General features: G+C 32.0%; 5 protein-coding genes and 1 pseudogene across 5 annotated transcripts in view; 2 read left to right on the forward strand and 4 right to left on the reverse strand.

Moving 5' to 3' along the window:
- Positions 1-7,900: 7,900 nt before the first annotated feature.
- Positions 7,901-8,359, reverse strand: LOC129910383 (uncharacterized). Its single transcript, XM_055987747.1, has one exon. The coding sequence runs from the start codon at positions 8,357-8,359 to the stop codon at positions 7,901-7,903; it is 459 nt and encodes a 152-aa protein (XP_055843722.1).
- Positions 8,360-20,664: 12,305 nt separating this feature from the next.
- Positions 20,665-22,744, forward strand: LOC129910394 (putative nuclease HARBI1; annotated as a pseudogene).
- An 896-nt stretch (positions 22,745-23,640) lies between these two features.
- LOC129905518 (uncharacterized) lies at positions 23,641-25,446 on the reverse strand. The gene is made up of 4 exons (XM_055980988.1): positions 25,224-25,446; positions 24,922-25,128; positions 24,752-24,850; positions 23,641-24,687 (listed from the first exon to the last, which is right to left on the reverse strand). Exons 1-4 carry the CDS (start codon positions 25,260-25,262, stop codon positions 24,496-24,498), a joined length of 537 nt encoding a protein of 178 aa, XP_055836963.1. The 5' UTR covers positions 25,263-25,446; the 3' UTR covers positions 23,641-24,495.
- Positions 25,447-26,141: 695 nt separating this feature from the next.
- LOC129905517 (uncharacterized) lies at positions 26,142-37,534 on the forward strand. Its single transcript, XM_055980987.1, has 3 exons — positions 26,142-26,265; positions 31,922-32,442; positions 37,218-37,534. Exons 2-3 carry the CDS (start codon positions 31,956-31,958, stop codon positions 37,451-37,453), a joined length of 723 nt encoding a protein of 240 aa, XP_055836962.1. The 5' UTR covers positions 26,142-26,265; positions 31,922-31,955; the 3' UTR covers positions 37,454-37,534.
- A 6,345-nt stretch (positions 37,535-43,879) lies between these two features.
- Positions 43,880-58,165, reverse strand: LOC129905519 (carbonic anhydrase 1). The gene is made up of 4 exons (XM_055980989.1): positions 57,946-58,165; positions 44,716-44,874; positions 44,404-44,660; positions 43,880-44,342 (listed from the first exon to the last, which is right to left on the reverse strand). Exons 1-4 carry the CDS (start codon positions 57,971-57,973, stop codon positions 43,980-43,982), a joined length of 807 nt encoding a protein of 268 aa, XP_055836964.1. The 5' UTR covers positions 57,974-58,165; the 3' UTR covers positions 43,880-43,979.
- Positions 58,166-64,669: 6,504 nt separating this feature from the next.
- LOC129906218 (G protein-coupled receptor kinase 1) overlaps positions 64,670-72,089 on the reverse strand; it is a 17,783-nt gene continuing 10,363 nt past the window's right edge. Inside the window, exons 11-15 of the mRNA XM_055981895.1 lie at positions 69,773-69,873; positions 66,615-66,833; positions 65,213-65,419; positions 64,989-65,151; positions 64,670-64,926 (exon numbers count right to left, since the gene is read on the reverse strand). Coding sequence (XP_055837870.1) covers positions 64,750-64,926; positions 64,989-65,151; positions 65,213-65,419; positions 66,615-66,833; positions 69,773-69,873 — 867 coding nt within the window. The 3' untranslated portion in view covers positions 64,670-64,749. The remainder of the gene's footprint in view (positions 64,927-64,988; positions 65,152-65,212; positions 65,420-66,614; positions 66,834-69,772; positions 69,874-72,089) is intronic.

Genomic DNA, 72,089 nt, shown 5'->3' on the forward strand with positions numbered 1-72,089 from the left:
AGACACAACGCAATGAACAAAGAGAACAAATGGAACAACAACGAACAGAGCAAAAGAGTGAACAACAGAATCTTCTCGAAAAAATTGAGAAACAACGTACCGAGCAAAAGAGTGAACAACAGAATCTTCTCGAAAAAATGGAGAAACATCTAGAAGAACATCGCGATGAGCAAAAGAATCTTCTAGAAGAACAGAAAAATCTTTTAGAGGGAAAGCTTGGTGATTTCGAGAAGAAGTTCACTGCTCTTGACGAGCGTGTTGAAGAAAACAAAGAAAAGCTGTTGGCAATGCACACAAAGTTCGAAGAGAAATTCCAAGACATTACTAAAGAGTTGGACAAGGTTCGAAAAATTAAGGCCCGAGAAAGTTCTGGTGAGTATTCAAAGAAGAAGGAAATGCATCCACCAACCTTTGATGGACAAAGTTCTTGGTCGATCTACAAGAAACAGTTTGAGGCAGCTGCCACAACAAATGGCTGGGATGACGAAGACAAATGTATAGCGCTGACTCTTGCTCTTAGAGGTCCTGCTGCTGAGTTGTTACAAACTTTACCACCAGAAAAGAATGGTAACTTTAACGCTCTTGTCCAGGTCATTGAAAAACGCTTTGGAGATGGCCATATGCAGGAAGTCTTCCGCGTCCAACTCAATACAAGAGTCCAGAAAAGAGGAGAAACTCTGCAACAACTCCAAGCAGATATTGAAAGGTTAGCTCATCTGGCATATCCGACAGCAGGAGACGACATTATCAATCAGCTTGCGACAGAAGCCTTTGTACGTGCTGTATCTGATATAAATCTTCAGCGAGCAATTCGAACAGCTGGAAAACGTTCCCTTCCTGAAGCATTAGCGTTTGCACTCACTATGGAAGCAGCAGAACAGGCTTCTCAAGGCGTTCATCGGGTAAGAGAAGTTACAGTGGAGGAATGCTCTTGTCAAAAACTCGCATTCCAAAGAAACCAGCGAGACGGAGCTGCTCGATGCTGGAACTGTAACAAGACAGGACATCTCCAGCGGCAGTGCAGATTGCCACCAAGAAGAAGTGCTTCCCAGCACTGTGGAAACAGGAATATTGCCCAACAACAGGTAAGCGATACAACCAACACTCATCCTCAACTTGTAAGAACCAACTTCGAGGGGCAGAAGCTGGTTTCTGGTATCGATGGCCCCAGAACCACAATTCAAGTCTCACAAACTAAACGAGACAACAAAAGTCTGACAGTAGAGGCAACCATAAACAATAACCAACACGTGGCTACAATTGACACCGGTGCCACCGCCTCTATTGTACGAAGAGACTTGGTAAAGATGACGTGGCTACATAACATCAACAGCTATCGTCTGAAGACCGCCACAGGAGAAGCAGCAAGAGTGTACGGAGAAGTTCGTCTTGAGATCCGTATAGCAGAACTAAAGTTTTTACATGTGTTTTTGGTGGCAGATATATGTGACGAGTGCATCATTGGAATCGACTTTATGAAGGAGCATGGAATCATTTTGGATATCGGTAATCAAGTCCTGAAATACAGAAATGTAGAGATTCCAATGGTCTATGGCAGCGAAAACTCAACAACAATTAGAACTGTCATCAAAGAAGACATGTGCCTGCCTCCTTCTTCAGAAGTTTTTGTGTGGACGAAGTTAAAGGGGAACTGTGGAAACCATCGATACCTCATGGTCGAACCAGAAGTTGAGCAAAGTTCCGAAAACATCATCATCGGGAAGACTCTTGTGGCACCAAAGAACAACATGGTACCTGTACGGATACTTAACATCAAACCGTACCCAATCAAGCTTAAGAAAGGAGAAGTTGTTGGGCAATGTGAATCTGTGTCCGCAATAACTAAGATCAACGAGATGGACACACAGATGACTATGAACTCTGAGAAACTAAAGACTCAAATTCTCAAATCAGACAACTTGAGTCAACATCAGCTTAATGTTGCTGGAAGGCTTCTTCATGAATATGCTGATATCTTCTCTTCACCCAGCGGGCAATACGGCCGAACACAACTGGTGCAGCATCGAATCGATACAGGAGACGCTAGGCCGATTCGTCAACCAGCAAGACGTCTCCCCTTGGCCAAACAAAGTGAAGTTGAAGAAATGATATCGACAATGAAGAAAGACGGGCTGATCGAAAATTCCAAAAGCCCTTGGGCATCACCGGTAGTTCTCGTCAAAAAGAAGGATGGAAGCACTCGATTTTGTGTCGACTACCGCAGGCTGAATGATGTGACGAAGAAAGACAGCTACCCACTGCCAAGAATCAGCGATACTCTAGATGCAATGGAAGGAGCACAATGGTTTTCGACTTTGGATTTGAAGAGTGGCTACTGGCAGGTAGAAATCCATCCAGAAGATCGAGAAAAGACGGCTTTCTCCACAGGAAATGGTCTGTGGCAGTTCAATGTCATGCCGTTTGGGCTATGTAATGCCCCAGCTACTTTTGAGCGCTTAATGGAGTGCGTTTTAAATGGATTAACCTGGAAATCTTGCCTAGTCTATTTGGATGATGTCATCGTTTACGGGAAAACATTTGATGACCATTGTGAAAACCTAAAGGCTGTATTCCAGAGGCTACGAGAAGCACATCTTAAGTTAAATCCAAAGAAATGTGCACTTTTCAAGACCGAGGTTAAATATTTGGGGCATATCATCTCATCCCAAGGAGTAATGACTGATCCAGAAAAAGTTGACACTGTGAAGAATTGGCCAACCCCTCAGGACAAGCATCAACTTCGGAGTTTCCTCGGTCTGGCAACGTACTATCGACGGTTCGTGAAGGATTTTGCGAGAATCGCCAAAAGCTTGCACCAGCTTACGGAGAAGGGTAAACCCTTTAAATGGTCAGGTGAGTGTGAGAAAAGCTTTCAGGAACTGAAGCTACGGTTATGTGAAGCTCCTGTGTTGGCAGGGGCGTACACTCCCTTGGGGCAAGCGGGGCGACGCCCCGGGGCCCCCGACCGACTTCAGGGCCCCCACTGAAGACAATGCAGAGAAGGAAACTGTTGGCTCCAAAAAAATTATATTGTATTTTATGGGCCTCTAAGCACTTAATTTTGATAATTTTGAGGCCCCAAACATTATTTTTCAGGGGCCCCAAAAGAAATAAACTATGTTTGATAATGGAAAATCAAATGTGTACACATTACTTTAGAACAGAGGCCCCAAGAACTATCAATTTTAAGCTAAACAAATTTTATTTTAGGGGTTTCTTAATATTTAATTTTAATTTTTCAGGGGCCCCAAAATAAAAAAAAATATGTCTGATGATGGAAACTCCAATATGTATTTATTACTTCAGAACAGAGGCCCCAAGAACTATCAATTCTAAGCTTCAAAAATTTTTATTTTAGGGGCCGCTAAATATTTAATTATTAAGGCCCCAAAATGAATTTTTCAGGGGCCCAACAATAAAAAAAATGAAGGAGCTAGTAAAAATGCTAAGTCTATTCATTTGCATGTTGATAAACTAAGAAAAACCTGCAATTGGGTGAGGCTAATCACGTGGGTGAGGTAGCGCAGTGCGTAGTGTACTGGCTTCTGAACTCGCTTGGTCTAGGTTCAATACTCAAGTGTGACGGAAGAAGTTTTTCAAATCAAATGAAAAAATTACTAGACCAAGCACCACACACAAAATGGAATAAAAGGAGTCTGATGATCGGATTGGCATCCGTGAAACAGTACTGTAACTCTAGCCATAAAACACTTGGTGGTAGCACCTTCAAGATGTTGTTGTTGTTCAAAGATTATAATGGAATTGACGGAACAAAAAGCAGTCACTGCAAAGTATGGAAACATACGAAAAACTGTAAACTTAATATGATGAAAAATAATCAGGGCCCGCGCCTAACATCTTTCTAATCACTTTCCTACTTTCGTATATGCAAACGAATTGTTGCTATGCTTAAGACTATGGAGAAAAACATGAAAGAGCCGAACAACAACAATCATACTTGAAGGAGCTAGTAAAAATGCTAAGTCTATTCATTTGCATGTTGATAAACTAAGAAAAACCTGCAATTGGGTGAGGCTAATCACGTGGGTGAGGTAGCGCAGTGCGTAGTGTACTGGCTTCTGAACTCGCTTGGTCTAGGTTCAATACTCAAGTGTGACGGAAGAAGTTTTTCAAATCAAATGAAAAAATTACTAGACCAAGCACCACACACAAAATGGAATAAAAGGAGTCTGATGATCGGATTGGCATCCGTGAAACAGTACTGTAACTCTAGCCATAAAACACTTGGTGGTAGCACCTTCAAGATGTTGTTGTTGTTCAAAGATTATAAAAAAAATTATGTTTGATGATGGAAAATCAAATATGTACATGTACATATTACTTCAGAACAGAGGCCCCAAGAACTATCAATTCTAAGCTAAAAAAAAAAATTATTTTAGGGGTCTCTAAATATTTAATTTTAGGCAAAGTGCATTACGAACATATTAAAACATTAAAATAAACCTAAAAATATATAAGCCATACAAAAAATGTATGGCGTATAAGTATTTTTTTTTGTATCTAAAGGGCCCCCAAATATGAAAGGGAGGGGCCCCAAAATTTAGTCTTGCCCCGGGGCCCCGACGACTCAACGTACGCCACTGTGTGTTGGCCTATCCGACTCCAGGCAAACAATTCATCATTGACGCAGATGCAAGTAATGTTGGAGTTGGTGCTGTTTTATCGCAAGTTCATGACGGAGAAGAAAAGGTCGTTGCCTATTTCAGCAAGGTACTCTCGAAACAAGAAAGAAACTATTGCGTGACCAGAAGGGAACTTCTAGCTCTGGTATTGGCAACAAAGCACTTCCATAAGTACATCTATGGACAGAAGTTCCTTCTTCGCACAGATCATGGTGCACTAAATTGGCTTTTGAACTTCAAAAATCCAGAGGGTCAAGTAGCAAGATGGATCGAGATACTCCAGACGTATCAATGTCAGATTCAACATCGAAGAGGAAAGCTACATTCAAATGCAGACGCATTATCTCGGCGCCCGTGCAAGCAAGACTGCAAGCATTGCACACGGCTAGAGGAAAAGGAAGTTGTCGCTGTAAGAAGAACGAGAGCTGATCCCATTTGCGGCTGGAGTAATGAAGAACTCAGGATGGCCCAACAGGAAGATTCGGACATCGAACCCATCCTTGCATGGAAGGAACATGAAGAGAAACCAGAATGGGCCGACATCTCCGACCGAAGCCCCAATCTCAAAGCATATTGGGCACAATGGGACTCACTTCATGTGCAAGAAGGGTTACTCAGGCGTAAGTGGGAATCCGCAGATGGTAAATCTTATGTAATGCAACTAATCGTACCTCAGTCAAAGGTTAATGATGTTCTCCGAGAGATGCACGAGGGAACTTCTGGAGGCCATTTAGGCATCAACAAGACGCTGGAAAAGGTACGCCAGCAATTCTACTGGTTACGTATGAGAGAAGACGTTGAAAAGTGGTGCCGAAAATGTGATACTTGTGCAGCTAGCAAAGGACCAGCTAGAAAAATGCAAAGCAAGATGCATCAGTACAATGTGGGCACACCTTTTGAGAGGATTGCAATAGACGTGGCAGGTCCTTTTCCCGAAACCAACAAAGGAAACCGGTATATCCTCGTAGTGATGGATTACTTCAGCAAGTGGCCTGAGGCATTTGCCATCCCAAACCAGGAAACCAAAACAGTTGTGGATAAGATTGTCTTTCATTGGGTGAGCAGGTTCGGAGTACCCATGGAACTTCATTCCGACCAAGGAAGGAACTTCGAATCTAAGATTTTTCAAGAGGTTTGCTCACTCCTTGGCATCAAGAAGACGCGAACAACACCGCTTCATCCACAATCTGATGGGATGGTTGAGCGATTTAACAGGACACTTAAAGAACACCTGTCAAAAGTAGTCAACGATAATCAACGAGACTGGGATCGACATATTCCATTATTCTTGATGGCTTATAGAAGTGCAACACATAGTTCCACTGGACATACACCATCGGAAGTCCTTTTTGGTTCTACAATACGGCTGCCAAGTGAGATAAAATTCGGATGTGTTCCAAATGAGCCACAGGAAATAGATGAGTATGTTGATAACCTGAAAGAAACACTGGCTGACATTCACCAACGGACAAGGACAAATATAAAAGCGTCTAGTGACAGGATGAAAACAAGATATGACGCGCGAGCGACAGCAACAGGGTTTCAAGAAGGAGAACTTGTGTGGTTTTACAATCCCCACCGACAAAAGGGACTATCACCAAAGCTACAACAAAACTGGGAAGGCCCTTACACAGTAATAACCAGAATCAACGACGTGGTTTACCGTATACAGAGAGGGGTAAGAGGCAAATTAAAGGTAGTTCATTGTGACCGTTTACATCGTTATAATGGTGAAAGTAGCAATGGAGTTGTTCGGGACGAACAATCCTAAGAGGGGGGCAATGTAACGATGAATTACCGAACTACTTTTAAGATAAAAGTCTGAACACACTACCTGCTACAGTAAAGGTAGAAATGTGAACGGACCTTTAGTAATTAAGAAACTACCCTCTGAACGCATCCAAAGAAATTCCCTCGACTGCTGAATATCCCAAAATATCCCACTGGACTGGAAGTATGAAGCGCCCCCTCTTGGAAAGGAAGCTTCGAGAAGCAAAGACGAGAACCTTCGAAGACATTCTCGAATTCCGAATTTCAGGTATAAAAGGGCAGCGTGGACACCGACCGGAGACAGTTTAATCTTGAATGTGAAAGAGTACAGTACAAAGTGAAATAAAGTGTTGGAAATTGTTAGTAGTAAATAAAGTGATTGAAAAGTGTGTTTGTTTGAGCGAATAATAAAAGTAAATTGATTTGAAATAAAGTGTGTTCTTATTTGAACGGAAAGATAAGTGGAAGTTAAAATAAACGAAATAAGTTTTATTGTGAACCCGGAATAAAACATTACAATACGTTTAAATATTTATTGTTTTTCTGAGTTTTTGTTTGAAAATTAATTTTTATATTCAAATACACTTTTAAATTTTTGCTAACCAGGCTGACGGCGACATTCTTACAAAAAATGAGTTATGGGTATCGTTGGATTCGTATTTTCAAGCGCTATCGAATGAGCGTACTGGCATATGTACCCTATAAAGCGTAAAACGCAAATTATAGTTCTATCAACCAAAATATAGATATTTTAAGAATTATAAGGTTCTATGTAGCAAAATTGGCTGATAGAACTTTGTTATTCTCATTTTAGTCAGTACCCACAATCTTATTGACATAGAACTTTGTGTTTCTTATTTTTGTACATAGAACCTTCTAATTGTTATCAAATTATCGAAAACAAATTTCTATGGGAGCGTTCTATGTTGTTGGGTAAATCGTAATTTTTAATAATTAAATTATATTGAGATTCAATGCTTCGGCTTCCAAATAAAAGATTTCAAGGATTCCAAGAAAAAGTTTTTCCAACAAGAAAAATATATTTGATTTAATAAAAACGATGTTTTTGTTACAGAGTGTTTAGATTCAGAATGAAAAATAATTTAAATGAAAATTGAAAGCTAATAACAAACAAAAAATCGATTGCTACAATTTCAATACCCTCTTTCAATCGAACATTATCTTATTAAGCTAATCAATTTTCTTTACTTCAATTTGAGTTTTGTTCGTAGTTCCAAAAAGTGTGTAGGATCCATTGCTTTTGTAAAAATGTCTGCTAGTTGTTCTTTCGTCCCAATAGCTTCAATTTTTATAATTTCCTTTGCAATGTTGTCTCTTATAAAATGATATTTTATGTCTATGAGCTTGGCTCGTTTACTTTCCATGTTATGAGCCATACCAATGCATCCTCTGTTATCTTCAAATATGGTAATGGCTTCGTCTTTATTTTCTTTTAAGTCCTGCATTATACCTTTTAACCATATAGCTTATGCAGCAGCAGAACTCAAAGCAACGTACTCGGCTTCGCTCGATGAAATAGCAACGGTGGTTTGCTTCTTACTGCACCAGGATACAGAACTTCCATAAACTTGGAAAACATAACCACTTACTGACTTTCTATCCACAATGTCAGAAGCCCAATCCGCATCTGCATATCCAATCACTGGTGGGTCTTGAGTACTATTAAAGTTTAATTTTAAAGACTTAGTTCCTTGTAAGTATCGTACGATTCTTTTAAGATGCTGCCAATGCACTTCGGATGGATTCTGTTGATACCTCCCCATGAAACTTACAGCATAACATATATCCGGTCTTGAACATAGCATAATATACATAATACTTCCAAGAAGTTCACGATATGGTTTGTGAAGCTCTTGACCAGTGATATTCGCTTCAAGCTGCAAACCTTTTTCCATAGGGGTTTTAACAGGATTACAGTCCAACATTCTGAATTTTTTAAGAAGTTTTTCAATACTTGCTTCTTGCGATATTTGTAATCATCCCTCAAGAAAATCTATCTTCATTCCCAGAAAGAATTTTAAAGGGCCACAATCTGACATTTCAAATCTCGAAGAGAGAGCATCCTTCAAGTTTTTAATCGATGATATCTTATTACCAGCAATTAATAGGTCATCAACATAGATTATCAGAATCAATACGTCTTCTTTTTTGTTAGTGAATTTTGTGTACAAACAATAATCATGGTTTGACCGAATGAATCCAAGTGACAGTAAATATTCATTTAGCTTATGGTTCCAGCAGCGAGGAGATTGCTTCAAACCATAAATAGATTTTAGCAGCTTGCATGCTTTCCCCTCTCTGGCTTGTAAGCCTTCTGGAATCGCCATATACAGTTCTTCTTTAAGATCACCATGTAGAAACGCTGTTTTTATATCCAGTTGATGAAAGTGGTATTTTCTGTAAACACCAACCGCCAATAAAGTACGTATTGTCGTCAATTTCGCAACTGGTGCATACGTCTCTGAGTAGTCTATACCGAACTTCTGAAGATAGCCTTTTACAACCTATCGTGCCTTGTATTTGGTTTGATTGCCATCTGCATCTTCTTTGATTGTAAATACCCATTTCGATTGTAGAAGTTTGAAATTCGAAGGTGTATCTTCAACCCTCCAAACGGTATTTTCCTTCATAGAATTTAATTCATCATCTACAGCTTTCTTCCAAAGATCTGAATCGGTTCGACTTAAAGCTTCTTTATAGCTTTGAGGTAAATCTAAGGAAAAAGAATCAACAGCGGCAGAATTTGCGCTCCCTCTCACTGCGCCTCACAGTCTCCTTTAGGGAATTGTTAATTGTTTGTGAAGGGAGCGCATTGACACCTTCATCATGATCTGGATTTACTTGATTGACTTCTTCTCTGACATGATCGGTTGCTTCATTTGGTTCAATTTGGGGCTCAGATACATCAGCCACAGCCACAGTCACATCTTCAAATTCGTATTGGGGCTCAGGTGTATTAGCCACAGCAACATCTTCAAACTCATATTCCCCCTCTTGCATGTGGCTCCATTGCATAACCATTTGTTTTTGAGTTGGTTTATCTTTTTCTCTTATGTTTTTGAACGGGAAACTGGATTCTTCAAATTTATCATCTCGGCAGGTTTTTATTTTTCGAGATTCTATATACCAAAGTTTATACCCATTTGGAGCGTAACCGACCATAACAGCTATTTTGCTTTTTGGTTCAAGTTTTTTTCGGTGTTGATTAGGAACCCAGGCATACGCTTTACAACCAAACACCCTTAACTTTTTCAAATTTGGCTTGAATCCATACCATAATTCAGCTGGTGTTGTAGAATTATCCAAGCAACTGGTTGGGCTTCGATTGATTGTGTATACTGCAGCAAGTGCAGCTTCGTTCCACATCTCCTTTGGAATGCCTGATTGAATTAACAAAACTCTTATAGTTTCTGTAAGAGTTCTGTTAAATCTCTCAGCAACCCCATTTTGTTTTGGTGAATATGCAACAGTAGACTCAACTTGAATACCTTTCTCTTTGTACCAACAATGCTGCTCTTTTGATAGGTATTCCCGTCCTTGATCTATTGTTAATCTTGATATAGCAGAACCAAACATATAGCAGTAGATAAAGCTTCATACTCCTTAAAAACTTGAAACACATCAGACTTCTTTTTGATTATAAAAACCATAGCAAAATGACTAAAATCATCGATGAAGGAAACAAAGTACTTTAAACCATCCCATGCAACTGGATTAAACGGTCCACAGACATCCGAATGAATTCTTTCAAGAGCTCGCCTGGCTCTGTTGCGTGTTCCATTAAAAGGTTCCCGTACTTGCTTGCCTTCAACACACACATCGCAAAAATCAATTTTTGATTTCTGTATTTTGTTCGGAATCAAGTTTTGTTTCACAAGGATCTCTGTTCTTTGTTGACTTATATGGCCAAGACGCTGATGCCATAGAATAGCTTCATCCTTTTCACATATGTTGATTGTTGGTTTTCTAACGAACACTTCAAGTTCATATAAGCTTCCACGTAAATTGGCCGTTGCTATAATTTCTTTATCTCTTAAAATTAAAGCCTTATTCCCACAAAATTTAACTTCTGCTCTTGCATTTGTTAGCTTACTGACGGATAGCAAATTGTCTCTCAATTCAGGTATGAACAGCACGTTCTTTATTGTGAGCTCAGTTTCCGTGCTGCTTAGTCCATTGATTATTCCAATTTCTTTTGCTAACAGTGACTGTTTATCTTTGGCAACATTTATTTCGATTGGATATTTCAACTGATTCATACTAGAGAAGTACCATTTTTCGTTGGCAAGGTGATCGCTAGCTCCTGAATCAAGCTTGAAAATAATTCTCTCGTTGTTGTTACTGCTAGTTAAATTTCTGTCGGCCATGAAGCAAAAACCTTTGCTTTTAACGTTTTGAGCTTCTTTTGAATAACAATCTTTTGCTTGATGTCCAAATTTATTGCACTTAAAGCATTTTCCAAGAAATTTTTTCTTTTTGTGACCTTTCTCTTTACTCGAAAATGCTGTAGTTTCTTTTACATCTTCTTCTTCCTGGCGTTCTATAAGTTTAAGTTCTTCACTCTTCAACCTCTCTTTTACAATGGAAAATGTAAGTTTTCCATCATCCAAATTTTGAGGAGCTGTTACCAATGGGTCAAATTTTTCAGGTAACGATAGGAATAATTGAGTGAGAACATCGTTCTCCTCCATTTTGCACCCAGACAGTTTGAGCTGGCGAACCAGGTTTTCAAATGTTAGCAAATGGGAAGCCACTGAATCTTCCCTTTACATACCCAACTTCGTCAGTTGCTTTCGCAACAACAATTGGTTCACAATTGATGTCTTTGCAAATGCTGACTTCAGACTTAGCCACATCAGTTTAGCGGATTCATTATCTCTTACATAGCTCAAGTAATCTGAGTGAATAAAATTAACTAAATAGTTCTTAGCTAATTTATCCCTCTTCAGAAATTCTGCTCTTGGAGCTGCTTCTGTTGGGGGATCGTCGGTTAGAACATCCCATAGATTCTTGGATTCCAAATGAATTTTCACTCGGAACTGCCAATCGTCATATCCCAAGCCGGTAAACTGTGGGATACCATGCATAAAATCCTTATTATCGCCCATAACCTATTGAGATTCAATGCTTCGGCTTCCAAATAAAAGATTTCAAGGATTCCAAGAAAAAGTTTTTCCAACAAGAAAAATATATTTGATTTAATAAAAACGATGTTTTTGTTACAGAGTTTAGATTCAGAATGAAAAATAATTTAAATGAAAATTGAAAGCTAATAACAAACAAAAAATCGATTGCTACAATTTCAATAAATTAATATCATTTTTTTAATGTTAAACAACTCCAATTTACACAGAGCCTTACCGAGATGTTTTTCAAGACTCTGAGCTCGAAAAATCTTTAAGCTATTGGAGTTATATTATTTTAAAACTAAATTCAAATATGATTAAGATTATAGCTTTTTCTTTTTTAATTTAAAGAATATAAATAATTTTATCCATAAAGTACCTAAAAATACTGCACTAGGTAGGGGAAGGTGGCCTAAAATGGCCCCCCTAAGGAAAATGTCCTATATCTCGAAAAACAGTAGCATTCAAACTTAAATGCTATATACTTTTCAAAGTTTAATATATTACTCTCACATTTTTTTCATTTGCGAGTTGAAAAAGTTCCAAAAAGAATTTAATTTTTTTAATTTTCAAGACGTCTACAAATTTCACTGATCAAATTTACCCGGGTAAAATGGCACACTGTCCAAACATACGTGATTTTAAATGCAAAATTGAGTCAAACGGGCTTCTTTTCCATTTTCTTGGAACAAGTGGTGCTTAATCCCCCCAGATCTTTCATCGAGTCATTCAAAACCCAGTTCATGTTGGTTGCTCGTCTCGTCTTTGTGGTTTTTGCAACTTTGAGTGTTTTGGATGCTTTTTTCCAGGTTTTTGACAGAATCAAGGGCTTTCCTCAGTCCAGGACTTCCTCTCTGTGCATCGTTCATAAATAGCAACTATTTTTACTTTAAAAAAATGAAAATGTGAACAAAAATTTAAAATGACATGTGAAATAGGTATGCCATTTTACCCGAGCACTAAGTATGCCATTTTGCCCATTTTGAGTTTTTTCAATTTAATTTTTATACCAAAAAATTTAAAATCGTTTTAAACCAACTTATTTCAGTACATTATTAAGAAATACTTCATGCGTACACACAATAACTTCTTTTTCGAAAATACAATGTTTTTTATACTTTTCTTTTGCAAAAAAAATTTCACAAAATTTTAAAGAGTGTACTTTTTGATGTGGATAGAGACTGTTTGACCTGTCAAATTTCAAATAATGGCTTGAAGTTCCTGAAATTTCGTATATGTTGGTTTTGCCAGATAAAATAAAGAATCGCGTTCATAAAACTTTCTAATTATTTTCGATTCTACGATTTCTAGCAAGGGGGCCATTTTACCTTGGGGTGCCATTTTAGGCCACTTTCCCCTACTGCATATACATATTACGCAAATACTACAATATGTTTTTTTTTACCTTAAACTATGTTAAAATCAAGTTTTTAATTGATATTCATTTAAAACCCGATTTCTGCTGCTTTTATAATAGTTTTATATAGCTTTATAAGCAATCTCCATACTCCATATGCTTACTTAACAGGCTGCCTCCACAGGAGATAATTTTTGTCATGTTGAACAAGAAATGTCTTGTGGAGGCTCTCCATTTCTTGTTATGATTCAGTGTTAAACAATCGTGTCTTCGATTTAGTTTGAACACGAATGTCTAACATTGAATTTGACAGATGTGTTTTTTTTCTTTTGGAAGGGTAGTTATTTCATTATTTTTTGTCCTCTCATGAGCAAGTTGTCTCCGTAGTAGCAGACGACAAAAATATATGTTTGTTTTGCTAATTTTTGTATGTTTTATGTTGAATTGAATTAGATTTAATGAAATGGTATATATACTTTTATTTAACAGGTATTATAATTGATTTTGTAAAATAAAGCTTGTTTATTTTCTAGAAGGAAAGAAAAAAACAAACCAAGCAATAGGTACATGCATAGTTTGTCGATGAGTGCATGTGTAAAAAATTTAACAAACAGAAGTATTCATATAAAATTGACTGCATATAAAATAAATTTTGTCCGCAAAAAATCATACATCATCCTCTGGTGAACGAGGCATATGAAATGAAATGTCCGAACAAAATTTGCCCAGCCAAGAAAATGAAAATTTTTATGTTGTAGACAGCGTTGCCAACCCATTCAGTCAAAATTATGCCTCACTTGAAAAAAAATTATGCCTTTTCAAATAAATTATGCCTCAATTTAAATTTCTTAGTTTATGCTTAAAAATTATATACAAAAAGTACACAAGTACACAAAACGAAATGTTTATTTAATCAATTTATACAGCTGTGTTCAAAATAATAGTAGTGCCTGCAACAAAATAACATTTTTTATATTTACGGTGCTTCTATGGTTAAAAATTTAATTTCTTTGATGCCAAAGTTTGTAACGGTCAATTACTAAGAAATGTATCGTAGTTTTAAAATGAAAAAGAAGGTGACAAATAGTTTTTCATTGACCTTTGGTTGTTCTTTCTAATTTGACCTGTTCAAAATAATAGTAGTTAAAGTTATTTTTGAAGAATTTAAAAGCGGTTTATAACTTAGAATATTTATTTTTGGTTTAAAAGTAAGTACTCATATAATTTGAACAATTTTTCAACAAAAAACGATTTGTTTCGGTTTTAATCTATTTAAAGTTCGAAGAGCAAAACACTGTAGTTCGGATAACGGAAACTTATACGAAAGCTGCTTGAAGAAGGGAAAATCTACTTGGAAATTCAAGTTTATATTAGGATGCTTCTCTACAATGGTAGCTAATGCAATAAAGTCAACGAAAGACCCGAAACGCGCGGTAGAAAAAGAAAAAAGACCGCCGTAGATGACAGGCGTATTGTCCAGACGAGCAAAGTTGAGCCTTCTACATCGTTGTTTCACATCCAGAAGGCTTTAAGCCTGGATTGGAGTGCAGTGAACATTCGGAGGCGACTGTTGGAGACTAATTTGTACGCTTGAAGTCCACGAAAAGTTCCGCAAAGCATGTTAGAAAGCGTATCCAGTTTGTAAAAAACCACATAAACTGGCCAGCGAAGTTATGGCGTAACATATTGTTTACTGATGAGAGCAAATTTGTCCTCTTTGGTGGTACTGGATCTCCACAATACGTCCGACGTCCACCCAATACGGAATATGTTCCAAAGTATACGACGAAAACAGTTAAACATGGAGGGTCGAAAATTTTAGTATTTTAACATATTTCTTAGTTAAGAACGGAACTTTTCGTGGACTTCAAGCGTACAAATTTATCTCCAACAGTCGCCTCCGAATGTTTACTGCACTGCAATCCAGGCTTAAAGCCTTCTGGATTTGAAACGACGATGCAGAAGGCTCAACTTTGCTCATCTGGACAATACGCCTGTCATCTAAGACGGTCTTTTTTCTTTTTCTACCGCGCGTTTCGGGTCTTTCGTTAAGTTTATTGCATTGGCTACCATTGTAGGGGAGCATCCTATTATAACCTTGAATTTCCAAGTAGATTTTCCCTTCTTCAAGCAGCTTTCGTATAAGTTTCCGTTATCCGAACTACAGTGTTTTGCTCTTCGAACTTTAAATAGATTAAAACCGAAACAAATCGTTTTTTGGTGAAAAATTGTTCAAATTATATGAGTACTTACTTTTAAACCAAAAATAAATATTCTAAGTTATAAACCGCTTTTAAATTCTTCAAAAATAACTTTAACTACTATTATTTTGAACAGGTCAAATTAGAAAGAACAACCAAAGGTCAATGAAAAACTATTTGTCACCTTCTTTTTCATTTTAAAACTACGATACATTTCTTAGTAATTGACCGTTACTAACTTTGGCATCAAAGAAATTAAATTTTTAACCATAGAAGCACCGTAAATATAAAAAATGTTATTTTGTTGCTGGCACTACTATTATTTTGAACACAACTGTACATTAAGGGCCAATTTTTCAATAGTCAGATAAACCTCAGATAGAGATTATTCCTAGGAATAAAATTTTTTATATTGAAATTTATTCTTCTGATAGTATTACTGACGATTGAAAAGGCAACTTATTTGTCACGTAACGGAAACTTTTTTTCTTCGAAAAGAATATTTCAAGACATTGCTTCATATAATTGGAAGAAATTAGCGGCCAATTTTTTTCACCAATAAAAAATATTAGCCTATTTGCAAGCGTTTTAGACCTTTTTACAGCAACAAAATTAGATTCTTTTCTAGTAAAAGTGATTAGTGTGAACAAAATTCTTCGAAAAATTAAACACTACCAAGAGCTAAATGGTAAAAACAAATTGTGTATATAAAATTTCGAACAACTTTTATTTAAAAGATATAGAAAATATAAGTTTTTAGTCTTTTTATCAAAATATTTAAAAAATTATAAGAAAGTTTTAAAATATAAATCAAGAGTAGAAAGAAAAAAATTATGCCTTTTTGGCAAAAAATAAGCCTCAATGCCTTAGCTAATAAAATTATGCCTAAAAGGCATAATTATGCCTCAGTTGGCATCGCTGGTTGTAGATGTTACACATTGAGTTCAGCGTTACCGCTAAGCGACTTTAGTCGCTATTAGCGACCTTTTTGAAGCCTTAGCGACCAAGCGACGACTTTTTATTCAAAGCGACCTTTTCACCAATTTCATTATAGCGACTTTTTTTTCTTAAAAAATTGTATTTCTTTTTTACCTCTCAACATTTAGAGCTTAAATTTTTTTTTAGTTCTGAACGTATTCTGAGCTTGTTCAGAGCGCGATCGATGGACTGAGAATAAGTTAATTTATTCTGAGTCCATCAATCGCGCTCTGAGCAGACCGAGTTGAATGCTGAATAAGCATTTAGCAATAGAAATTCGAAAAAAAAATTCAAACAAATAAAATAATGGTGCAAGAGTGCAGTAGTCGTTCTAGTTTTTTTTATTTTAATTTAAAAAAATAGATTTAATGGCGAGAAGATAAAAAAGATTGATATTTTTGCTTTTTTTGATGAAAACTGATTGGGTTCAAAAAATTCTAGCTCTTTTTGTAGATGTCGTGCAGACATGGTTGATATGAATATTTTCAGCGGAAACAATAGGCTTTCAGATGGTATAAAATGTATATGACAAAAATGGATATTTTACCTTTAACGCATTGTAAAAATTTAAGTATGGCTTTATTCTTTAGAAAAAATATTAAACTTTTTAATGGCGTAATTTTTTTGTAAGTTTTTTATAAAAAAAATTGATATAATGAGAAAAGAAAGAAAAGGTATTTGATTTAGCTTTTTCTTCTAAATTATGATAGGATTCAAAAAGTTATTCCGTTTTTCCACAAATCATTCAATTATACATGTATATGTTAGGTCTTAATCTTTAGTTTAAGTACTTTACTATAAGATTTCTTATATCTTATAATTTATTTTACAAGAAAGTTGGCAAATAAATAATTTTTAGATAATTTTTTTAACAACAGCACACGACCTGTTTTCTTATGACGTTATCACCTAAAATCATCGTCCGTAAACCGGCTTTACAGACAACCACTTTTGAGTTTCTAATTTTGTTATTTTTTTGTTTTTAATAAAAACTTTGTTTCAAGAAAACTTGTGTTTATTTTTCTATGTAAAAACATATGAAAACGGTTTAGCGACCTTTTTTTCATATAGCGACTTTTTCGACAAAAAAGCGACTTTTTTTTCAATTTTTTAGATTAGCGACCTTTTTTTCTGAAAGCGACTTTTTTAGCGACCTTCCAAAAATGTTCAACGGTAACGCTGATTGAGTTATGTCGAATTCCTTTCAATGCAAAAATCGAATTTCCGGCGATCTTGAAGCGAATTTTTTCTGAAAATCATGTTCCATAGAAAAAAAATTCGCTTCAAACGAAGCAGAATTCGAATTTTGTTTTTTTGAGAGATTTACACGGATTTCAACACACACTTGGAACATTTGACATTTCTCAAACGTCAAGCTGAAAGATTTCTTCGTGCTGTTTGTTTATTTGAGAACTCCAACTTCAAATAAAGAGTAAATTATAATCGTATATCGTATTTTTATTGCGGAAAAATATGAAATAAGTTTAAAAAAAACAATGTGCAGTCAAAATATATTTTTTCCTAGCATACTTCTTGTGAAAAAGTCAAATTACTGTGACTTTTCTCCCCGTGATTGTCTTCAGGAATTTCTTCCTCTGTAAAACCATAGCATACGGCCTAAATAATTAACCTTCTACTTCATCTTCACTCAGATCTTAACAATATCTTCAATTTCTTATTGATTTTGATTAAATTAAATTTATATTACCGAAGAAAATAAACAAAATTATTGATCAAAGGAATCTCTGGTTTTATTTTGCTGGAATTGTTTTGATTTCAGCTTGACGTTCGTGTAAAAATTGTTGTCAAATGACACGCACACAATCACAAAAAAAATTCGGTCTGTTTTCATGTTCCTTTTTAACACCAAAAATTCGATTTTTTTGAAGCGATTCAAAAAATTGAAGGGAATTCGACATTAGAGAAAAATATCTCCTGTGGAGGCGGCCACAACCACCGAAGTTTGAACTACAGTAAAACCCGGATAAGTGCCTCTCGCTTAAGTGCCTAACCCGCATAAGTACCTTTGTTTTTTTAGAACCAACATTTTAAGGATTTTTTCACATAAAATTCATCTTTTAAGTACCTTTCGCTTAACTGCCCTCCCCGCTTAATTGCTTGGCTTTTCAAATACTTATAATTGAATTTATGTATTTGCAAAAAATTCTTTTAAGTACACATTTGAAATAAGTTTGAACAGTGAGAAAAAATTCGTTTCCTTAACCGCTTTAAAGTTCTAAAATTCTACTATAGATAGAAATTAACTAGTTAGCTATTTTAAACTTTTGTTTTGTGAAGATTATGTTTTCAGTAATCAAACATGTTTTTTTTATTATTAAATAAATATAGAGATAACTGCCTATGAGCACTTAAGCGGGTTCTTGTAAGTACCTTACCCGCTTTAGTGCCTATCAAAATGGGGCATTTAAGGTGAGGTACTTATCCGGGTTTTACTGTACTTCAATTGGCTTATAGAACTTTGTGAAAAAAATTAAAATTGTAATTTAAAGAAAACCTCTTCATAAATAAACAAATTAATCATTGTTTAATTATATTTTATCAATTATCAATCGTTTGCCATCATTCAAACTTTAATTAATAGTCATTTAGTACAAAATCCGAGCATCAAAAACCTAAAAGTTGAATAACTAAAATAAGGGTCGGGTGCACATAGAACCCTGTAATTCTGGGCCGATGTTTTGTCGTTCCTAAACTGCAAAATAGAACAGATGAACATCGTTCCTAAACTCGTTTTGAAGTGTCAAATAGTTACAAATCGTAACTATTTCCAACTCACCTCCATGATGTGAGTTGAACCCTCATGAGATTGTTGATGTGTCAAAGTGTATGTTTTGTTTACAAAACAAACTCAAAGATTTTTTTTCTTTTGGAAATAAGCGGAAAAAATGAAAACAAAAATAAGAGAGTCTTGTAATTTTTTTTATGAAAGGGAATTTATTTTGAATAAAAAACATAATTTTTTGTTATAATAATGGAAATAAAAGTATTCTTAAAAGAAATTTAGCTGGTGGTTTGACAGTTTAACAATTTCTAACAATAATGGCCATATTATTCACTCTGGATTTATTTTGGATTAAAGTTAATTTTAAATCCAATCAATTAAATCTGAATTTAATAAATCCAAGGATTTAATTTTTTGTTCATATTATTCACTCAAAAAACATTATGTGATTATTCAAAAAATTTTGCATAATTTGCATTTATCTTTATTTTTCCTTTTCAAAATGCTTGAAAAAACAATTGAACGCTGTGAAAATTAATTTTACATCTGGATTTAAAAAATTAAACAGACCTTCAGAGAGCAGTTTAAATTTATTTGGATTTATCGAGATTCGATTTAAAAAATTGGATTTAAGATTGGATTTAAGCAGTGAGTATTATAGATTTGGATTTATTTTTGACATTTGACAGTTCTTTAAATCCAGATGTATTTTTAAACTTGTGAATAATATGGCTGTAAGCGTGTTTTTTCCAATACTCAGTAGCTACTCATTTTTCATTTTATACTCAAAACAATAATAACAGGGCTATTCTGGGCAACCTCACTGATGTCTCACAAGTCACAATATACCTCATAACTCGAGTTAAACTCGATTTTTTTTTTCACTTCAGATTCTTTGATGTAGTAAGCTTAGAACAAGCTTTTAACTACAATCAGAGGCTCATCATAAGTGCATGTTAGTGGTTAGTAGACAAAAAATACAACCTCCCACATACACAATATAAAACAAAATAATTACGAACAAATTTACAAGTTGTAAAATTATAAGTACAAAAAATCCAACATGTATAATTTATTTAAAACATTGATTAACAGTCACGATTGTGGAGCACTGGTTCGAAACAATGTTTTTAAACCCATTTTCGTCAAATTAAAGTCTAAGGATGAATGGTTCAAGTTAAAAAGTTTACTCATGCGACTAAGAGGCTCATTAATACCATAGTTTGTTCTATGAAAGTCGATATGCAAAGGTTCAAATCTTCGTAGGAGGTGAGATCCACCCGGATAATTTATACCAATACAAGCTAATTGATCAAGGGCGTCAATTTGGGAATTAATAAGCTGATGAAGAAAGATTAAATCATTATTTACACGTCTCTGTGCTAAAGTTTGTATCTGAAGAAGTTGAATGCGATGTTCATAAGGTGGCAAGTTGAAAGGGTCGGTCCAAGGAAGACCTTTTAGAGCGAAGCGTACAAAATTGTGTTGAATAGATTCGATTCGGTTTTTATGAACTTCATAAAAAGGACTCCATACTTGAGAAGCGTACTCAAGATGGGGTTGTGACTTTTTCGTATTCTAACGAAAACCTCACAGTCACAAGAACCTCATAAGGTGTGGTGAGTTTGATTTTGTGAGGTTTTTGGAATTCTGGCGTACCCTCACAATTTGTGAGTTTCATAAAAATTGTTAAAATTGTGATCTCCTTCAGATCAGGTCACAAATCACAATTTACTGAAGTTTTCACATTGAGCACCTATTTCCATAAAATATTTTAAGAACAAAGTTAAGTTTTTTTTATTTGTGTTTTAACAACAAAAAAAAAATGGAATTAAATCTTGTTTTGGTGCAGCTTCTTGAAGAACTCTCATCCGAGAGTGAAAAGTAAGATTTTTATAAATGTTGAAATTGTTAAAACAGCTAAATATATTTGTCAGATTGCAACGTCGGCGGCTCTTAAGGACGTTAAGAGACACAAATGATCCATTCGCTCTTCAAGACACTGTTTTTGTACAGTTTTTTCGATTCCCAAAAACTCTATGCTGGGATATCATCCAGGAATTGAAGCCTCATGATAACCAATATCTTTGCCGTTTTTAATACGAGCAAGTTAACTTTACTTTTTTTATTGCTGTTTTATCTTATTAATTTTATATATGTAGTTTCTTTCAATGCTTTATTTCCTAGCACATGGTTCGTACCAAAAGTGTGTTGGAAATAACTATATACCCTCCCTCTCAGCCAAGCCACGGTTTCGAGAAACATCACATTTATGTGTAGACTAGACTTATGTCGAATTCCTTTCAATTTTTTGAATCGCCTCAAAAAAAACGAATTTTTAGTGTTAAAAAGGAACATGAAAACAGACCGAATTCTTTTTGCGATTGTATGTGTGTCATTTGACAACAATTTTTACACGAACGTCAAGCTAAAACCAAAACAATTTCTTCAAAATAAAACCGTGGATTCTTTTGATCAAAATTTTGTTTATTTTCTTCGGTAATATAAATTTATTTTAATCAGAATCATTGCAGTTATTATTAAGATCTGAGTGAAGATGAAGTGGAAGGTTAATTATTTTGGCCGTATGCTGTGGTTTTACAGAGATAAAATTTCTTGAAAACAATCACGACAATAAAAGTCACAAGTATTTGACTTTTTCACAAGAACTATGCCAAGAAAAAATATATTTTTGATCGCACATTGTTTTTTTTTATTTATTTCATATTTTTCCGCAATAAAAATACGATATTCAATTAAAATTTACTCTTTCTTTGAAGTTGGTGTTCTCAAATAAACAAACAAGACGAAGAAAACATTCAGCTTGACGTTTGAATGTTCCAACTGTGTGTGCAAATCCATGTAAATCTCTCAAAAAAGGGATTAAAAAAAATTCGAATTCTGCTTCGTTTGAGGCGAATTTTTTTTCTATGGAACATGATTTTCAGAAAAAAATCGCTTCAAGATCGATTTTTGCATTGAAAGGAATTCGACATTATAGTTAAGATCAAGGACAATGTGATTTGGTTTCCTTTAACAAATGAAGAGTGTGTTGCTAAAAAAATTGGGTATGTTACGGATTAAAATTTTCAGATGAAAAATATTATACCAACAAAGTAGAAATTTAGTTTTTTCAATAAATTTAGCATTAAGAGCCCCCGCAGCCCGCACACTACACACACTACACACTACACACACTTTCTATCGGTCGATAGTTTAGTCGGGTTGGGCTTCTAGTGTGCGCACAGGCAGCCAACTAAACAGTCGGGTCGCTAGGAAACTTTTTAGTTTGAAGGCAATTGTGTAGCAAAACAAACTTTTTTTTCGATCAAACAAACTTTTTCATCGGCCGATACTTCTTAATCGTTGTAGTGTGCGCACTCTCATATATTTTCATTCTGATTAAGAGACCGACTAAACTGTTGGCCGATAGAAAGTTTGTAGTGTGCGGGGGCTCTAAAGGGACAATTGGGGCTATAGATTGCACCCACATTGGATTAGTAACACCAAAATCTACAGCCGATGGAACTTATGCTCAAATGTATATGAACCGAAAGGGTTTTTATAGTGTGAATGTTGAAGCGGTAAGTTTTTTTTATTGAATCTGTTTTACCTCTTATAATATATTTTCCCTCAAATGCTAGATTTGTGATCATGACTTGCGGTTCTTGCATGTGAATGCAAAGTTTCCTGGATCGTGTCATGATTCAGGTATTTGGATGACATCAAACATAAGGGTAAACATGATGCAAAACCATAACTCATCAGAATCTAAATGGATATAAGGAGATGCTGGTTACCCCTTGGAACCGTGGTTATTGACGCCTCTCAATAACCCTACTACACAAAAAGAAACTAAATGCAACACTATAGGATTTGAGGTGGGGACAAGTTTGGGTATGTAAAAAGAACTTAAAAAAAATATTTTTTTTTCTTCGCGGTCGTCATTTGCATGCATTTTGTATGAAAAAATGAACTTTAAAAAATTAATTAAAAATATAAATACACGTTTCCTAACTTTAAAATTGTTATTTTTATTACTTTTAGCCATTAATCTTTCACATAAAATTATTCGCGTATTAAAATTCGTGCGACCCTAAAGGAAAGTTGAGCCAAAAATAATACTAAACTAAAAATAATTATAAAGACGGTGTCATATTAGCATCTAGATAGTTCAAAACTTTATAGTTCAAAACATCAATGAATTTTCTTCAAGTCGATGAAGAAGGCATATCGAATTCATACAAATCCATTTTATAATAAATTTATGATCATAAGAAATTATTATTTAAGATAAATATGTATGAATTTGATAAAAGCGTTCTTCATTGACTTGAAGAATCCATAGATGTTTTGAATGTAACACAGAGTCTCCACTGAGCATACAGCTGCCCAACAACACAACCGCAATCCAATCCACAAACAGAACAATTTTTTTCGCTGGGCAAATTATGTCATGTCGTCTCATTTTATCTTTCGTGTACATGTAAGGTTTTCTCTTAAATGTAGAGGTAAAATGACTCGTATTACTTCTACATTCAAGAAAAAACCTTACACGTACACGAAACGTCAAAATCATGCCCATGATTTGAACAACGCTCATGTCATGTTCAAAAACGAGATTCTTCGACAAGATGTCGGTGTGGGCATGGATTTTTCTGCCTCCATTGGATTTTTTCAAGACATGTTCATGAACAGGGCATCGTTCATGCCCAGTGGAGACTCTGTGTAAAGACTACATAGATCTTCAAATAGAGCCAGTGGGTTAATAATTTTTATTTCGTATTTTGTTATCTATTACCAAAGGATTATTTGAAAATTATGGAACATAGGCGTACTGCCTATTCAAAGGGTGATAACTTACTCGTGGTAGTTTGATTCACAACAACACTAACTAGTTGCTATAAAACTACCGTTTTGTCAATCTGAAGTTAATGAGATTCAGACGAGCGAATTTGGTTTGTTCTGTTCTGCATTTTACACATAAGTAAATGTTGACACACAAGTCCAGCTGCCGACTTTGGGACTTGGAAGTGAAATGAATGCCAACACGAGTCTTGTAAAAGGGAAGCTCCATGGTAGAGATACTTACTTTTTTGCGTTGGTTAGTATGTATCTTTACTAACAGTGTGTCAAAGGTATAACCAACCAGAATTAGAATACACAAAAAACATGTCTGTAGGATAGATTTATATGAAAAAATTGCTTTGTTTCTTGAAGTCGTACAAAATGGTAAATAAGGAAGGAAAAAAAAACAATTGTAAAACAACAACAAGTAAATTAACTGTTTTTATTCACATAGGTAATTATTTATTCATACTTTAAAACTTAAAGTTATAAAAAAAAAACTAAAAATTCTTAAACATTAGGTAATAAAAAACAAAAAAAAACAAAAATTCTACTTAAAATAGAAAATAAAAGTTATTTCACGTAAAAAAAATAATAAATAGGAACTTCAAAATTATTTAATGACTAGCATTTTATTGCTTTGTCTACATTAGGTTATTTCTAATCGCTAGACGAAAATGATTTGCTTTGATTTGCATCGTCCACTTTAGATGCATTATGCTGGGAGATAGAGTCCGCGAGGTAACGGACTGTATCTCCCAGCCCTTTTATCGCCTCAGCCAACGAGTTCTGCACCTTGAAAAATTCTTCAAGCATTGCTGTATCCCGTATATTTTTTTCGTCTATTTTTTTTTATTACCGTTTGCAGCAATGCCTGAGTGCTGTCAATCTTCTTTTTGTTGGGTTGTTGTAAAGGCAGTGTCGGTTGTAAGGGAACTGGGACTGCTTCCGAAGTTAGCGACAGTAGGATTTCTTCCACATCATCGTAGTACCTAAGGTTCTAAAATAATGCATGCAAAATAATTGACAACTCTACATAAAAGAAGAAAAGCTAAGAACTATACCTGTGACTGGCTTAAATTTTCAAAAGAAACTGCATCCGCAGCCGTCGTTTGGGAGCCTGAAGGTACTTCTAGGCACTCCTCTGGCACTCCTCTTTCATACTAAATATACAATACAAATAATGAATGAAAACCCATCTATGTATTAAAAAAATAAAAGTTAAAACTTATACCTGTGAAGAAGCCGGATCATTTGGAAGGCCCAGGGTTGGCAAACCCGGTAACCCATCCACCGCTATCGCTCCGAAGCAGCCCAGTGCCCTCTCCTCAAAGTCACTTAATGTTTTTTCTGTTGGAGGAGGACCGCCTCCTGTTACTCGTCCCTGAATTTTTAGCTTTCTAGCTCGGGACCTTAAGGAATGCTTCCAGTGAGTCAAGGTCTAAAAATAGAAAAATTAAAAGATAAAGTTTGCTACAAGCTCTACGAGACTGATATTCAAATCATTTGATGTTTATACAACAATGGATAACTTACCTCCTTCCATTTCAGAGCAGGTCTTACAGGACCACCCATGCAATTAAGCCCTTCTGCTACTTGATTCCATAAGCCCTTGACCCGGTGGAGGTTTGTGGGGCCGTTTTTGTTAGCAAGAAGTCCCGGATTCTTCTTGGCAAAATCAACAAAAAATTCGAGCTGCTCCCGAGACGCTCTACTTTTTTTTTGACTATCTGAAACACAAAATAATAATTATATGATATTTTTTAACAATCAATTTTAAAAATTTGGAAATTTCTTACCAATATATTCCATTAAATGTAATTCACGTCTGTTTCCTTTTTTGAAATTTTGATTTGTTTTGAAAATCATTTGGGTGGAATCACAATAAGAAACTCCCCTCTTCTGTGGTGAGTTTGCTGTGAGGTTTCTTATGAGGTTTTTCGCAGAATACGAAATTGTGACAACCTCATAAGAAAGCTCACAAAAATAACCTCACAAAAAATTGTGACTTGTGAGCATCACAACTCCAGAATAGCCCTGTAAAAATTACACAAGTAAGTAGGGTAAACTACCCAGTGACCGACACCCTTGCCAGTTACGGTCACCTGGCACAGTTTTTTCGTTTTCTTAAGGTTTTGTTAGGGTGGAGTGTACGGAAACTATTTTCAACGCGTTCAGATTTTCTTTCAGAAAACACAGGCCGTCGGATGGGTGATTACATTATCAAAACAGCATCAGGTCAGACCAAATGGCGGCTGGTCTGTCCGGTTAGTTAATCCCCCTAATGTGAACCCCCCTATTTCTAACAATGACAATGACACATCAAAAATATTTTTTGACATAACAACCATAGTTGTAAAAATTCCAAAACGGAACGTTACCGTTGAAATGTGGAATTTCGTTCATACAATTACCCTTTACCCTTTATGCGTACACAAAAGAAATGTGAACGCACTCATTATCCGCACTTTAAAAAAGAGCACATGTACAACCTTGATAAAATGGATAAAAACAAAACTGACAGCTGTGTAAAAATTCGTGTTTTTTGTTTTTGTTTCACGTGATAAACAAATATCAGGTAATTTTGTGAATTTTTACTAAAATTAAAAAATAATCTGAAAATCTTAATAAAAGATAAAAAAAAAAACTATATTCATACTATTAAAACATCTAATTGGTAGTGAAGAAAACAAGAAAACATCCTTTATGTCTATGCACAATTAAATTCAATCACAAACTATTTTGTAAATTTGGACCATTTTTAATAACTTGGTTGCTTCATTGCATTTAAGCAGCAAATTTATAAAATCCTTTCAAGTTCACAAGTACAAAAGACACCTTCAAACACTTCTGGTAGATTTGTTCAATCTTCTTATCTACCAAGAATTTGTCTTGTATTGTCCTGTCATAATTTCGAATAGGACCATAGTTCTCTCACTTTCATTTTAAGGCTCTATACGGGTTCGCCGGGTTTTGAGTTGTGCCATGTCTGAAGACAATTAAATAAAGTTACTATTGATTTTTTGGGCCGTCTCTTTACAATTATTTTAGAAATGAGTTCGCAGGACACCTTTTTTTCGAACATGACATTTCTGTTTCGATCAATCAAAACATAATCCAATAAAATAGAAAAAGTTAAATTTAAAAGTCTAAAGCAAACTAATTACAGATGTTGCAATTGTTTGTCTTCTCCTTACTCACTGAGAAGGTACATATATAGTTCACAGCTTCAAAGTTCTTGTTCTCAGTTCTCATAGATTCAATAGCCCTGTTCCATTGAAGGCGGCAGTTTACTCGTGAGTAGAAATCTAGGACAACAACTACACATTTCTATATTCTCGAGTAGAAAATGCTAATTGTAGTAATTGATCTACTCATGGATAAACTACCACCTACAATGGAACAGGGCTATAGTGGAGTAACTAAAGCAAATTATAAGGGAACCCGGCCAAACAGCTCTGATTTTGATGATCTTTTTTTTTCAAACGTCGGTAATTAAAAATACTTTAAAGTCTATAGGTTAAAAATTGCCGATGTTGCCGTATTGTTTTTTAAAATTAAAATTAATTTTTTTTTTTAACAATACCATTTTTTTCTCAAATTTCATAAAATAAATGATACCAAAAGATTCTCTAGGTAATTTAAGGAAAAAAAATATATGGGAGTAAAAGACAATCTTCCATCGTTTAAGCCTGTACGCAACTCGCGCTAAATTTTAGCTCCCATACAAATTATCGAAAAATTTTAGCTGAGCTAAAATGGATCCCATACAAATTATCGATAACTTGTATGGGAATTTTATCTCGGCTAAAATTTAGCGCGAACTGCGTACCAGGCTTTAAGCGATAAATGCAATTTTCTCACAAACTGACTTCAAACACAAAAAAAAATATTTTGAACACAACGGCAACACCTACAATATTTGCATGCACGTTTTTAAAAAGCCAGAATCTAATTTATATCTGTAAAATTTAACTCCACTAAATCTAATCAATGGTCCTCAACTCAAAATTTTGGAAAAAAAACGTTATTAAAAATTTTTAATGGCTTTTTTCCAAACTTTTTCGTAGTAAAATATGAATACCGAAAAAATGAAAAAAAATGACATTTGGAAGCTTGAAAGAGAAAAAACAAAGACACTGCTATTTCAATGTTCGGGCATAAACTACGGTGTTTCAATAAATGCCTTATACAAGACAGTGATAAGCATATTAAAAAAGTTGAAAACCTTGGATATGATAACTGAGGTCCCGCCCAATGCAAAATATAATTTTAAACTTTTTTGCAAAGCAGCACTTTAAAAATATTTAAAATTGTGTAAGTACTCCTATTTTTGTGTTCACAACTTTTGAGCCCGTATGCGCATTTAAATTCATCCATTTTCATTATAAGGGACACCCTAATATGTATGTATACCTATTACAGTTTTGAAAAAAAAAAAAAAAAATTAAAAATTACTTCAATTTCATTGGATTTTTTTGATAAAAACTGAATTTTTGCATTGAAAAAATTGATTTTCTCAAAGACTTGGGCAAATAAAAACTTTGAACTTTTGCTATTTAATTTTCAACAATAAGGGCTATTGAATGAAGAAAAAATAAATTTATAAAATGTTGAACTTAAAAAAAAAATAAGTTAATTTATTTTTTTCAAAACTTCTATTAAAAAAGTTCTTCGAAAATGAAATACTTTTTAATTTTTTTCATAAACCGTTATATGTACAGCTGCGAGCAAAAAAATAGCAGCGATTTGAAAAATATTTTAAATAAAGCAGTAAACATTAAAAGAGCTTTGATTTTGGAAATTTTTTTAAGTAAAACTTCTTAAGTTTCATTAAAATTTAAATTTTAGTAAAAATGGAATTTAATTTATTTCTATTAAGCTAAGAAATAATCCAAAAACAATATAAGCCTCAAATTTAAGTGAGCAAAATAATAGCAGGGATTTTCTTTTTCTATTAAATTTAAATAAAACAAGGGCGAAAAAAGATCAATTAAACGGTATTTTATTAGAGAAAATGTAGTATTCGCTCCCATGACCGTTATTTTTAACTACCGCTTAGCATAATTATACTTAGTATAATTATACTTTTGATACAAGATATAAGGCCAAGTCCATAGTAGCAGAAGTATCCCCAAAACTTAATATTAAACCCTCTTTATTCTTTTGAATATTCTCTGGATTGATGAAAGAAAATTGGTTCTTTATGGTGATTTAGGGTCTCAGCAATTTGTGTAACGACCACGGAAAACTAAATTCAAAACTAGATACATTACAAAAACTAATTAACTTAGAGGATCCAGTTTAAAGTTTTGGGGATACTCCTGCTACTATGGACTTGGCCTTATATCTTGTATCAAAAGTATAATTATACAGCTCTGGCACCTGAATAGTTTGCAAAACATTATGCTGCTATTACTCCGACACCAAATGAAGCTTAAATGGGTCTTCCAACAGGATAATAACCCAAAACACACTAGCAGAGCAGTCAGGCAATGGTTTCAAGATACTAAAATTGGGATCATAAAGTGACCTACTCAGTCTTTCAGACCTCAATCCCTTCTAGAAACTTTGGAGGGATATAAAAGGAGATGTGTCTAAAGCCAAAACCTAAAATAACGGGAGTTATGAATCGTTGTTGAGTTGGTTTGGTGATCTATAACACCTCCAAGATCTCAATGACTTTACGACTTCATGAAAGGTCGTTGCGAAGCGGTAATAAAAAATAAGGGTCATGGGAGCAAATACTACCTTTTCTCTAATAAAATACCGTTTAATTGAACTTTTTTCGCCCTTGTTTCATTTAAATTTAATAGAAAAATAAAATCACTGCTATTATTTTGCTCGCTTAAATTTGAGGCTTATTTTTTTTTTGGATTATTTCTTAGCGAATAGAAATAAATTAAATTCCATTTTTACTAAAATTTTAATTTTAATAAAACTTAAGTAGTTTTACTCAAAAAAATTTCCAAAATCAAAGCTCTTTTAATGTTTAATGATATATTTAAAATATTTTTCAAATCGCTGCTATTTTTTTGCTCGCCACTGTACATATTCAAATTTACTTTTATAATTTCAAATCATAATAATTGTGGCAAAAAATTTTTGAAAATAAATGCATTGCATCTATATTACGAAAAAGTTTTTAAAAGGAAATGTTAATATTTTTTCAATAATTTTTTTTCCAAAAATTCTTACCTTAATTTACTTAATTTTAATTTTACAAATATGAATAAGCTTCTAGCTATTTAAAAATGTATATTTAAAAATTGTATGTAGGTGTTGCCGTTGTGTTCAAATATTTTTTTTTTTTTTTGAAGTCAATTTGTGATAAAATTGCATTTATGGCCTATAAAAAATATATGGAATGAAGATTGTCCTTCACTCCCACATAGTTGTTTTCGCAATGGATTTCAATAGTTTTAAGAGATATCTGTCAGGTTTTTTAATTTCTTGAGTGTTGTTTCATTTGACAAGTGCAAAAACAACTGACATTGGAAATGCATATCGACTTTATTCGATCTTTCGACAAACAAGTCAAGAAATATTGTCGATTTTGATTATCATTTATCGACTATCGCATTAGCCGACTTCATCCCAGGTTAAAGGATAGATTAGGTTAGATTATATTGGTTGTGGGGAAAAAGACCCGACACACTTAGACCCTTATGGGTCCATTGTGATACCACAAAGTTAGGAACTCACTAGACCACTTATAGCTTCTTATGAATAGAGATATACTTTAAACGTCTGTTACCGTTTTCACTAGATCACTAGTGTTTTCATAGAAGAACTCTCCTAGATGGAGTTTTCTTTTAATAGAGAGAGCAGGTCAGGTGCACGCACAGAAGATGTTGAACAGTTTCCTCTTCTTCTTTGTCCATGCAACTCCTGCTGAAATCGTCGGAGAACACACCCATTCGTTTTGCTTGTCTTCCTATTAAACAGTATCCTGTAAGAACACTTATGGTGGAACTAAAATGCAGTCGTTTTAAACTAAACAAACACTTTGAACGTTTCAAGTCTTGAGACTTGGTAAGTTGCGTTCCACGCCACCTGACGGCCAGTGTGAAATCCTGTATGTGATATGGATTTTTTTCGATTTTGCGTTCAATGTATTTTCCATATAGTGGAGTCAAATTAGATTTATACCTCGGAATCCAGGGAAAGTCGATGAATCTGTAAAACGAGTATAGGGCTGCATTATGAAAAGGTCAAATAAGAAAGTTAAAAAATAAAATTTCACCGCTCTCGATTACAACAATTTTTAAGGACCGTTTACTGTCATTCCGTATGAAAGCGTTAAATGGGAATTGCTGTCTCATTTAAGATTTTGCTCAAACTTTGTAGGGATGTTCTCTAGGACTGTAAGGAAGTAAATCCATGATGATTTAATTTTAAGTTACGTGGTTTCCCCGCTACCCGCATTTGAACTTTTGAAAAACGTCATTTTCATGTTATTATAGATATTATAGATATTATTATAGATAGATATTGAAGATATCGAGTTGATTATAATATTTTGCTACGAAAAAGTTTGGAAAAAAGCCATTTAAAATTTTTTTATAACGTTTTTTTTTCCAAATTTGGAGTTAAAAACTATTCTTTCAAAAAATCTTGATTTAATTTAGTGGATTTATATTTTACAGATAGAAACGAGATTCTGGCTTTTTAAAAACGTGTCTGTAAATATTGTAGGTGTTGCCGTTGTGTTCAAAATATTTTTTTTTTGTCTTTGAAGTCAGTTTGTGAGACTCTCTCTCATATTTTTTTCCTTAAATTACCAAGAGAATATTTCGATATAACTTGTTTTATGAAAATTTAAGCAAAAAAAAATGGTTTTGTTCAAAAAAATTTAATTTTAATTTAAAAAAAACAATACGGCAACATCGGCAATTTTTAATTTATAGACTTTAGAGTATTTTTAATTACCTACGTTTGAAAAAAAAAAATCGTCAAAAACAGAGCTGTTCGGCCGGGTTCCCTAATAATTTGCTTTAGTTACTCCACTATATGTATAAATCCGGTTTAAAATATAACAAAAACTATAATTAGTCCTGTGTCTAGGTTAATAAACATTAGGGACTAAATATTTAGCAATCTTCGCGTCTGTGACGACTATGAAATCTACCCTTAAAGTGCAAATTATTCCTTTCTGAACAATTTTGAAGAGTGTATGATTTTTATAATGTGTATATATATATTTGTTTTAATTATTTATTTATTTTTTTAAGGTCCCCTATAAATTAAAAAAAATAAAACAAAGCCATGCCTACAGAAACAATAAAATGTGCAAAAGTAAAAATAATACCAACGATTGAGTTGGTAGAATTTATCAAACTTAACTCAGAGGATATTGAAGAATTGCCAGAAACCTTAAAATCACTTTGTTCAACAACAAATAAATTAAAATCTAAAATCAAAACTAAACAAAATGATTTTATAGAAGAATTGGAAGAAGATGATACTAAACACAATGAAAATACAATTTCTTTGAGTTTATATGATTTTTATTTATTGAAAAAGATTTTAAATGAGTTGAGAGCGAAAAATAAAACCGATCGCTATGCATATGAATTTTTGGAAAACTGTGACGTTATTTTACCTGAAAACGAAATTGTGCCCCGAAACCAAGCTTTAGAAAAGAGATGTGAAAAGTTAAGAGCCCAGCAAGCAAATTCAGCGTATATGAATATAACAAAGAATGTTGACTTGAGTATCAAACAGAGACATGAAGATTCATTTGCTTATCAATGTGAGTATTAATTATTAAATTTTGCTAGTTCATAATTGCTTTTTTTTTGTATTATCTGACGATTTAAAACATGAATAGATTCGTCTAATTTTTGTTCTTCGTTAAAAGTTTTCTTAAAACTGTTTTAATTTAATATACAACTCCAATAAATGACAGCCCAAAAATAAACCCCCAAAATCATGTGACGTCAAAGAGCATCAATCAAAGCTAAGAAATATGATATTTTTTCAAGAACCATACAAAAATTCAGTGCTTTTTTCTTTGTCTTATTCATGTCAATGACATAAAAGAATTAAAGTAGCTGGAAAGTATATTAATTACATTTGAGGCGTTCAGATTATTAAGGGTAAGAGTCCACTAACCCATTAGTTGGATGTTTGAAGGATTTAATTTCATTTTGCTTAAATAGGTCGAATCCCACATGACGAGCCATAATGTGAGGCAGGAGAGTGGGAGAATTGTGATCCCATCCGAGATCATGACTGTCGTCGATAAAGGAGAACCTAGCATGGCCAATTATCCGTTTAAAAGTCCATTGTTTGGTCAACAAAGGTCAACTCTAACCTTTAAGTTTTTAAAATAATAAAAAAAAGTTACACATACGCCACAATGACTCTAAGATACAGTAATGAACATTGAATGCTCCGTAGAATGCTTTATATTCCTTTTTTCGTTGTGTATATTGTCAAAATAACTTGATGGCTATAAATAAATGACTAAGAAGTACCGTTATCCTGGTTAGTTTTATTTACTTGCCTATTTATTCCTTATTTTACTCTCTCATTACTGGACATACAAAAAACACGTACAGTGCGGTTCACATGGTTAGACGCACCAATTTTCGTTTACATAAACTTCATTTTTTTTTGTATGTGTGCAAGAATAACCAAAAAACTAGTATTTATTAGAATGGTTATTTAGTTCTTAATAGAAAAACAAAAAGAAATAGTGGGTGAGTGGAAGTTAACGGTACTTTTTAGTCCTTCTTGTCTGTGATGTAAGAAAAAGTGCAGCTTTTTTCGGTTCACATGATTAGACGCACACCTTAAATAAGTTAGTTTGGCGAGATCTATTGCGCTGATTTGATTAAATTTGGAAGATTAAGCATCAAGAAGTTATTTTTTAGTGATTTTCATTCAAAATCTGTTAAAAAAAGTTCTGAGCGCGAAAGAATAAGGGAAAAATGACGCGTTGGATTCCAAAGGTCTTTCCATAAGCCCCATTGCCAAAAAAATAGGATGAAGTGACTATTTTGAAAGAAATTATTTAAAAAACAGTGCCTCCTACGAAAAAAACTTCAAAGGAGGAACAATAGAAGCTTTAACATCTCAGGAAAAATGAAAATGTATGAAAAAAGCGTCGAAAACAGCTCTATCCCCGAGCAAAATTAAGGAAAAAGCTCGGCTAACGGGAAGAACATCAACTTTTCGGTGATTTTGTTTTAATGCTTAACATCCTAGATTAAAATAAAACTTAAAAATAGTATTTAAAAAACGCCGTTTGAAAAAAAGAGCGGTTTGAAACGAAAACTAAATCGAATTATTACATTAAATGGCTCCCAAAACCATTACTCCTTCTTTTCTTGAATATTGAAGTGTCAAAAAATTTTCCTCCTTGTGAAAATCGTGAAAGTTGTGGTAATACCCATGAGAACAATTCAAATTAAATTCTTTTTCATTAGAAAAAACACATTTCGCCAATTTAAAAAAACTTCAAAAACTTGTTTTCCACGTTATGTGAAGACGTGCGATCTCCCTCCGCTGTTTCTTTCAAATTGTGCTTTTTAAAAACTATTTTTAAGTTTAATTTTAATCTAGGATGTTAAGCATTAAAACAAAATCACCGAAAAGTTGATGTTCTTCCCGTTAGCCGAGCTTTTTCCTTAATTTTGCTCGGGGATAGAGCTGTTTTCGACGCTTTTTTCATACATTTTCATTTTTCCTGAGATGTTAAAGCTTCTATTGTTCCTCCTTTGAAGTTTTTTTCGTAGGAGGCACTGTTTTTTAAATAATTTCTTTCAAAATAGTCACTTCATCCTATTTTTTTGGCAATGGGGCTTATGGAAAGACCTTTGGAATCCAACGCGTCATTTTTCCCTTATTCTTTCGCGCTCAGAACTTTTTTTAACAGATTTTGAATGAAAATCACTAAAAAATAACTTCTTGATGCTTAATCTTCCAAATTTAATCAAATCAGCGCAATAGATCTCGCCAAACTAACTTATTTAAGGTGTGCGTCTAATCATGTGAACCGAAAAAAGCTGCACTTTTTCTTACATCACAGACAAGAAGGACTAAAAAGTACCGTTAACTTCCACTCACCCACTATTTTTTTTTGTTTTTCTATTAAGAACTAAATAACCATTCTAATAAATACTATTTTTTTGGTTATTCTTGCACACATACAAAAAAAAATGAAGTTTATGTAAACGAAAATTGGTGCGTCTAACCATGTGAACCGCACTGTATTTTTCATTCTTCGTTGTGAAGAGATTTTTACAAATATTTTTACTACTTCCCAATCAATTAACAAATTTAAAAAAAAGGTCTGAAAAATTCACTGTACTCCGGGAAAAAGCACAATTATTTTCGATTTTCACAGTCAAAGAAAAAACCTTCTCAAATAGACAAATATAGGTTTAAAATTTCAATATGAGTTGGTAGAGCGATCACAAGAAATTGCAAATTTAAGAAAAGAAGTATTAGATTTGCACGTCTGAAGGAGACTTATTAGAAAGTTATGATTAGAGATGTCGCGAATATTCGGCGACTATTCGGTATTCGTCCTATTTTTGTTGGTATTCGGTATTCGGCCGAATAGTTCACCATATTTGGCCGAATACCGAATATCAAAAAGAGAATAAAAAGACAAAGTGAAGTGGGGGCAAGACCGCATATGGGGGCAAGACTGTTTTTGTACTATGTTGTATAAAAAACTTAAAATTGGCAACACTTGCTATATAAAATAGGTGCCTTTTGGTATGATGGATTATTTCTGTAAGTTTTAGTAAGTTAAGTTGAGACGACAAAGAGTTACTGCAAGTTTTATGATTTTTCATAAAATTGTTATCGTCCATGTGAAAAGTCAGTTGTACTTTTTTTTAACACTGAAAAAATTAATATTTTTAACTTTTCCTTTTTGTTTAATAGAAAGTGAATATTCAATAGTATTTTCTGCGAAAGAAGGAATCATAAAGATAAATAAAAAGAAAAAATAATCCAGAACATCAGATATGATATGACTGGGGCAAGACCGCCCATGGGCGAAATTCTAAGTTGTGGTAGCTTAAAAAAGTGAAAAAAGAAGTTCGCCGTTAAATCTTCAAAAAAGCTTAGCGCTCAGGCGCCAAATAATACTGTAAGTGATGATTCTGAGGAAGAGGACTTTGCAGACTGTATTTGTACCTTCTACTTGCAACTGTTTTCTATATCCCATCCAAAAGATTGTTGGATTAAGTGCAAAATGTGTACCAAGTGGTACCTACCAAAAAGCTTGTGCTGGAGTGAGAACTAATGAAAATTTATAGCATCATTCTGTTATTATTGCAAAAAGACTGCATTTAAAGCAAAAGAAACGGTCTTTCTACCAACAAAATTTGATGGGGCGGTCTTACCCTCATGTGGGGGCAAGACCGTTTTTTGTCAGATTTTTTTCAAAACTTATTATCTTTTGTTCAATGTTTTTTTATAATAATGAGAGTTCCTACATTAAACAGTTAACTTTATGAAAAAAGACTTTATTTTACTTAAAAGTTGTTTTTTAATGGATTTTAGAAAAATCAAACACTAAAGTCGCCCCTATATTTATCTTACCAAACATTTTTTTTAAACTTGTTATTTTAGTATTGAAAATTTACTAATGTTAAGTTATGGATAGTAAAAACAACTTTTTTCAACATTTGTTGGTAGTAAACGATTACGTCTATCTTCGTAAGTAATTCCAGCTTTTGAAAATCTTCTCTCACTCGCAAATTAAATCAAAAATGCTAATAACCTTTTGGCCCACATGCAATGAAATAGAATAAGAGAGACTATAACATGACAAAAGTCACGTAGGAGTAAAATAAATACACAAATCGGTGGCCGAATATTCGGTAAGAAGAAAACTAACCAATGCTGCAAAAAAAAAAAAAAACATCGCCTTAAATTTGCAAAGAATGAAATATGATAGTCTGGGATGCATTTTCCTGACATGGAGTAGGCCCATTGGATTGATGGCATAATGGATGAGTTTTCCTATCTTCATAAACTGTAGAATACCATGTAATCATATTCTTCTGAGTCTATGCCAGTAAATTGCACATCATGCATGAGACTGAACCCGAATATGTATTAAAAGTTACAAAATTAGCTTTCGGAAGAATAAACTATTGTTCTTACGTGCCCAGTTCAAAGCCTCGATTAAACGACTTTGGGCCGGAATAAAAGAAGCATGTTACAATATTTCACAATAAGATGTCAAATGTTAGTTGAAAGTTTATCAAAGGGGTGTCAAGATATGTAAATTCAAAATTTTTATTTTTATTAAATGTTTTGATATTGAGAGTTTTGGTCATTGGCTGCTTTCACGATGAATTTTCAAAGTTGTTAACTCCCAACTGGAAGATCTTTAATGTGCAAACTTTACTTATATAAACAAAAAACTTATTGTTATGCAACGACGTTCTAATCGCAAAATAATTTAATTTAATGCATTTTTAAGTTTCAAAATACTAATTTTAGTTTAAATTTACATTTTTTTAAGCAAAAAAACACTTAAAATGCTTTTTTTTTTAGTGAAGGAAGTCAACCGCCAAGTGATTGCAGTGGTCCAGTTCGTGTGTTCTGTAATTGCAGGTTTCGTGTTTGGATTTTTAGGAATTGAGTTAATTGTTGGAAATCTGGACTTTGGATTCCGTTTATTACTGGGAATAATGTGTGCACTTATTATAGCACTGGCTGAAATTTACTTTTTGGCCAAAAAACTTAATGAATGTGAAGATATGTTTTCACAAAAAGTAAAACGAGATTAATTTAAAATTTTTTATTTATAAATATATAAAAAGCTTGCATCTTTAATAAAAGAAAACAAAATCATTTCATCAATTTATGAATTATCTGCCTATTATGAAACTTTGAAGATATACCACATTATAATTGTCTAGTCTAGTTTTCTTTAAGTTTTGCAAATTTATTTGAATGCACAGTATTTTTTACCCAAAAAAACACACTTAAAAGAAATAAAAACAATTTATCTAATTAACATTTGTATTATAATTGAGCATATAGTGTTGTTTCCAATTTTTTAAAAAGAATATTTTAACGAAGTAAAACTTTAATTTACGCTCTTAATAGAAGAACTGATGCTCTATCATTTTACCTAAGATTACTCTTTTTAGACAAACCAAAAATATATCTGATTACCAAAGGCTTCAAATTGGAATCTTATCAAAACTGTTAAGAAATACTTAAATTTAATTACCAAAGACATGATCGCAACCGAAGGCAGTTATGCCCAACAAATTAATAAAACGTGCTGTCGCATATTTAAAATCAAATTTCTCTACACCAACAATTTTCGTATAGATTACAACATTTAAAATAATACCATGAATGGCCTCTCAGTCACAAGAAATGCATTTAATCTTAAAAACAATTTAGCAAATTCTGAGAGCCCTTAACTTTGTCTTTCAGTATATTTCGTTTGGTGTCTCATACGTCACTCTGTATATTCATAAAACCCAAAACATTTATTTATACTTCATGGTTGGATTTCGAAAAAGTCAGAGACTTTGTGTACTTGGGTTAAACTATAATCTTGGAGAATGAAATCAGTGCCGAGAGAAAGCGAATAATCACTTTTAGAAAGCATTCAACCAGTAATCCCCTCTTTCAAAGAACCGCGGAAGCCCTGCACAAATTCAGCGGTTATGATGGATCGGTTATGTGGAGTGTTGGAACACCGAGGCACCAGCCCGTCGAGTCTTTCGTGGAAAAGAAAGACCGCATCTTAGGTGGCGCGCTCAGTTGGAAAATAAGCTCAACCAACTTGTTAAGCGCAACTGGAGACAGCTAGCTAAGGACCGAGCTAGCTGGGAAACTTGTTGGCTGAGGCTGAGATCCATCCTGGACTGAGCACCACCTTAAGTAAGTACGTATGTAAGTTTTTTTTTTTTTAATTTTGACTCTTTATGAAACTTATCCAAAGTCTATCGGATAAAAGCGCAAGTTAATGACCATTACCATCATTCTTATCTTCCCTTATTCTCTTTAAGGATGTCATTTCAAAAAATCACATATTAACAACTTCACTGTCCCTATGCAAACTGGTAAAATAAAGTAGCTACGTTCATAATTTTGTGTCAGAAAGACAGGCATTTTCCTTACGTCCCATGAATAACATTTGATACATAGAAGTTTTCTGCACCGTATTTCCAGCGTCCATGAATCATATATGATCATAAATATGAAAAATATACTACGTCCCTACATAAATTGATTCAAAATGTTCTCTACGTCCAAACTTTTTTTGTGGTAGAAAGTATTGCGACTGACTCAGATATGAGGCAAAATGCTTTTTTTACCATTAATAATTTTGTTGCTTTGTTAAAAAAAAAGTTTTACTTTGTGTTTACATATCATTCATGGACGTAGTAAGTGTTCATATCATATGAACACGTCCTATGCATCAAATATGATTATTGACCAAAAACGATCGTCTATTAATCCAGTCAAATAAGGGTTTAACCTAGGAATGAATACTAATAGAAATTTTTTTTGCTCAATACCTTCGTTTTGGCATTCTATGACATACCTCAAAAATCTAGAAAAATCTCATGTCCGCAACTCGCGATTTTCAAGGACAAAGCGCGAAATGGAGAGGATGGTATTATATACACATAATGATACATGATATCAAGGTATTTTTTAATGCTGATTCTAAAAAATTTAAAATTAAGGCAATCTGATGTCTCTGAAAAAAAGTTATACCTGTTTTTCATCTGTCAACCCGTATTATTATAACAGTTGCTAACTTACTACCGAAAAAACCCTTAAAAGTTAGCGGAACCAAATTTAGCATGAAGGTTTTTATATCCATTATCATTAAAAATCAAAACAATGCAATGCAAAAAAACATTCATATCTATGACAAAATGGTATTTTTGAGAAAAGGGGAAATTTTGGGATATGCACTAAAAAATATCTAGGTACAATCTTGGAATTAGTGCTAATAGGCTAATTTTTGGTTTCTATCTTTGTTTGGATATTCTATAACTTATGTCGAAAATTTAAAAAATCTCATATCCGCAAGTCCTAATTTTCCTGATTTGAAGATAAGGTGCAGATTTTAAAAAATTGAAAAACTACACTTCAAATATTTGTGTCAGATCAACATGAATAGGTACATTACTTTTCAGGGATGGTCAGATTGATCATTGGAATCAGCGTTAAAAAATACCTTGAAATCATATGGGTTATGTTGGTATAGGTGTAGAAAAAGCTTTGTTTGGTTGACATATAAAAAATAAATTTTTTTGGTAGATGGTCTGCCCGACAAAAATGTTTTGAGAATTAATAAATTAATCAGGGCCCCCTGAGAATGGGGGCCCTGGGCACGGGCCCCGTGTGCCCTTATGGTAAAGACGGTATTGCATAATTCTTAACATGCTTTAACGCCGCACACAAAAGTGCAAATAATTTTAATCCTTGTTCATTGTTATTTAATTTTTTTTTATATTTTCTTGTTCGTTTTAAATTAATTTACTCATTAGAATATACAAAAAAATCTCATTGAGGAAAAATGAGTTTTCTTAATAATATTTCAATTTTTACTGCAGTCATATTTAGGGGCTGTATAAACCTACAAAAGGATATTAAAATTATTTCTCTGATTTTTTGTATATAATATATCCGTTGTTAAAAATACATGTTCATGAATCACAATTGCTTCATGGACGCTGTAAACGCTGTACAAAAAATAGTTTATGTTCAAATGTGATTCATAGGACGTGATATTGATGTTTTTTTTTCAAGCAAGAACGTAGAGATGTTGTTTTACAAGTTTATATAGGGACGTAGAATAATATTCGTTTAGTAATAATGTTAAATCATATATGATTCATGAACGTAGGAAACATGGGAAAAAATACAATTCATGAATCACAAATGATTCATTGGACAGTGAAGTTGTTAAAGTCAGTTCTCATCCAAACCTCAAGCGTTTTTCATTTCACAACAAGATCAATTTGACTCTGACGTAATAAATTTAGAATAATTGTTGCGAAATTTTTTTTTTTCGTTTGAAAAGTGAAATAAAGCCAATTTTTGAAGTTGGTCATATATCTTATTGGACCTTATTCGGATACTTTCTATGTCATCGTAATGTCTTGCCTGATTGTTATCTCGAGTAAGATTGTTTTTAAGAATCCTTAACTTGCCCAGTAGGTAGGTACTAGAGTGACCGCAAGAAATCGATTTTCGAAATTTGGTCGGGGGAACCCCATAAAATGTTCCGCCTTTGCAGATTTTTAGATAGCCAAAATTTCAGCTCGATTGGATAACTTTAAATGGTGCCGACACTCGTCCAAAGTATCAAAAATCTCTGTTTTTTCACTGTTTTTCGAAGAAAATTAGCTCTAGCTCCCAAAGAGATCGGGTTATTTTCACTTTTTATATATTAAATTAAGGGTAGTGTTGCTACACATATTTTAGATGCTAAATTTGTTTAGTTTTACTAAAACAGAAAAATTTTGTCATCAATTTAAATTTTCAGTACTTACCTCAAAAAGAGCTGAAGTGCAAACTCGATTTAAAATGAAACTTTTTTTTAAACTGTTTTATTTAAAAAAACGAAACATTTAACAGAATTCTAAGGCTGTGTGTGAATTGCGTTAAATAGTTAACACCGTGTAAAATTTTTGACACTATTGAGGTGAACAAAAAAATTTCAGCTGTATGGCTTATTGTTTAATATTTTTCTCTGCTTCTTTTCTGCTATGAAACTCCTTTTTAATAAAAAAAAATACAAAACAAAACCATCTGCAAAAAAAATTTAACTCAAATTTAACCAGGTCCCAGAGCCCAATAAATTTTTAACAGCTGAAATTTTTTTATTCACCTCAATAGTGTCAAAAATTTTACACTATGTTAACTTTTTTACGCAATTCACATAGGCCTAAAAAACAAAAAAAATAACATCGTGTTACATTTCTTATACATAATTATTGAAGTAAATACTAAAAAAATTTAATCAAGAGATTTACAAAGTAGTTTTGGAAGCATCAGGATACAATTTTCGGCCCTCACTGACTACTTGAAGTACATATTGTTTTTGTTCCTCATCTTTACTTAAAAAGGTTATTAAAATCGGTTATTAATTTGACTCCTCTTTCTGTCATGTCATTTACGACTTTAAGTTATTGCACTTTTTTAAAGCCTTCTTTAAAATGCGGGTTTTCGGGCCAAAGATTTGGAGGTTCTTTGAGAAAACTTGTGTCTATTTTCAATCGGCTGAAAAAGTTCAATGTTTTTTTGTTCACAATATTTTTTAACCCTGCTGTGACAAATTGTTCATCTTCATGTGTCTGTAGCTTTGGATTTACTATTCTGTTGGTTTACGTTTCACTGGTTTTCAAAATTATGTTGGCCGTTTCTAATTTTTCGCCATCTCGTAAAGTTAGGTCAAAGAACGCCAGACCTGCCAGCTCTGAACTCAAATACCATAAATGGTTTGAGAATTTAGCAAGAGCCTTCTCTGAAATATCTTTGTCTATCTTGCGGTATTCAATGCAATTATGCAAAAGATCAAGATCTTGTTTAGGAGCCAGATAAGCTCTTGGGGCATTAAACCAAGCAAAAGTTTTTTCTTGTTGAATGTAAGTTTGATTTTGAAACTACAAAGTCAATTAGATTTTGCCCTAGTGCTTCTATTGTAGCTATAATTATGCGAGAAGCATTTCTATCAGATGCCTTACATCGATCCAATAACATAGAAAGTTGCATTGTTAAAAGCTCTTTCACCCCACGACTATACCTCATACTTTTGCTACCCGAGGGCCCAGAGATAGAGAAACATCCATTCTATCCCAATCCGCAGAATAAAACAGTTAAAAAAAAATTTAATTTTAAATCGAGTTTGCACTTCAGCTCTTTTTGAGGTAAGTACTGAAAATTTAAATTGATGACAATATTTTTCGTTTTTAGTAAAACTAAACAAATTTAGCATTTGAATTATGTATAACAACACTACCTTTAATTTAATATATAAAAAGTGAAAATAACCCGATTTGTTTGGGAGCTTGAGCTAATTTTCTTCGAAAAACAGTGAAAAAACAGAGATTTTTGATACTTTGAGCGAGTGTCGGCACCATTTAGAGTTATCCAATCGAGCTGAAATTTTGGCTATCTAAAAATCTGCAAAGGCGGAACATTTTATGGGGTTCCCCCGAAAAAAATTCGACAAAAATTTTTTTCTATGGGAGTTGCGGTCACTCTAGTAGGTACTAACTTATATGGCAATTAAAAAATGATCACTTTTTTGCAAATAGAATCCGAAAAACCAATATTTCCCGGTATATTTGTTGAGATTTCAAAAATAACACTGGTCAACAAAATTGCACCTTTTTTTATTTATGCAATTTTATAACTGTTTTTTTTTTTATTAATCGCTGAATTCAAATCTTCCCTCGATTTTTTTTAGCACCTACAGTGTGGGTGATACAGTTACTTAAAATGTAGAAAACAATTGATTTTTGAGATTTTATAACGAGAATTCACACACCCAAAAAATTTGAAAAATACTAATTTGTACCTGAATAAAAAAAAACACTAAGCTGGGGAAATTTTTAAAAAGTTCACATCCAAAAATCGATTAAACTCGAGCTGATAGAACAACTCTGATTTTTGGAGGTTCAGCACACCCAAAAAATTTAGAAAAATATTGTTTTGTTCCTGAAACCAAATCACCGTAAGCTGCAAAGCAAAAACTCGATTATCGAGATTTTATAACTGGAATATCTCGAAAACAAGAGCTGATAAAAAAATTCTGGTTTCGGGTTCGAGTTCAACACTCCCAAAACCATAACAAAAGTATTATTTTGTTCCTGAAACGTAACCGTTGTTAGCTAGGGAAATACTTACAAAGTAGCAAAAAATCGATTACTGAGATTTTGTAACGGAAATATATCGAAAACGGGAGCTGACTGACTTCGGATTCAAGTTCAGAACCCCAAAAACCTTCGGAAAAATTCATTATCTTAGTAAAACAAAACCCTTGTTGGCCAGTGTAATTGATCTTTTGTGGCAAATGGAAATTCACCTTAGAATTCAGTTTTCTTTTTTCTTTAACTATGAAACCTAGAAAAAATCTTGCCACAAGAAAAATTCTCCTTACCACTTATACTTACTTTAAGTGCTAATTGGGTATAGATACCAACAAACATAATTAAATAAAACACATATTATGAATGGAAAAATCACTTCCTTGGTAATACTATTAATAATGCGAGTAAATAATACAGTTTTCGTTAAGGTTTCACTTTTATAAACATTAGATAGTGCCTAATGCTCACCGGGTTCTCTTAAGATTCGGTTGCCTAATGGAAGAGGAGGCCTGTAATTGAGAACGAGCTTTCCTTTGATGTCATTAGCTGGACATTCAGCTTTGACATCATAACAATTTAAATTTCGCATAGCATCCAATTGTTCGTGAGACACTTCGACTGGTGTCTTCAAAACAATCCATGTTACTGATTCCGAACAAGGAGGTGTAGTCAAAGATCCTTCATAGGTCCAGTACGTACATTCGCTCGGAAGAAAATTATTTGGGTCACAACCATTTGGCAAAGTTATACGATCTCCCTTGTGCATAACGAAAGGCAGCAATTGAGTAACCTTTTCCAATTCAGGATGATAATTTCCTGCCTAGTTATTAGAAATAGTTTAACGATTTCTTAATTCATATATTATAAAAATTAATTTATACCTTTAAAAACAAAGCTAATACAGCTAAGCCATCTGGAAAAGCAGCGGCCTCGGAGAAGCTACTATATTTGGAAGTGTTCCAATGTACGAAATGAAGTTCACCAGAATATGATTCACCATCAACAGTGTGCTCTGAACCCTGTTCATCTGAGCAACCCCAATGGCAATGAAATTGTTCTAGACGATATTGATTTGTTCCGAGTGGTCCACCACTAAGAAGGGAATCATTTCCGATAACGTCAATTTTCCAACCATGTCCTGAATGATGAAGATTATATATTTTGGTTGTAAGTTCTTCTTTTAATATACTCACCAGTGTTAACCAAGCTTCGAGAATCGCTTCCCACATATTTCCATACAAGACAATTTTCCTTCAAATCACTGTCACGCTTAGCTGTTAGTGTATTGATATCGACTGGAGACTGTCTGTGTCCTGATGCTTGTGGAAACAACTTAAACCACTCTTGTGGGCCTATTAAACAAAAAAAAGGAGTACAGATTAATTCCTTTAAAGCAAAGAAAATGTGATGGAAAATAACGCTAAACGAAAAAAGTCAAAATTTTAAATATGAATTCGAAGTTTGTGCTTTCTCCATCTAAATTACCCCCCAATTTGGTTCCACATCCTATAAGTATCATACTGTTTAATTTTCAGCCTCCTAACTTATATATGTGACCTTAATTATGAAAGTGGATAAAGTCACTCCTAAAAATGGCATCAAATCTAGCCTAAAAATAGTTATTATTTAAGGGGTAAAGTTTATTTGAACGCGAAATTGCAGTAAATAAACTTCTTTATTGCTCCTCTAGTGATTTCATAAAAGAAATATAATTAAATCGTTATAAGAAAATTATTATGTAAGTTTTTCTTTAAACAATGCAAAAAGTGACTTCACTTTCATAATCAAGGGCACATATATGAGAGTCAGTTTCCGGGGCTTCAAATTGGTATATATTCCTTCTTCATTCAACAAGTATTTCGAAGAAAAACCGTTGTGTAAAATTTGTTCACAAACAAAGTTGAACATTTTTTATTTAAAAGCGGCATAACTTTCTATGCATAACGATTTTAAAATTTAAAAGAAATCGTATTGGTTTGCTATCAACACATCCTATTTATTTTTTTGTTAACCCTGAAAGAAAAGGTCTCAGAACATTGCTTGACAGTCATATAAATATTTCTGTTTGGCTGTAGGTACACAGTACCTACACACACGCACTTAATATATTTTTGGAAAAGCCCCTAAAGATTGGCTGTACTGAACATTTTTGCAGTGATTCTGAAATTGAAATGATGTAATTTTGTATTTGGCTTTAAAAACCTTATTTAACTTTTTCTGGGGACCCAATACTTTTCATTTTTACAGGGGCCCCGTAATGGGAGAAGCCCCCCCAGCAATTGTGCTGTGCGTCAACAATTCATCACGTGAAAAGGCACATATTTTTATGTTTTTCTTGACATTGACAATTTTTGACTTTAGGTCTAATTTTCGGAAATGCGGGATAAACATAGTTTTTTATTATGGTCTAAGAGCCCACAGCAAATTTTGGGAGTGGAGGTATAACCAAAATGTGAGTATGCAGTTTTATAGCCTTATGCGTTCTTATAACGAATTCAAAAGTCTGGCGGCTTTAAATCGCGGCTTTGTATTGTTTTCAAGGGGTTGCAAAATGTGAGTTTTCCAATTCACAAAAGTGGGCTAAATTCACTTTATTTCATATTCTTTATACAGAACTCAAGATATAAGCTTTTTAAGCGGCTTTGTTTTGGAGACTTTTCTGTTTAATTTTTTGTTAGTTATTTTGAACTCAAAACTCTCCAAGAAGGGATTTGATATGGTTAGTTAGAAAAGCTTATATCTTGATTTCTATTTGTCGTATCACCGAGATTGAGGTTTGGATGCTTAGGGGAAATAACAGAGCATCATTCCTTATATTCAGAATGTGAATTTTTGCTTACTTAGCCTACTCACATTAATTGGAAAACTCGCGTTGTTTAACCCCCCGAAAACCATATAAAGCCGTGATTTAAAGCTATATGTTTCTTTGTCTTCTAGTTTTTGAGAAAATTGAAAAATTATTTTATCAGATTTTTCTTTTTTCAAAATATTTTTTGTTTTTATTTGTTTTTATTTTTAAATTTTCTCAAAAACTAGAAGACATAGAAACATATAGTTTTCACTGTTTGTTAAGGAATCAATTGAGGCAGTTTTTTGTGTGAGTAATTTTTTTAAATTAAAATTCACAGTCTGGACAAAAATAGTATAAAATGAGTTTAAAAAAAATTTTGTTCGATTATTTTTAACTTTGAAATCGATTATTTCAAAAACTATAATATAATAATAATATAATATAATATATTGATTTAAAAATAAAAATTAAATGTATAATATATAATTTTGCCTTTCTGAAATGGTATCATTTATTACTGTAAGTGTTGCCGTTGTTGTTTAATAATTTTTTTTATTTTGAAAATTTTTTTTAGAAAACTGCCCCTCCCACGTAAACATGGAGACATAGGCCCCCCTCCCAAAGAAAAAAATGTTTGTATTGAACTCGTCTACAAAAACCCGTTATCAAATCCTGGCGCCCAAGTTATCCTACTAAGTACCAAAACAACATTTTTGTTCTATACCTAAAAGTTCGAATTTCTGTTTCTGGGTTGAAATCGTAAAATTTTTTCATAAAAAAAAACCTCGTTTGATTTGGAAATAAATATTATTTTAGAATATATTTTTAAAACAGCATGTTGTTGTGAAAATATACAGGGTTTCCCAAAAGTAATGGATCAAACGAAGTATGCTGATAGGGGATCTTAAGGGCTCTCAGAATTTGGTAACTTGTTCATCCCAAATCCTTACGGTTTTCGATTTAATGCAATTCTCGTGAAATTTTGAAAAATTCCTACTTTGCAACAGTATTTTGCTTCCTGCGCCCATTATTGATTTTTGTTTTTTTAAACATTGCCAAATAATTAGGAACAATTAATTAATCAAAATATTTTTTATTCCATACGACATTTCGCTGCAAATTAACTAACAGTTTCAAGTTTTATAAAAAATCAATTTATAACTTTTATTTGAGAGCAACAGCGTACACAAAATTTGTACGGTGCACATAGGGGTATTTGCCAATTTTACCCGGACAAAATTATTTTTCCGGTTTATCTTCATCAACAAGGTAAAAGCTTGTATTTAGTACTGGAATAAAGTGTTTTAAGTGTTGATTTCAATGAAAACATTTTTCTTCCTAAACCACTTTTTTTCAAACAAAAAAGTGTCAAGAATGGATCCCAATGGTTTGTTAAAACGCTTATAAATGGAGTTCTATTAATGGTATCGCCAAGATAAAGGTCTTAAAATTTAGGAAAAATCATAAGAATTCAGGTTCTGTAATTCAAGAAGTTGAATCTTTAAAAAAACTTAAAATATGGATGCTGAATACAAGGTAGCCATTTTTCAAAACCTAAAACCTTTAAAAAGGGCAAATGTGTCGAAGTTGCACTTAGTTGCACTTGTTTTTTACAGATTCAATTAGATAAGAGTTTAACCTTTAGAAAACATTCAATTTTAGCACACAATAATGTGAAATTGTATAACTTATCTCCTTACCAACACAGAAATTTACGTTTTTTACGATTAATTTGTATTAAGATTCAACATATCACTTTTTTATTTATAAAGTAATACAACATTAATATACAACATCTAGTAGACAGTTTCGTATCTCCTTATCAATATTCCATAAAAACTTTTTTCTACATCCACTTCAAAAAAAAAGTACTTTCTTAAGCACAGTCGCTAAATTACAAAAAAAAATTAATTTTATCTTTGGGCTGAAAACTTTGAACTCTAGACCGCTGCTGTTAATCACCTGAAGTGATAATCAATTTTAAAACTATAAGAAAATGCTAAACAAAATATCTACTTTTAGTAGGATGTTGATTTTTCACGTTTGGATCAGTTTAAAATTTCGTGTTTTGTCCGCCTAAATTGACTAAATACCCCAATGTGCGGTGTGAGAATGGTTTATTATTTTAAAAAGTTGTCCTGTTATTGTAGTTTTCAAAAAAGTATAAAAGTCCCCAAAGTTGCAGTTAGATCGTAAAATATTACAATTTGAGTTCAACAAAACAGGGTTTTTCAGAACAAAAAACAACCAAAAATAAACACATTTTCATGAACTGTTATTTGTTTATTTTTCTTTGAACAAAAGCCTCTAGTTTTGTTTGCCCCTAATTCCAGATTTTGGGGGGTGTTAAAGACTTTTTAAATTCCGCCAATCAGTGCGACTAGCTCTACAAAACGTGATAGGTCTCCGCCCGCGTATATTTTACAACCTCATTTTTGTAACACCGTGTTATCGTAATGTCATGGAAAAATATTATCTATCTGAACTTTTTATTTCGTACGAATGCATAACTTGATCAAAAATAAAGAATATAATCATTGAGGCAGAGGCTTTGAAAAATGATTTAGTAGATATATTGGAGGATATTCCACTGGATACACCATGTCACCAAAAAGACGGGACCTTAGCATACTAGGAACATGTAAGAAATTGGGTGGTGAAAAGTACTAAAATTCTCCTTTTGGAAATATTGATAATGAAATAATCCTCATCACTTTTGGACCAAGAGCATTGAATAAAATCGGACATCTGATATTGTATCAACATAAAGGTCAGCCCTAATAGTTTTAGTTTGAAATCGTGTTGTTTTAATGAAATAATGTGTGGGAATTTTGAAATATTCACTTGTAAATTTAATATTGCTGATAGATTTTTCATAAGAAATGTAAAATGCACATTCATGTTTGTTTTATAAAATGAAAGGTAGTTTAATTATCTATTTAAAAAAAGTACAAACTATGATTCAGTTATTGAAAGTTACTGATTTAATTGGTTGTTTTCAATGAAAATACTAAATTGTTGAAAACAAACCAACTTGATTAAATTAGTTTATTAAAAAGAGTTTAGTTACAGATAATTTTATTCGATTAATTGAATATTTCGCAAAATGGTAGATAATTTGTTAGTTATTTTTGAAAAGTAACTAAATTACCTTTCATTTAATTTACAATGGTATGTATTTTACGTTTCTCATGAAAAATTTTTATTTATTAAAAGATATTAAATTCATTATAAGCAAAAATAATATAATAATACTAAATTTAGGTAACTGTTTTAACAGTAGCTTCAGCATCTAAAATAAAATGTTTTCGAGATATTATTTTTCACCACTTGTAAAATATATGTATGTATGTACTACATATTTTATCCAATTTTAGCAGAATTAAATTTTCCTGACTATCAAGTTAAAAAATAAAGTATCTTTGTTTCTCCTTCATAAGTACATATGTACATACGTTCCATATCTATAAATGTTTAAAGCATACAAATAAGCTTGTTAGTAAAAATATCAAAAATATGTTTTTTTTCTTTTTTTGAATAGTTTTTTGAAATTTTTTTTTATATTTTTTTTACTTCTTGCTTATTTATTCTGCTTCCAGGTAACGAACCGTTATAAAAGAACCTTTTGTACAAATTGGTCATTTTTAGCCCCAATATTAACACTACTTGCAAAATAACGACAAAAAAACTTTGAAAAATCATATCTCGAAAACGTATCCATTCTAATAGTCTAAGATCCGGCCATTGGACGACCTACCCTCATCGTTATACCAGTTGAGAGTTATATTTTCTGAAAGGTAGTGTCTAAGGAAATAAATTGCACATGGGTTGCCAAGCGATATCCTGTCAAGGCATAGGGTTGCCAGGCCTTAAAGTTTATTTTTCCCTATTTTAGAATACGCCACCCCGCTTATATGGCAACCCAAAGAGTTATAAAAAAAATATTATGTCATAGGAAATTTAATTTGAAAATTTTAATTTTCAGGATTTTTTAAAATTTGAAGTTTGAGTAGGGTAAATAAAGGTAAATTTAGAAAATGGGCAAAAATCTATTTTCTAAACAAAACGTAATAGAAATAAAATTGAAATTGGATTCGATAGATATTACAAAAACATAAAAGCCACACATACAAAAAAAATGTAAAAAATCTACAACTCGAGATATGGTCTTTTTTAAGTCATGATACTCCAATTCGATATTTGAGAAATAATTCACCAAAAATCAGTATTATTTTTAATATTTTTTATTTGATAAGTTAGAAAAAATAAAATAACTTGACACGTATTTGTCAAATTTTTAATTTAACTTACCGTTTTTGCGGGGGGATTTTTTGAAAAGGTGCTTATTTTCGTATTTCAGTATATTTAAGGAAAAAATCCTGTCATAGGACGAAAGCTATATTTTCCTAATAGACCAGTGCCAATCCGGTTTTCAGAGGGCAAAAGTTGAACAAATTATTAGCAGCATAGGGGTGGTGGGAAAATTTAGGATAAATGGTGTATGAAAGGGGAAAAATAAATTTCCCACAAAAAAATTGGGGGAAAGGGGGTGGGTGGGCGAAAAAGTGGGGTGGGTGTCAAAAATCATGGTTTTGTACGATTTCTGTCAAAACTAGACGTCCTATCGAAAAAAGTCAAATGCAAAAGTTGTAGGTAGTATAAATGTCTACAACTTTTACTCAAACAGTTTTTTTCTATAACCTCAAAAATATTCAAAAAAAAATGCAAAAATACGATTTTTTTATTTTTTATTTTTATCTTTTACAAAAATGGTTGGATTTTAACAATACTTGGTTTTAAACTACTTTGTTATGTTGTCTATCTATTACAAATGTTTTTTGAGCAAAAAGTGAATTTTTGGATTTTTGACGAATTTAATTTGAAAAAATTGCCTATTTTTCAATCAAAAAAGTTACTGAAAAAATTTTTGATTTTTGAAAATTTTGGAATGCAATTATTTAGCTTAAAACCGTTTTTTAATGATTGTGTGGAAAAACTATACTTTTGTTTTAGAAAATATTGAGAAAAATTGAAAAAAACAAAAAAACCATTTTTAAGATCGATTTTTCCGTAAATGACAGTAATATTGGCGAGAAATAATTTTCCATAGAAACCAAATTATACTTTTCTAATGGCCTTTGACCTTCTTAATTTGAATCTAGCATTAGAATAGCTCTAACGTGAAAAGTTTTTGAGATATTGAATTTTGAACGACCAAAACACTATTTTTGTGATGTTTTGCATGGTAATATGTCAAAAACGTGATGTGATAGAATTTTTCTGACTTCGGATTCGAGCTCAACGCACAAAAACCCATTAGAAAAATACTTTGGTTTCTATAAAAAAAACTTTTTCACTAGTGAATTCGAACAGGGAAGAAAAAATCGAATGCCTTGTTCGAATTCACTAGTCAAAAAGTTTTTTTTTTTATAGAAATCAAAGTATATTTTTCTAATGGTTTTTTGTGCGCTGAGCTCGAATCCGAAGTCAGAAAAATTCTATCACATCACGTTTTTAAGATATTACCATGCAAAACATCACAAAAATAGTGTTTTGGTCGTTCAAAATTCAATATCTCAAAAACTTTTCACGTTAAAGCTATTCTAATGCTAGATTCAAATTAAGAAGGTCAAAGGCCATTAGAAAAGTATAATTTGGTTTCTATGGAAAATTATTTCTGGCCAATATTACTGTCATTTACGGAAAAATCGATCTTAAAAATCGTTTTTTTGTTTTTTTCAATTTTTCTCAATATTTTCTAAAACAAAAGTATAGTTTTTCCACACAATCATTAAAAAACGGTTTTAAGCTAAATAATTGCATTCCAAAATTTTCAAAAATCAAAAATTTTTTCGGTAACTTTTTTGATTGAAAAAAAGGCAATTTTTTCAAATTAAATTCGTCAAAAATCCAAAAATTCACTTTTTGCTCAAAAAACATTTTTAATAGATAGAAAACATAACAAAGTAGTTTAAAACCAAGTTTTGTTAAAATCCAACCATTTTTGTAAAAGATAAAAATAAAAAATAAAAAAATCGTATTTTTGCATTTTTTTGAATATTTTTGAGGTTATAGAAAAAAACTGTTTGAGTAAAAGTTGTAGACATTTATACTACCTACAACTTTTGCATTTGACTTTTTTCGATAGGACGTCTAGTTTTGACAGAAATCGTACAAAACCATGATTTTTGACACCCACCCCACTTTTTCGCCCACCCACCCCCTTTCCCCCAATTTTTTTGTGGGCAATTTATTTTTCCCCTTTCATACACCATTTATCCTAAATTTTCCCACCACCCCTATGCTGCTAATAATTTGTTCAACTTTTGCCCTCTGAAAACCGGATTGGCACTGGTCTATTAGGAAAATATAGCTTTCGTCCTATGACAGGATTTTTTCCTTAAATATACTGAAATACGAAAATAAGCACCTTTTCAAAAAATCCCCCCGCAAAAACGGTAAGTTAAATTAAAAATTTGACAAATACGTGTCAAGTTATTTTATTTTTTCTAACTTATCAAATAAAAAATATTAAAAAAAAAATAATACTGATTTTTGGTGAATTATTTCTCAAATATCGAATTGGAGTATCATGACTTAAAAAAGACCATATCTCGAGTTGTAGATTTTTTACATTTTTTTTTGTATGTGTGGCTTTTATGTTTTTGTAATATCTATCGAATCCAATTTCAATTTTATTTCTATTACGTTTTGTTTAGAAAATAGATTTTTGCCCATTTTCTAAATTTACCTTTATTTACCCTACTCAAACTTCAAATTTTAAAAAAACCTGAAAATTAAAGTTTTCAAATTAAATTTCCTATGACATAATATTTTTTTTATAACTCTTTGGGTTGCAATATAAGCGGGGTGGCGTATTCTAAAATAGGGAAAAATAAGCTTTAAGGCCTGGCAACCCTATGCCTTGACAGGATATCGCTTGGCAACCCATGTGCAATTTATTTCCTTAGACACTACCTTTCAGAAAATATAACTCTCAACTGGTATAACGATGAGGGTAGGTCGTCCTATGGCCGGATCTCCTACTATAATATTTTTAAAGGAGATTTCTAAGTTCCTGCGGTCAAAACAATTTATAAAAAACTAAGTGGTATTCAGTGTCTATTTTGGATAGACGCCACTGTAATTACTTCATATCCTTGTTTATTTCGTCAAAATGAAATGTAAACTACAAATTTTTATAATTTGTCTTAGCTGAAAAGCAAGCTAGTATTTTCATCATTTTTGTTAATCAAAATTCTTAATGAATATTTTACTTCAATGAATCTATACCGTGTTTTTTTTTCTGATACGTATTCAATATGCTGGAAAAGCTTTTAAAATTTTGTTTTGTTTCGTAAATAATGAGACGAGCAGCTACTGAGCATTAGAAAATAAAAACACTGCTTATGTTACGGTAAACACTTTGACAACGTATTGAAAAATAAACAGTCTTATCATGTCATGTCTTTGCGATAAAAAAAACTGCAACAAATCCACCTTTCGGGGATAATTTAATGCTTTTTTATCTTGGCACGAGATATCTTTTTTGTAGTGATATATTTAAGAGCTTATGTTTCACTTCCGGCATCAATTTGAATTACTTTAAAATTCTTCTTCGTGTAGAGATTTTCTAAATTGATACCTTTACACTCATTTATTAATTTAATAAATGAGTGTAACCATTTGTGTCTGTTAACCAGGCAGCAATTGCAGTGGTCAAATATTGATTCAACGGTTGATTTTTTGAGCTGGGCAAATAAATTAATTCACTTAAAATTGCTTCCATCTGAACTCAAAATTATTTTAATTCTTTCTTTAAACCAAAATAAATTAGTATCAAAAAAAAACTTGTCAAACTAATTGATTTAAATAATGATGGGGTAAATCTGCTGAAAAATCCAGATCTAGAAAATTGATATAAGATCAAAAAATAAATCATTTTTTTTGACCAAATGAAGGCAAAAATTGTCAAAATCAGTTTTTTGACAGATCTAAATATAAAAAAAAAATAAATTGATTTTTGTACCAAACGAAAACCAAATAAAATAAGGCCATTCGTCTAAAAAAAAATGTACGGGACCACGGTGTCAGGCAGTGCTTAGTCAGTGTTCCGTTCTCATTACCAGGAAGTAATCAAACATTTCAAATACAACAGAAAGTATGCAGACGATGAAACCATTCTGTTCAAATCATGGTGTTATTCCAATCGTGTTATTTAATGTTATTTCAATCGTGTTATTTAATGAAAACTTAATCTTACGGAGGAGTTCTTGAAAAAAAAAGGTTTTTTTTAAAGAAGAAAATATTTTTTTGGAGTCATTTTTTTAGCTTGGTATTATTATAATATTCAAAACGAATCGTCAACGTTATTTTTTTTAAATCATCAAACAAATCATATCTGAACATTTTAATTTAATTTTTAAAAAAAGTTACACATACGTCACAGTGAACCTCTAAGTCCCCTTTAATTAATTCACTTACCAAATAGTGACGTATAGTATTAGTATATCGTGGGCACAAAGCCAAAACCACGAATTTGCAAAATTGTAGTTTGAAAAAAACGGCTGCAAAGTTTTGGAAACTCATGCAATCTTATGGAAACTCGTGCAACGGAAATTGATAGTTAAGGCTGTGTAAGGCAACAGTTGGTGGATTGGGGTCGAAGCAGTGAATAGAGGGACTGATAACAAGTTAAATAAAGTGAAAATGTCCAAAAATGAAGATTCGCGGTTTTGGCTTTGTGTCGACGATATATTTTCTTCCTGACTATTGACCTTGATTACCAAAATAGCAACAAAAACGTATCAATGTGGAAACAAATCGTATGACAAAATGACGAAAAATAAGCGGGATTTATTATTTGAAGGCAAAATTTTCTGAGCACTATCTGATGGCATCCTTACTTAAAGAAAACAAATTTAGGCCTTTGCTTAAAATTAAATAAATGATGTGCCTTTAGTACTAAGTTTAATGAGAATACAATTTTAAATTGCGTTTTTCTCGAAATGAGTTGGAATGGACTTTACCCTTCATTTATTTACATGAAAGACAAAAATAGTCCAATTTGTTTTTTATTTATTGTATATTTTTATACACATTATGTGCAACTTTTCTTTTGTCTTTGGAGCTGGTATAAATTTTCTATGGAGCATAGAAATTCATACTTTATCATACCTCTTCAAACTAAATTTACTCATTTTTAATTTTATTCTCGCAAAACTTTTGTACAGATTACACAAGTAAGTATTTTTTTATTGTTATTGTTTTTCAAAATAAAAAAATGAATAGCTACTGAGTTGAAGAAAAAACAAGGCTTATATAAGTAAATACTCTATAATTGAATCTTATAGTGTATATTATTTTCGAACAAAAGACAATTTGATTCGAAACACATTTAGATCAAATTAATGACAGACCTAAGTAAAGCCAAACTTTGAGCAGTTTTTGGCAATAAATTTGATGTTTTTCTTTTTTTTTTTTACTTGGTCCGTTTCAGCTGTGAAGCCTCCATTATGTACATAGCTACATAACTACTAATGATTATTTTATTTCGACCTCTAAAGCTTCTTCAAGAGCCTCGTTTAAACAAAAAATTTAACAAAATAATTCGGTTCGACTATCAATATACATATTTCGACTTAGAATAAATATAGTGTGCGCATATAGTGTTGCCATTAATTAAAGTCTGTGATAAACAATTGTGATAATAGCTGTAAGTTTTTGTTTAGTTTTTTATGTTAATTTATTAAATTCACTAATTCAAAATTTAAAATTCAACAAAACCAATAAAAAATGTACTAAATTTTTATGTTCACTATTGAAATCGAATAAAAAACTCGTGAGGAAGCTGGAAAGAAACCGGCGAAACGTAAGGTGACAAAAAGATGAATTAGTGTTTCATTAATAGCATCCAAAAATAAAGATCATTAAAGCCCAAATAATACCTAGAAAATAAATTACCCATTAACATAAAAGTGGTTAAATTACTCTTTATCAGATTGTGCTTAGTTCTTAATTTTGGACATTTGATCCACTTTTTGTGTTGAGTTTTAAGATATTTATATCCGACACAAATTTAAAATTTTTTTTCAAATTCAAATATTTTGTTTCCAAAATCCAGTAAAACAGCAAAACTGAAATTAAATAATTATCAACTTTATGATATTCATAGAAACATAATTGTCTAAGAAAACACCCAAAACTCTACCCCACCTACCGGGCGGCTTGCACTCATAAACATCAAATTGATTTATGTAAGTCCAATCACACCTTCTTTAACATAGGTTTTTGTTTCTTTGTTATTTTTATAACTTATCAAACCTAGCAAACACTCTCTTCACCCAAATCAAACCAAATTAACACTTTACTATAGTCGTATGCTCAGATAATTGAGCATCACAAGTTTTCACACATGAACCAAAAAAAAAAAAAAACTGCTTAGTTAAAGGATCAAAAAGACTCCCTTATCAACATATCTATACAAATTTTTAAATTATAATTAGGTTTAGTACTAATTTCCGTATTTAAAGGTTTAGTTGACATAATACTAAGTCATTTCGTCATTACCCTGTGCCTAGTGTAAGAGCTTTGAGAGCTAATTATACGAATTTATGCCCTCGTGAATGCTAATAGTTCACATGATTAAATGTTGTTAATTTATTTCTGAATTGATATGATTTTTATTAATAATAATAACTGCAAATTAAATCAGACAACGTTGACGCATTATAATTAACACCTTTCTTACAAATAAACTGCTGCTAATTTAATGGTAAACCAACAGAAATTTTTTAATAACTATACTTTTGTTGATATAAATTCAATGCTGTATTTATTAATTAAATGCTTATTGTTTCATTAAATGTCGTTTATTATTTTTTTGTTTGTGTTCATTTTTTGTTAAAGAAACATCTTAATGAAAGTGCGCATTTTAAAAATATACAAATGTTACATACAATTTCAATTGAGTGTATGTGACTTTTGTTTCTACCACAGTATACTTTAAACATGGATTTTAATAGCTTTAAATTGATGCAGATAGAAAATTTGATTGGAAGCCGGAAGATAAATTTTAATTCCAGTTCGTTTACACTAACCCCAACCCTCATGATAGATCAACAATAATAAATAATATACTACTGTACTGTAAATGTTGTTGTTGTAAAATAACAGTTGAGAAACTATTTTCTTCAAAATGTCTATAAAAAAAATTACCTATAATATTTTTTTAATTTATATCTTTATTTATTAGATTTATTGTTTTTTAAGTAAATTAAAAACTCGTGATAAATTTGTCGGCAATTTTCAAAAAAAAAAAAAAAAGAATAGAGATATCGATTTAAACGGAATGGGCTTAAGTTGTTTGCAATTGCGACAGTTTAATTCAATCATCAATCAGTTGCAAGCAAAAATATTAATTATTCCTTTCCTTTTCATTTCGTTTGTTGACAGTTTCCACTTTCGATCGATTTATGAAATTCTTCAGAAGCCTTTCATTAAAAATTTATTGTGTTAAGATATCACACCAAAGACTTGGTATATTTACTGTACATTGCACTCACGAGAAAAACGATCATATGACACTTGTTTCTTTTTTTTGGCTGGAAATTTAATTTAACAGATCACTTACCATTTTCAGTATCATATCCCCAACTCATGACAGGAAACAACAGAACAACACTATGTTGCACAAAGCGAAAGAATAACTTAATTTATTTTTATAATTAAATTTAAAACCGCTTAATATTGTTAAGGGGTGTCTGATGGCTGGGCTGTATTGTATGGCAAGGTATGGTTTAGTTAGCGTTCTCTGTCTGCTTCTGCTAACGACTGGAACTGGAAAATAGTGAAGCCAGTTTTGCGAATTTATTGTGCCTATGAGAACTAAAATAAAGCTCATTCTAGCTTTTGTAGTATAATAATAATTGATGATAGCTTGGTATAGTAGAATGAAAATTTTGTCACCAGAGCTTTTGGATTTTTGTATTATTATTTTTTTATATTTATTTTTTTTTTTAAGCAACGATATATTTTCGTGACTTTAAACTATGTATTTATCTTATTTGAATGCAATGCGAAAAAATAAGAAAATAACAAAAATATTTAAAATTTTTCCACATAATTTAAGTATATTGAGTAGAGAGAGAGAAGAGCCTTTATAAAAAAAAAAGTCTTTAATTAAGGTTACGTAAATGAATCAATAAAAATAAAACTGCAAGTGCAAGTGCAATGCTGTAAGAATAGCCTTGAATAGCTAGAACAAAATTAGTGCAACTGAAAGATTTTTGAAATAATAAACAATAACATTTGGATAATATATAGTTAAAGGAAATTGAAAAGCTGATGGGTTATGGATTATATGATAAATTGGCAATCAATAAAATGTAATAATTTATTTTGTCAATTTTGATCAATTTTACTTTAACCAAACCCAAAAGTTATTTTTTTTTAGTCAGGTAGTAATGTACAAGCGTAGACTCGATGCTCAAGTAAATAGTCTATCAAGCCATGTATCCTGGTCTTGTGAGCGGCCGGCTGGCGAAATAATAGAAGTTATTAAGAGTTCAGCCATGCCACCCAATAGGAAACAAAATTTTACTGCTGAGTGGTACGACTGGGAATGCAAAAAACTCAGAAAAAAATCGTTTGCGATGCTTAAAATTTTTAGGAAAACAAAGTCTAGTTTCTTTAAATCGCTCTACCTAGATGCAAATAAAACGTATAAGAGAGTATGCAAAAATAAACAAAAAACTTTTATGGCTGGTTTAGCAGTAAGTTTATCAAAGTGTAAAGACTCAAAATCATTTTGGTCTAAAGTGAGGTTGTTAGGTGGCTTTAAAAATGTTTCAGCAACTACAATAAATGTAGAGTTACTAGCAAACCATTTCATGGAACTTCTCAACGCGCCAACAAACCCACAACTATTTCAATATGCTTTACCCTCAATCACAATTTCAGACCTAGACGACCCTATTACAATAAATGAATTGCAAGCAACCCTTAAAAACATGAAAAACAACAAGGCAGCCGGGCTAGATGGAATCCCAGCTGAATTTTATAAAAACTCATCCCCGTCTTTCCTAAATCTTCTTCTTGATTTTTTTAATAAGCTTCTTGAAAAAGAAGAAATACCTCAGTCATTTTTAATTTCACAAATTTGTCCAATTTTTAAAAAGGAGATCCAAGCTCACCAGCAAACTATAGGGGCATTTCGATTCTTCCTTGTTTGAGAAAAATATTTACTCAAATTCTATACTGCAGCTTTTGAAGTGGGTAGAAGAAAACAAATTGCTAAGCACTTTCCAAGCTGGTTTTCGCTCTGGTCTTTCAACTGTGGATCAAATCTTCGCACTCTCCAATATAGCAAAACGTTTCATCGATAACAAACAAAAACTTTATGTCTTTTTCATTGATTTTAGGGCAGCATTTGATACTATCAACCGGAATTCACTTATTTATAAATTATCAAATTTAGGTATATCCACGAAATTTTTAAGACTCTATAAACTTCTCCTCACTAATACTTGCGCTACTGTGTTAAACGGGAGCTCCATATCCAGCTTCTTTAACACTGATTGCGGTGTGCCCCAAGGTTGCCCCTTAAGCCCGATTATGTTCGCCCTTTTCATTGACGATATCTCCCGTGATCTTCCTGGGGGTGTTAGGTTCGGAAGTCTACTTATTAAGGTACTACTTTATGCGGATGACCTTGTTGTTTTGTCGGATAACCCCACCACATTACAATTACAAATTAATAGACTTAAAAACTTTTGTGATAAATGGGACCTGAATATAAACACCTCAAAATCAAAAATTATGATGACCCGTCGAAGGAGAAACCCGCTAGAAGCATGGTCATTGGATCGTGAACCTATAGAGGTGGTTAACCAATTTAAGTATTTAGGTGTTCTATTTTGTAGCAATCTAGATTTCCGGCCCATGTTAAGGAAAAATGCTTATCGGCAAAAACTGCAATAAACCTTATATGGAACAAAATCTTCTGCAATAAGTACATAGGCATCTCAGCAAAATTTAGAGTTTTTGAAGCTACTATAAACTCATGCTTATGCTATGCCAGTCAAGTTTTTGGTTACCAAGATCTCGATGAATTTGAGGTAGTGCAACGCTTCTTTTTTAAACGAATATTCAAACTTCCAAATTATACACCAACTTACGCTATACATGTGGAATCAGGTATCCCTCCGATTTTTCTAAAAAATCTTAAATTTAATGCCGATTATATAGTAAAAGTAATGCAAAGGTCAAATGAAAATCTTCATAAGCAAATGATGGATTTCGCATTCCGAAGGAATTTATCGCCGTTTAGAGAATGGTATGAAATAGCAAATGCACACGGATTTAATCTAAACCTTAGTACAACTACTCTTGCTAATTGGAAAGGTAGGTTTTATGAATGTATTGCATTGGTTGATGATTCATTGTATCTCAATTTCTTGAATAGGGCTCGAACCTCTCCAAGCAGATTGGTCTATAAGCAACTTAATCACACTTTGTTCGTAAACAATTATTTTAATAGTAATCTTTCTGCAAATCAAATACGTACTTTGTTTAAAGCAAGAACTGAGATGCTAAATCTGAATTACAAACCTCACAGAAATGATAATCCCAGGTGTAACCTCTGCAATCGAAATGAAATCGAAGATGTCAACCACTTCTTAGCCGTTTGTCCAATTCTACAAGAACTTCGAAGACTTTATTTTTCCAAAAGCTTTCTCAATCACCAGGAAGCGAAACAAATTTTAAACGGAGAGTGGGGTGAGTGCCCCCTCCCAAACGATTTTTTTCTTGTCTCGACCTAACCTACATGCTCTAGTTTTCAATCACATTTCTCCCGAATCACCCTTTACACAACTTTAATCTGCTATCCGAACCGAATAAAAATCTCTAAAAAATACTTTAAAGACCTTCTCACACAGATCACTTTTGGTGCCGTTGGTTTTTATCAGTGGCACTGACTGTGGAACATCCTGTATATAGAACTTCCCAAAAGTAGAGGTTCAAAGTTGTTAACGGCAGATGCAGCTGAGATGAAGATGCTTCCTATGACAAAAGGGATTAACAAAGCTTGACTTCTGTCCAAGCCATTACAAACAACACCAGCATTTATTTGACCTCAGAAATGAAACAATACAAAATCGGGAGACTTGCCGTCGATATCTGAGGTCCACAATTATAACTTTTATGAAGCAGATTCATACGTGGGAGATTAACTTCGACATCGAAATCATAACAACGCAAAAAAAATAAATTGCACGACTGGGGTCGCACGTACTTGCTCTTATGCTTAAAGTAACTATAATGTTAAAGCTTTTTATTCAAGAAATTTAAAATTTGATATTTTGAAGAAATTTCATAAGTAGTATAAAAAAATTAAATCTGTTTTTATAATTAATTAAACTCCGTTTTAAATTATCTTAAAATAAAAAAAAAATATGCCATTTTATTTCTCGTATAAAAAAGTATTTTTAGAAAAAAATTTTCGAAAATTGTAGGAGCCGTTTTTTAAAAAAATAATTTTTTGTATATAAAAATTTTTTAACATTTTTCAAAAAAAAAGTTGGTATGCCATTGTGAAGAAATAATTAATTTACACATAAAAACTAAATTTCAAAATTTTTCATTGATCCGTTTTCAAAAAATTGATTTTTCAAAAAAAAATTTTGAAATATTTTTTAAAAAACCAAAAATGCGTTTTTTGAAAATTTTCTAAAATTTTAATATTATCTTTACTTACACACTTTTGTATAAAAATTTTCATTTAAATCTGGTTAATGTTGTACGAGATATTCAGAAACGAAAAAAACCGTTCTATGACAGGTACCGTTAATAACGGTACAAAAAATATTTTTTTTATTTAAAAAGTTGGCCCTTATGTGTAGTACTACACACAAAAATTTTAATCAAAATCGTTAGAGCCGTTTTTGAAAAAAATTAACTTTTCTATTTCCGTTATATGGCAGGTACCGTTAGTTTTGGTCATAAAAAAAAATTTCAATTTCCCCTCTAGGGAATCACCAAAGACTGCTAACTACCAAGTTTGAAGAAAATCACTTCACTCGTTTAGGCTGCAGCTCCAGATAGAGACAGACACACAGACAGACAGACAGACAGACAGACACACAGACAGACAGACAGAATTGCCGGACCCACTTTTTTGGCATTCTCCATCATCGTAATGTCATGTAAAATTGTTATCTCGAGTTCGATTTTTTTTACGAATCCTAAACTTGCCCTATAGTACCTATATCGCAAGTAAAAATGAAGGAGAGTTACCCTTTTTTGATTTTTTTAAATACGAACAAATTTTGGTTTTCACACTGAATTTGAAACATTTGTAATTTTGTATATGTATCAATCAATCGTACGATATCCGGAATTTTTTTAGTTTTTTGTTAATTATAGCTTTAAGATACCAAACTGACTACACTTTATGTCCAAATTGAATTGAATTGAACATTAATTCAATTTCTTGATTTTTGTAGGAGAATTTTATGGCAGGTACACTGGGGCCCTATTTTGTAAAACGAATATCGTTGAAATTACTTCGTTATCGTTGAAATGCGATTGTGTTCAACGAGAATCGTTAGAATTTTACGATACTCGTTAGTCCTTACGACTGTCATTTCCCTATCGTTTGACTTTCGTTCTCGTTTGTCTTGCTAAGAAAAAAAAAAAAAAAATGCCAAACTTCGAAGCCAATTTTATTACCACTGATTGCAATGAAATACAAATATATAAACATACTAAAATATTAAAACGAAGAAGCAATTTTTGTATTATTATTAAAGCACCACAACACAACAAAAAGATAAAACAAACAATTGATCTCAATCTTCATGGCCAATTGGCAATGGCAGAGATAAAGTTCTCCGAAAGATGGTTTTCTTCTTTAAAATCATAAAATAAATAGTCGAAATTACAAATTATGTCATTAAGTTCAATTTTATTATGTTTTTGAGTAGAAAATACTATTAAAAAGCACAAGAAAAGTAAAAGAAAATTTTTTTCCCACTGAAGATTTTGTTTATCTACTTATTTTTTGACAGCTTTGGTACGGTAAGGTTGGTACGCTTGAAAAAAAAACATGGATTCATTATCGTTGTACTAAATCGCTCTATGTCGTGACTATCGTTGTCGTGGGTATCGTTGTTTTGCCTTTCGTTTCGTAATTCAAAATAGGGCCCCTGTGGTGTATACTTACATTTTATTTATTAAAGTTTACTTTTTTCAGAAGAGGGAAATAACTCAATCATTCGACAAATTTTGTTCGCTTCGCTTTTGATGAATTACGAACATGTTTAGCTGATTATGTTAGAAGCGTTCGGGTGAAAAAATTTTCAAGCGGTAGTATTGATACCCTTGAGACCTCAAAATTAAAATCCAAAGTTGATATAAGCCATGTTTTAATTTCCAATGTGATCCAGATCATATCTTTGAATTAATAATCGTTACAATAACAAAGCAAAATCCTGCTTTTATTGAAAAGCAAATTAATACAATGATCTGATCTGGCATCTGGATCACGATGAAAACATAACACGGCTACTTACGGTGACCATAAATTTGGGAGCGAAACTGGGTACAAAAAAAGTTTTATAAGATCTTTTATTAAACTTTATATTAAGCAAATAACATAATGAAAAGAAAGAAAAACCAAAAACGAAATCTTGAAAGAAATAAATAATAAAATGCAAACAATACAATGTAGCAAACTCAAAACTAAAGAAAAAAATGCACAATCATTTCTATGGGAGGTAAAATTTAGCTCGGATCTGGTTAACAGGCTTTAAGAAAAAATTGAACGATTTGACTAATGTGTTAATTCTAGTTGTATCCTTGTCAAACTTTTCTTGTTTTGTTAATACAATTGAATGGAAGACATAGGCTTTCGGCATCTGGTTGTATTTCCAGCTGTGTTTTGATGCTGCACAGTTTGTGCTCGATTTTCCCCATTTTGGCACCCCATATTTTTTAGACTTTTAAGTAAAAAAAAAATCAATTACTCTCAGATTTGGAGTGATGTAACAGACATTGTTTTTTTATTCGATGAACTATAAACAAATGAAAAATAATTAATTTGTGTCGAGCAACAGTTTATTTCTTTTTTTTTTACTATTTTTAGTTTTGTATTTTTTACTTTTAAATTATTTATTTTATTTTTACTTAAACTTAAAACCGGTACATTAAAAAAAACCTTGTTTTCCTCGTTTTAGTTCTGTTCTAAAATGTTCAGATTTAATTAGGCAGATATTTTGTTTGTACATTTTAAATGATTTTTTTTTTCTTCATTTTCATACCACCTCTCAATATCTTATTTTAGAATGTTTGTTAAACAAGTTGATTTCATAATGTATTTTCAAATGAAATAATTTATAATGTAAATGTTAAATAAATATGTACGTTGTTGACTACGCTAATTGGATATATTGGATTTTGGTGATGGATTGCCGATTATATACAATGGTTTGGCCGCTTCTCTCTCGCTTCCGTATATTTTGCCTGCTTTACGAGCCATATTTCCCAGCAATTGTTGAGAGACTTTGTGTGCTGAACGCAATGAGAATGCCCATTCCTTTAAACCAATTTCATCCTGAAAGCAATTATTTTTAAAGTATTTTTATCTGATAATTTATTGAAAAATGTATTAATTACTGAATTGGTTAAAATGAGCCTCCCATCGCGAATCCCATCATTAATACGAATTTGAATACATTGCTCTCCTTTGTAAAGAACAAAATCTGGTGAAACTTCTTCAACTTGATCCATGAAAAAGAGTTCTGGTTTATTGTTGCCACTCTCAGTATGAAGTTCCAGTCTTAAAGAAAAAATGCAAACTCATTAAATGATTTTGTTAAATAAATTTAATAAACAATTACCTATTGGGATATAACTTTGCGTATTTGGTTTGCCACACTGATGCAAAAGAACCTCCCAGTTTTTTAATGTAACCATGGAGTATACAATCGGATTCTCGCTCATCGGCGTCAAAATGCATTTTCTGTTTTGATTTGCGTTTTTGTTCAATTTTGTCAGTTTCTATGTTAACAGCGTCAAAAACTGTTTCGGCTACTTCTTGTTGCCATCTGCAAATATTTGAAAAAAAAAGAAAACATTTTGTATCAATCCTTTATCAAAATTATGAAAACAAATAGTTACTCCATACATAAAAATTCGCAAAAACAATTCGTTTCCCGAGAAATGTTTTGTCGTAAACGCCAAAATGAATTTTTTTTTAAACTGCATACCTATGAATTAATAACTTTTAGAATGCGCTCTTATCATTTCTGTTATCAGATTTTATCTGTCGTCTACGGTTACTAAGATATAAGTATGCACTTTGTCGCATATCCACAAAATAAGTTTTGCTTTTGTATTGGTTTGGTCGTAAGTGCGCTTATTTTGTTCTACGTTAATGAGACGAAAAAAAATTGATTTTCGAAGACAAAGATATACAAAATCTTTGTAATTAGAAAACCATTATTCATGAAATAGTTTTGAATTCATACAATATAAGAAGATAATCCACAAAATATTCTTCTAAAAATTCTAAAAAGCTTTACCCTCAGTTTTATTTAATAGGTTCAAAATCAAAATAGGTTCAAAAGCAAAAATGTTTAAAGTATGAGTTACAAAATTGTGTCTATCAATAAATCTGATTGTGTTTAACATGTAAGAACGAAAACGGGTCGGGAAAAATCTTTAAGCGCGTAAAAAATGGGGAAAATACATTTTTGAATTAGGCCGAAACTAACGATGCATCTGGACAAAAACAAACAGAAGTTAAAAAGTAGTAAGCGTAATATCAAAGGGTATAGAAACAACATTTAAAGTTAAAGTTATTCAGCCACAATATGGGCCGATAGATGTGCAATGATCAGGACAACATGATTTCGGGCTAAAAATAAATCTGAAAACCGGTATAAAATGTACTTTGATGACGGCAAAACGGGTTGTCAGAAGTGGTAAACTTTTCAGAAGAACAAAACTTCACTAAAACTACCACTTTACAAACCACGAAAAATAACTCGCCTATGTACAAGGCGAGTTTCATCTGTATTAAATTTTGCTAATTGGATTTTGGTTAAATTGTAGCTTTTTCATGATTCCAAAAATTTTATTTTATTCTATTTTTTATAATTTTTGCTTAGATTCGAAGGAAAATGATATAACAACGCCAACTGTAAAAATTAAGGCACAATTCTATTATGACATTCTTTTTGCGCCACCCTATATATGTATGTACCTACATAATTTATATTTAAAAAAAAGACAACATACCTTTCAGAGATCGTAAGTGGAAAATATCTATATTGCTCCTGATCTGCTTCTGTTAATTTTATTCCTTTTGTATCTTCTTCGTCAAATGATCCTATATCAAACGCATCCGCAGCATTAACTTCTCCTCTCGGTGGTATAAGTGGAGGTGTATATTTCTGAATATAAACCTGATTCCAGTCAATTCCAGTAAAAAATGGATGCTGTTTTATTTCCTCAGCTCTGTTATGAAAATAATAATAATTTATTAATTTGCGATATTTCCATGACAAAAATAATGATAATAAATTAATCATCAATAATAATAAAGTAATTATTAACAAAGATATTGAAAGAAGTAAAAATATTTTAAGGTTTTAAAAATAGCGATTGCGCATGTCATGACAAAAGCTAGAAAAAAATACATTATTTACAGTTTTTTTTAAATATACTTAAACCCATGAGTTATACATATACAGGGTGTCCCGGAATGAGATAAAAACATTTTAAGGGATGATTCTTGGGTATATTCTAAGAAAAAAATTGTTCTACAGTAACTCTCTATGTGCAAAGTAGATACCATTTATCGATAATTTAAGAAAACTCTTACTTATTGTTTTCTTCATAAGAATAAATTTATAAAACACTATGTTCATTATTACTTTATCGAAGAAAATTGCCCCCAAAGTCAAAAATTATCATGGGTAAGAAAAAAAAAATTCCCTTAAAAAATTAATGTCTGAGCAATTAAAAAAGATCTTAATATTTTTTAGCAGTTACAAAGAATAGCATTTTTTCTAAAAATCAAGACATTAATAAAGTTTCTATCATAAGTATTAACGGAGTTATTAACATTAACATGAGTAAAGGCATACCAAAGTAAGCGTTTTCTTAAATCATCGCTAAAGGATAACTACTTTGCAGATAGACTTACTGTAGAACAATTTTTTTCTTAGAATATACCCAAGAATCATCCCTCAAAATGTTTTTATCTCATTCCGGGACACCCTGTATAATGTATTTATAATTACTTATTTTGGGTCCACCCAAAACTTTCTTACAAGGAAGCAGTTTAAATTAATATTTAAATTTGCACACACACACTGTCATCCCTAATCTGCTACCCGATGTAATCGAATGAAATTTGCTGTTTTTTTTTTTTTTGAAAGATTTAAATTTGTCTGATATGTTAAGTTTTAAAAAATAATTAAGAATAAACTAAACAAATTAATGAAGTTAAGTGAACGTTCTGGTCAATTTTTCCCAGTGGTTCAAACATTTTGAAAGTTCTTAGACAAAAAATCAACTCAATTGTTGGAGTGGAAGGAACTAGTTAACTAGCGACTGTGTTAATCATATGTTTTTTGGCTAGCTGAACCCGTCGCTGAAAACGTCACGTCCGGTTTAAAGTATTTTGGGGGCGATTTAAAATTAATTTAAAAGTTATGCTCATTTTAATAACTGTTTGCTCTAGGAGCTCTAATTTTTGAGATACATATTTTCATTTCTCACATTTTGGGGTAAATTTTTTTTAAATTTTCTTTATAAAATGCGTTTTAAAAGATTTACCGGAAAATTTAATTTCGAATGTTATGTATTTCAGTTCAGTAAGTAAAATGAAAATATGTACATACATTTTTTTTTTTAAATAAAAAAACTACAGCTGCTAAAAAAAAAACTGTTGTTTTCGGAATCAGCACGATCCATTTAGTAAAAAATGATTAACAACCAGCAGACTAGAAATTTTTTGTCTGTTGGACAGTTTTATTAAATTTATGAAAATCAACACCATCGTCGAAACGATATAGTTTGGCGATGATCGAGTTGAGGAATGACCCTTTAGGTAAATTTCGTATTTAATTTTGCAAGAAACAGCAATTTTCTGTTTAAAGATATTATAAAAAGTGTATAGTGTTATGCGCTGTCTATACTACGTTTATAAATTAGGCTGAATATATTTATAATTACATATTTTGAATATGTAGAGCCCATTGCTAGAATTTTATGAAATTAACCCTATCCCGATCTTACTAAGTGGCAACTTTCTTACAAGGAAGCAGTTTAAATTAATATTTAAATTTGCACACACACACTGTCATCCCTAATCTGCTACCCGATCTAATCGAAAGAAATTTGCTGTTTTTTTTTTTTGAAATGAAAATATGTACATAAATTTTTTTTAAATAAAAAAACTACAGCTGCTAAAAAAAATACTCTTGTTTTCGGAATCAGCACGGTCCATTTAGTAAAAAAGGATTAACAACCAGCAGACTAGAAATTTTTAAAGTTATGGAAATCAACACCATTGTCGAAACGATATCGTTTGGCGATGATCGAGTTGAAGAATGACCCTTTAGATAAATTTCGTATGTAATTTTGCAAGAAAATTATTCATTGGATCAATTTTACATCTAACGATATTTAATATTCGGGAGAAGAGCTTGCAATCAAAATGGTCCGGGAAATTTTGCTCCCTTTCAGCTTTTTAATGATTAATAACAAAAAGGGAACAAAATTAAAATAAAAGAATAACTATATTCTGGGAGTTCTTAGTTTGGCATCCCCTTCTTAAAAAAAAGGAAAAACTTTTATAAATTTTAGATACAGTAGTGTCAACTTGTTGCTTAGTAAAAATTACCTTTGTTCTCGTCAGAAAAAGTACACACAAAATTAAAACAATGAATTAAAAGTGAACTATGAGTGAGGATCTCCAAGTTTTACGTATAACACAGATAAATTATGGTAATGAAATTCATATAAGTACAATATGTAAACAGAAAGTAGTAATTTTAATTGGAAAGGGGAATTTCTAGGTATTTATGTAGTATGTATGTTGGAATATTTGTGTGTAATATATATAAATACTTTTACAAAAATAAGTAGCATGAGAATTTTTAAGCTTGTCGAAAAATATTAAAACAACAACGGAAAAATATTTTAAGTTTGCTTTCTTTTGTTTTATTTTTTTAGTGTAAGCATTATCTTATTTCAATAGTGCGATGGCAACACTTCAATTGAAAAATTTTACATGTCTAAAAGAATTACTTTGTTATAAAAAGCCATTTTTTAAATCAAATAAATATATAAATTTAACGAAATCTTAAGCAAATAAGCTCTTAAAATAATAGTAGCATGTACACCAATAATGAAAGTGTTAAATAAAAAAAATATATTGTTCATACCCTTTGCCCATACAACCCAAACGTTTTTCAGTATCTCTCTGTAGAAGACACTCCAAAAGATTTTTTAATTCCGCACTGAATACATCCGGAAATTCGATATTCTGAAATACAAATGAATATGACCTTTAAATAAGTTTTATTTTGTGTGTTTTTGCTTTACTTAGAGACTTGTTGCAAAATTATTAAATTTAAATATAATTATTCATTATTTCCCAACTGAGAAACATAATTTACAGCTATTGAGCAATCCCCGATTTTTAATTTTTTTTTTTTTTTTTTTGAGAAATGGCCTATTTGATAATTGGAAAATCATTTTTTTTATAAAGGGTTTATAAACACATGTTGAAATAAGTTGAAATATATTATTATTGCAAGTTGTATACAAAATAGTGGGATAAAGCCAAAAATATCTTTTTATGTAGGCTAAAAATCTCCAGTTAATTCTTTGTTATATTTTAATGCTTGAAAAATATGTTAAACCTATATTTTTGGATACCTTTGGTCATGTATGTTAATACGAAAATAATGTTTTAAAAAGATTATATTTTGAGTTCTATGGGTCGAATATTCAAGATTGAGGTTTTAAAAACTGATACAAATATTTTGCATTGAAATACAATTAAAATTTATAATACTGAGAAAATCTATATAAAGTGTTAATTGCAATATGCATTTAATTCGTTTGCAAAGAACGTCACAGGAATAAAACTTCTGAACAATATAATTATTATGTAAGAATTAACTTCATCAATAAATAATAAATTCATTTTTGTTCGTCTTTTCTTGTTATAACACTGATCTACTACAGGTTATGAAAGAAGAAAACAGTTCTTATAGAAACCGTTTGGAATTATGTATATTTAAACAAATTTTCCCACTTTCGAGTTCATCGCACCGAAAACCTTTGGAAAAGTATAGTTTAGTTTCGGCACCAAAAACATTGTACACATACATAGTAACATTTGATATAGAGTTAAAAAATCTAAAAAACAAGTTTTCTCACAAATTTTGTAACCTTTCAAAACATGTTTCACATGTTAGCGTTCAACTTTGCTTTTCGAAAAAAAATATCTTCCTTTTTAGAAGCAAATGAAGGTGAAATTTAGAAATTTTTCAAACTATTGTATCAAGTATGCTTTTGATTGTGATGAAATTAATATAATTTTTCTATTTTCATTTATTTAAAGACCTAAGGAAACTTAATATTTTTCACCACAATTATTCGTATTATGGATATTCAAGCAATGGTTAATTTGCCATTTTAGTAATTTCTATGAGATATGTTTTACACAAATCGGATCATATAACTCCTCGAGAGAACACTCTAAAAATAGAGGCGGCAAATGAACAGGAAAAATTATACTTTGAATTTACTTTTATTGGTAAGCTTACATTGCTTTTTGTTACATCCCGCAAGAAGTTCTGAATTAAAATTCCCGTGATTTTTCGGGAAAAGTGACCAATCAAAAACATTAGCGAAATTTCGATCCCTTTTCGCTTTTTTATGAATATTAACGTGAAGAGAAAATGAACGATATTTTAAGAATTTTTCGATTGGGGCCCTTTCCCGAACACATTTTCTCGGGAGTTTTCATTTATAATATGTTTCTCAAAAGACACAACAAAATGCTAAGAGTCTAAAATTTCCTGTTTAACACGCTGAACTAGGCTTTAAACACTCATGAAAATACACAAATCTATACAGTATACATGCAATTTAGAACTTATGACGGACACACATTCGAGTCTCAACATGATTTAGTGAAAGGAATACAAAAAAAATGGCATAAGTTCTGAATTTTTAGACTGTGGTCAGATGTCAAATGTTACTTAACTTTTTATGACATCTGACCAATTATAGCCGTTAAAAATGCAGAACTTAAGTTCAGATGGTCTGTCTTAAACCCGTGGTAATTTTTGCTATCTTGACAATCTTATGTCGATTTCTTTCACTCCAATGAGAGTACCCTTTTAGTACTTATTTTTGCACTTTTGAAGGTTTTGTGTTCCTTGACGCCACAAAATTGTAAAAAAAAATTACTCCGGAGTAATTTTAGTACTACGGAGTACCCCGGATTTACTCCACATTTTTAGTCAGATTTACACCGATTTGCAAACACACTTATGAATTTGAAGTTTGACATTTTAAAATTTTGTTTGAAAAGTGAAAAATGCGAAAAGTTTTTCTTTCAAACTCTTTTGTTATTAACAAAAACAACCATTATGAATATATTTTCTATTGTATTATATTCCGCCAGATATATTTCTTCCATATTGTTTGTTAATTCTTCACTTTTTTCAAAATGAAATTGAAAAC

Source organism: Episyrphus balteatus, chromosome 1 (genome assembly GCF_945859705.1).
Source record: "Episyrphus balteatus chromosome 1, idEpiBalt1.1, whole genome shotgun sequence".
Classification (NCBI taxonomy): domain Eukaryota; kingdom Metazoa; phylum Arthropoda; class Insecta; order Diptera; family Syrphidae; genus Episyrphus; species Episyrphus balteatus.

Bases quoted from the DNA above. Each gene is read 5' to 3' on its own strand.
- LOC129910383 (XM_055987747.1), bottom strand. From the start codon at position 8,359: ATGTTGGACTGTAATCCTGTTAAAACCCCTATGGAAAAAGGTTTGCAG.
- LOC129905518 (XM_055980988.1), bottom strand. From the start codon at position 25,262: ATGGGTGGTCCTGTAAGACCTGCTCTGAAATGGAAGGAG. The intron at 24,851-24,921 runs GTATAAGTTTTA...TTGTATATTTAG, and splicing joins ATGATCCGGCTTCTTCACAG to TATGAAAGAGGAGTGCCAGA. The intron at 24,688-24,751 runs GTATAGTTCTTA...GCATTATTTTAG, and splicing joins AAAATTTAAGCCAGTCACAG to AACCTTAGGTACTACGATGA.
- LOC129905517 (XM_055980987.1), top strand. From the start codon at position 31,956: ATGCCTACAGAAACAATAAAATGTGCAAAAGTAAAAATAATACCAACG. The intron at 32,443-37,217 runs GTGAGTATTAAT...TTTTTTTTTTAG, and splicing joins AGATTCATTTGCTTATCAAT to TGAAGGAAGTCAACCGCCAA.
- LOC129905519 (XM_055980989.1), bottom strand. From the start codon at position 57,973: ATGAGTTGGGGATATGATACTGAAAATG. The intron at 44,875-57,945 runs GTAAGTGATCTG...TTTGTTTAATAG, and splicing joins GGGATATGATACTGAAAATG to GCCCACAAGAGTGGTTTAAG. The intron at 44,343-44,403 runs GTATAAATTAAT...TCTAATAACTAG, and splicing joins TATTAGCTTTGTTTTTAAAG to GCAGGAAATTATCATCCTGA.